General features: G+C 37.8%; 1 protein-coding gene across 1 annotated transcript; it reads left to right on the plus strand.

Moving 5' to 3' along the window:
• Positions 1–18708: 18708 nt before the first annotated feature.
• SUZ12 (SUZ12 polycomb repressive complex 2 subunit) lies at positions 18709–60496 on the plus strand. The gene is made up of 16 exons (XM_080825307.1): positions 18709–19186; positions 21475–21521; positions 21607–21671; positions 25883–25951; positions 35854–35903; positions 39052–39137; positions 40927–41158; positions 42092–42185; positions 47449–47554; positions 51055–51232; positions 53272–53363; positions 53572–53715; positions 54363–54520; positions 54911–55109; positions 55569–55648; positions 58125–60496. The coding sequence occupies exons 1-16, from the start codon at positions 18913–18915 to the stop codon at positions 58468–58470; spliced, it is 2220 nt and encodes a 739-aa protein (XP_080681433.1). The 5' UTR covers positions 18709–18912; the 3' UTR covers positions 58471–60496.
• Positions 60497–67504: the final 7008 nt, after the last annotated feature.

Below are 67504 nucleotides of genomic sequence, written 5' to 3' on the forward strand. Positions count from 1 at the left end.
GGAGCGGGGGTCCTGAGGCGAGGAGTGGGGTCCGGCGTGAACGCGGGTGCCGGTCCCGACTGCGGGATCGAGGGCCGGGGTCGCGGCGGCGGCTGAGGAGGGTGAGGGGTTGGGGGGGGGGCCGCGTCAGGCCGTCGGGATTCTGCGGAGCTCCGGGGGCGCATCGCAGCCGCGGTCGCCGCGGCCCTTTGCAGCTTTGCCGCGGGCCCTCGACAGGGCGGCCGCACTCGCGAGCAGCGGGCGCCCACCTCCTCTCCGGCCTCGTCGCCGCGGCCGGTCCGCGCCGACAGCCCCAGCCCAACTCGACAGCCTCTGCCCCATGGCGCAGTGGGCCTGTCGCAGCGACCGGTTCCCTGCGCGAGGCGGGACAGGTCGCAGGCGCCTCTGGCCTTCAGCGTGGGGCGGGCACCACGGCTTCAGGCTTCCCGGCTCCAGCAGCCCGATCCCAGGGCCCCTGGAAGCACCTCCTGCCGCTTCCTGCAAGGTCGGTGGCGGGGTCCGAAGGCCCGCAGCCCAGTTGAAGTCCTTCATCAGGCGGAGGGGGTCCAAGGCTTGAGCAGTTTCAGAGGGAGATTTCCTTTGTTTATGGGGGTGGGGGGAGAGGGGGTAATGTCTGTTTCGACGAAGTGTGGTATACTTTCACTGCTCTTTCGCCAGCTGTGCCCTCCTCTATACACACCTAGCTTCCTCCGTCCTCCCCAAACCGTCATCGCGAATGTGGGTTAAATAATTTTTAATTTACGTTAGTGTGAATTGGAAAATATTTTTCACAGTGGGTCTGGGTAATAGACTGCGATTATATCTCCCTTCCCATCAGGCTTTTTTTTTTTTTCTTCTCCTTGCAGTTAATCATTGTCTCCATTCTTTGTTTTCTACGGATCTATCATTAATTTTTTCCCAATGGCCTACCAAAACTGTAAATTTCCATTCATTCAATCTCGTCAGGTAATACATGTGGTGGTTTAGTTTTTGGGTTTTTTTTTTTTTTCTTGCAACTATTCCTTCTATTCCAATCTTAAGTGTTGCTCACTAGGCCAACTGCACAGCTGTTGTTCTGGGATTTCCCTTCATCATCATCCTGGGAATTTTCCTTGCTTCATTTTGGGACTCCCTGTGTCCTTGGATTCCGTGTTTTGTTTTTCTCTGTTGTTTTGGTACAGCACATCTACCAGTAGCTTTGTGAGAAAGGGTGTAAAGGAGGTAATTTTTTTTTTTGAGAACTTACAAGTCTGAAATTATCATTATCTTTTTTTTTTTTAACATTTTTGTTTTTTAGTAGCCTCTACACCCAACATGGAACTGGAACTCACAACCCCAAGATTAAGAGTCATATGCTGTTTGGACTCAGCCAGCCAGGTGCCCCTGAATATATCTCTATTTGACGTCCTCTCTTGACTGGTATGATAATTTGTTTGGGTGTATTATTCTAGGTTGGAATTCATTTTTTCTTAGAACTGTGAGTTTTCTACCTTGCAATCTTACTTCTGAGGATTCTAATGAAATTCTTACATTCATACATGACCCATATACCTATGTGTATTATCCTATTGTTATTACTATTTTTGGAAACTTTGATCATCTTCTACCTTTGATGTTTTGAAAATGCATAATGATATGCCTTGATATGCATATTTTCATTCATTGTGCTAGACACCCAAGGGCCCTTTTAATTTAGAAACTCTTGCCCTGGGGTGCCTGGGTGGCTCAGATAGTTAAGCCTCTGCCTGTGGCTCAGGTCATGATCCCAGGGTCCTGGGATGGAGTCCAGCATCAGGCTCCCTTATCAGTGGGGAATCTGCTTCTCCCTGTCTCCCTGCCTCTTCCCCTACTTGTGCTCTCTCTGTCACTCTCTCTCTCTCTCTCTCAAATGAATAAACAAAATTTAAAAAAAAAAAAAAGAAAAGAAAAGAAAGAAAGAAACTCTTGCCCTTCAGTTCTGGGAAATTTCTTGCATCACTTTATTTTTCCTTTGTATTGCTCATGAGATCTCTCCCCTCTACACCCCTATACTCTGCCCCCATTCTATTCCCACCCATTTTTCTCTTTTCTTCTCTTTTCTCAAATTTCTATTATTTGTATATTGGAATCTGCAAATAATTCTAATCCTCTCACCCTTTTTCTTCCATTTCTCCTTTCTCTTTTTTTCTTGATGTCTACAAATTTCCTCAACTCTTATTTTCCAAACTTTTCATTTTCCATTTTGCACTTTGCCTTCTACATAATGGTGTGCTAGTAAGTGTTTACCAACCAACTCTGAAGGGGAGAAGAAGCCTTGACTGGTGGTGTTTGCCCATTTCCATAGTGTAAATATTTCCAACATGGCTAATTTCAAGCTACCAAATGACATCACTGAATGCAGATCTGGAAGAGATGCACAGAATATTATTAGTATGCACAGCATATTATTAGATGCACAGTATATTATTAGTATTAGATGTAATAGATAAATAACCTCAAGAACATAGATAGCAATATATGTAGGAAAGTAATTTGGAAGTGATGAGTTTTGAGTATTACTTTTGTTTTTAATATATTTAGTTGTAGTTTTATATAGTCTAACTTTGAATAATGACTGTGTTTAACAAATGGCTTGCAAGAAAATTCAACACCTGGTTCTTGCAACCTGGTATGAGCCAGTTCCTACAAACAATTGCTTCAAAATAAAAAATGACAGTCTCGGGGTGCCTGCGTGGTTCAGTGGGTTAAGCCTCTGCCTCTGCTCAGGTCATGATCTCAGGGTCCTGTGATCAAGCCCCCCATCCGGCTCTCTACTCAGCAGGGAGCCTGCTTCCCTTCCTCTCTTTCTATCTGCCTCTCTGCCTACTTGTGATCTCTGTCAAATAAATAAATAAATAAATACAACTTTAGAAAACCCCCAAAACATTCAGGATGTCATATGTCACTGTCATTCTTAAAAAAAAAAAAAAAAAGACGGTCTCTAACATAATCAAATTAAATCAGAGTAATCTAAACACAGTTCTGACCACGTTAGTCTCCTACGTGAAAATTTTATCGCTTCTTCACTTACTGAAACCCTCGACAGTCAAGCTTCAATTCACATCCCACCTTTCTTACTTGTCCATGGAACAAATATTTTTTTAAAGATCTTTATTTATTTATTTGAGAGAGGCAGAGACAGAGATAGGGAGAGAGAACACAAGCGGAGAGGAGAAAAAGTGGGGCTCGATCCCAGGACCCTGGGATCATAATCTGAGCAAAAGGCAGACATTTAACTGATGGGAGTCACACAGGCGCCCCCCCACCCACCCACACACTGAACAAACATTGATCAGGCATCTGCTATAAGCAAGGTCTTAAGCAAGAGATCAAGGATACAAAGATGAATAATATACATTTCCTTTCTTTGAGATACTCCCAGGGTTAGAGAAGAAAAACTTAAATACATACTATTGAATGTGATAAGTACAGTAAAAAACAGTATGCACAAGTACTACAGGAATGCCTAGCAAATGACTAATTCAGCCTGGGGGATATGCCAAGGAAAAACTTAGCTTGTCTTTCCTTGTCTTTCAGGTCTACTAGTGAGTTGGGATTTTTGTTTCATTAAACATTATATACTTTCTCATCACAAGCCCCAAAGGGAAAGCGTAGTTCTCATTTTGAACACTGCTAATCTCTCTCTCCCTCTTTTTTTTTTTTTAAGTGACAGATATACTCAGAATAAACTGCTTGTTCAGAATTTTAGGCTGAACTAACAAAGGATTTTTTCAAGCTATCAATGTATGGGAAAGGTAGGAATATTAAAGTATGTACTGCTAAGTTTCTGGAGTATTGACAAATATGAATAGAAGAAGTGCCATGGAAATAATGTGAAAAATAAACAGAAGTGAGGCGCCTGGGTGGCTCTGTCTGTTGAGCATCTGTCTTCAGCTCAGGTTATGATCCCAGGGTCCTGGGATTGAGCCCTGTGTCAGACTCCATGCTCAGCAGGAACCTGCTTCTCCCTCTCCTCCCCACTCCTGCTCCCTCTTGCTATCTCTGTCTCTCTCAAATAAATAAATAAAATCTTATTAAATAAATAAATAAATAGAGGTATAAGAGTATATGGCAGTGGAAAAATATACTTGAAGCATGTAACTGAGGGGTGCCTGGGTGGCTCAACCATTTGAACATCTGCCTTCAGCTCAGGTCATGATCCCAGGGTCCTGGGATCGAGACCCGCGTCGGGCTCCCTGCTCAGTGGGAGCCTTGTTCTCCCTTTCCCACTCCCCCTCCCCCTGCTTGTGCTCTCTCTCTCTCTGTCTGTCTGTCTCTCAAATAAATAAAATATTTTTTTTAAGATTTTATTTATTTGACAGACAGAGATCACAACTAAGCAGAGAGACAGGCAGAGAGGGAGGGGGAAGCAGGCTCCCCACTGAGCAGAGAGCCCGATGCGGGGCTCTATCCCAGGATCCTGGGATCATGACCTAAGTGGAAGGCAGAGGCTTTAACCCACTGAGCCACCCAGGCGCCCCTCAAATAAAATCTTTTTTAAAAAGATGTAACTGAACTATTTCCCAGAAATCATATATATAGGAGATAAATATATAGATATACATAGATAGATAGATAGATAGATAGAAAGGATATCATAGGATTGGTGATCATCAGAAGATCACAAAGATTTTTCTGACCCAAAATATTTTGGGCTGTGAACCCATTCCACAGTGAGGATAAAGAATCTAGTAGAATCTTTGAGTTATGTAGAGAAATAGGCCCAAAAAATTGAGGTGACTTTTCTAAAGCTACCTAGATGTTGGCTGAGCTAGGATTAGAGGACTTAGGTGTCCTGGCTCACACTTCAATGTGTCTTTTCATCAAAATACTTCAAGTATTTACCTAGGGGCAAGCTCTGATGTCAGCCAAGCACGAGAGAAATAACTTTATGTCCATGTGTTCATTCCTTTGTTGAGTAATTCAACAAACATTTTTTGAGTGCCGATCCTACAATAGAGCCATAGAGATGCACAGATGAATTACACATTAGCTAATAGGGTAGAGAGGCCCATATGCATTGTGGGTAATTTATACTATCAGGGAATATTGGGGGCTATTTTCATGCCCGAAATGACATCTGAGTTAAAGTGATGAATGTGTAGAATTTTGGCGAGGGAATGGAGGAAGGCATTTCAAGCATATTAAGAAGGTGTAGAAACAAATGTTCATGGATTAATGCTGAGCCCAGTCTGACAGTGTGGCCAGGAAGAGAGAGAAGTGAGATAAGAGGGTAGGAAGGACTCTGATTTGCAAGGCCTTTACCTGAGGAATTAAGGGTGTTGATTAACTTTGCAAAAGGCTCTAATGGGGGGTGCCTGGGTGGCTCAGTGGGTTAAAGCCTCTGCCTTCGGCTCAGGTCATGATCCCAGGGTCCGGGGATTGAGCCCCTCATCGGGCTCTCTGCTCCACAGGGAGCCTGCTTCCTCCTCTCTGCCTGCCTCTCTGCCTACTTGTGATTTCTCTCTGTCAAATAAATAAAATATTTTTTTTAAAAAGGCTCTAATGGTAGTTTGAGACAGGAATCAGTAGCTTAGGCATTCAAGAAAGTCTTCAAGATTCATGGCCTTCTACACTACTTGTTTTATGCTATACCTCCCTCTGAAATATTTCTGAATTCACAGAGTCAGGAAACATTTAGCCCAGAATAAAACAAGTTCCCCAGCTCTGTTTGGGAGTTTTTTTGGTGAACTCATTCTCTCTGTTCATGTTATATTCTGTTATTCCTCCTTCTGCTCAGACACGTCAGTAAAATTTTAAGATTTCTAAGCAATGAAAAGTAGCTTCTAATGAGAAAAAAAGGAACTCTGCTTTAATCGAGCATATAAGCAACATAATTACAATCATGAGAATATAGTTGATAATAATCATTTTCCAGGGGCCCTTAAAGTGAGAAACCTGAAACATGCCCCTTATGGTAGGGACTCATGTTTAAGTAAAAAGGAAGTTCTCAGTCTAGAGAGTGAACTCTGCCAAGGAGGAGGAGGCATCACTTTTAAGTAGACCTTCAACTCATTTTTTACCCCCATTTCCTCTTCCTTACCAGCGATTGTTGGGAAGGGCCAGGAGCAGGGCTGTGCTTTAACTCAAGAATTTGGTTGTCAGGGGCACCTGGGTGGCTCGGTGGGTTAAAGCCTCTGCCTTCAGCTCAGGTCATGATCCCAGGGTCCTGGGATTGAGCCCCGCATTGGGCTTTCTGCTCAGTGGGGAGCCTGCTCCCCCCCATCCTCCCCCGCCCCCCGCCGGCTTACCTCTCTGCCTACTTACTTGTGATCTCTGTCTGTCAAATAAATAAATAAAATCTTGAAAAAAAAAAAGAATTTGGTTGTCATATATCTCCTCCCTGACATTTCAAGGCTCCTGAGAAAATGAAATCAGTTCTTTCTCACTAAAATATGGTGATGCTTGTTAAACACATATGTAGTTATATTAACAACACCAACTGGGGCGCCTCAGAATAAGTGCCCAGGAAAGAGAGAGTGAAAAAAATAGGACTCTTCTCGGGCGCCTGGGTGGCTCAGTGGGTTAAGCCTCTGCCTTCGGCTCAGGTCATGATCTCGGGGTCCTAGGATCGAGTCCCGCATCGGGCTCTCTGCTTGGCAGGGAGCCTGCTTCCTCCTCTCTCTCTGCCTGTTTCTCTGCCTACCTGTGATCTCTATCAAATAAATAAATAAAATCTTTAAAAAAAAAATTGGGCAAGTATGAGAAACCATCACAGGTCACAGACCAGGGGAGATCAAGGAGATCGAGTCCCGCATCGGGCTCTCTGCTTGGCAGGGAGCCTGCTTCCTCCTCTCTCTCTGCCTGTTTCTCTGCCTACCTGTGATCTCTATCAAATAAATAAATAAAATCTTTAAAAAAAAAATTGGGCAAGTATGAGAAACCATCACAGGTCACAGACCAGGGGAGATCAAGGAGATATGAAGACTAATATAGACTAATATTCATGTGATATCCTGGATGATGGATAGAGACATAGGTAAATAGATATAACTTTTACCCAACAGAAAACAATGCATACTATTTAAACATCAATGAAATATTTAAAATAATTGACCATTTTAGACCCTGAAAATTCTCAAAAACAGAAATTATACAGGCCTTTTTATCCTTACTACAGCGCAACACAGGATTGATAAGAGATTGGTTGAAGAAATTATAGAACATTAAAAAAAATGAAGAAAAATTCAAACAGCTCTATTTTTTGATGCATATATCTGTTGGTAACACAGAATCTTCATATATTTTTGTACTCTTCATATTTTTCAGATATTTTTGTCTTGATTTGTGAAAGAGGATTTTTAGATTCTTACATAATAAGTGCAATATAAACCTTCCTTTTTATTTCCCATTCTAAATATTGTCCAGCTCACCTCACTGGGCACTCTTTGACATCATTAAACATGTTTTGAGCTGAATTGGAGAAGAGATAATGCTATTTGCCTTTTGTTTATTCATCATTCAGGAACCAAAATTAGAACCCAAACTACATAATTTTTTAAAGAATTTTATTTATTTGTCAAAGAGAGGAAGAGAGACAGAGAGAGCACGAGTAGGGGAAGCGGGAGACAAAGGGAGAAGCAGGATCCCCGCTGAGCAAGGAGCCAGATGCAGGCCTAGGTCCCAGGACCCTAGGATTATGACCTGAACCAATGGCAACCACTTAACTGACTGAGCCACCCAGGCATCCCCAGGTATATAATTTTATAGAAAAGGAACATTAGTATAAATTTAACTTTGGTAGAGCACAATGAAATTTCTGTTACTTTCTTGGAATTACAGAACTGTGATAACTTTAACAATAAGCCAAATCATTGTTTCTTGATTTTTTTCTCAACGTCTAATTTGATTCTGTCTGTCTGTATGTTTGTATGTATTTGAGTAGGCTCCACGCTGGAAGCAGACTTAAAGGCTTAAACAAGATACTAAGTTTCCTCTAGCTATAAATGTGTCTCCATATATCAGATGCAGGGCTTGAACTCATAACCCTGAGATCAAGACCTGAGCTGAAATCAAGGGTTGGTTGCTCAACCGGCTAAGCCACCCAGGCGCTCCTAATTTTTTAAAAATTCTTATTCCCTTGCCCCTGAAATTCATGTCTATGTCTCTAGAAGGATGTTTCTTAAGAACACTATCTACCCCCCCCAAAAAAAGAATACTATCTACCCAAATATCCACAAATAAAGAATTTGTTTTCAGCGATTATAGTGTAAAAACAATAGATGACTTTGTTTTCGCTTGCCGAAAATAAAATTACAATGTTGAATATGATTTTCTAAATTACCCTTAACTTCCAGGGATTCTGTTATGGTCAAAAATCACTGATCCAAATAAATCAAACCTTCATTTAAATTTGAGAAAACTGAGACGAGAGAAGTTAAATAACTTCCTCAAATTCACTGTGAATTAGTGATTAAGTCAACTTTTTTAAAGATTTTTTTATTTCCTTGACATAGAGAGATCACAAGCAGTCAGAGAGGCAGGCAGAGAGAGAAGGGGAAGCAGGCTCCTGCTGAACAGAGAGCCTGATGTGGCTGATCCCGGGACCTGCAGACCATGACCCAAGCCGAAGGCAGAGGCCTAACCCACTGAGCCACCCAGCCTCCCCAATTAAGTCAACTCTTGATTTATCATACAATATAACATTCTTTCTCCTAAGTTTGTGGCAAAGTAGAACTTGAGAAAAAAAAATAGATTTAAAAATAGAAATGGAGCCAGAAGTGTCTCTCTCCTATTAAGAGAACTCTCTTCAAAGAAAACTCTCTTTCTCTCTGAAGAAAGTCCAACCGAATAAAAATTCCTTGGCCTCTGTGTGTTAATTTGACCCTGATCCACCGAAAGTTACTTTAAAAACTTAATTTATCTTGATATAAAGTAGAAGTCCTACTCCTCCAATCGTTCTTTCTCTTTACAGTGCCTCTGTGATAGAAAATGGTTACAGAATTCTGGGTTCTGTTGTTGAATGCTTTTGTAATCTCAGGGACTTTCTTCCAGGCACATACAGTACAAACTATCCTAGTGACAACATACAAGCCCTTGTCCTTCTATCAAAAACAGCTGCTAAATCATTCTGCGGTCTCTTCAGTGTATCTCTTACTCAGCTCAGTCATGAAGGTGGGCTCAGTCATGAAGGTGGCAACTTTCTAAAACTAGCCACACAAATAAGTTGCTATAATTTTCCATGTGAAAAATTACGTTCGAGTGCTAAGAAGTGCAGGCAATATGGAATGACAATACTTTTCAATGGATTCACAGCAAATTTCAAATTGCTACAGGGTCCAGGGAGAGCTCTTCCTACAGATTAAAGTTAAAGGATAGGAAGCCATGAGTACAATTTAAAAAATAGTAGTTTGGGGCACCTGGGTGGCTCAGTGGGTTAAGCTTCTGCCTTCGGCTCAGGTCATGATCTCAGGGTCCTGGGATCAAGTTCCCCATCGGGCTTTCTGCTTGGTGGGGAGGCTGCTCCCCCCCCCCGCTCTCTCTGCCTGCCTCTCTGTCTACTTGTGATCTCTGTCTGTCAAATCAATAAATAAAAATCTTTAAAATAAATAGTAGTTTGACCAGAAATAACAGCAACTTTTCTCCAGGAACTATTTCCCCTGAATAGTGTGTAAGCAGAAATAAAATCTTGAGTAGAGTAAGGTGGGAGAAGGTTTTTTTTTGTATGAAGTACCTGAAACATCTCAAAGAACACTGAGTTTCTGTTTTTGTTTTTTAAGATTTTATTTATTTGTTTGACAGAGAGAGACTCAGCGATAGAGAAACACAAGCAGGGTAGAGAGAGAAGGAGAAGAAGGCTTCCCTAGCAGGGAGCATGATGCGGGCCTCAATTCCAAGATCCCCGGGATCATGACCTGAGCTGAAGACAGACCCTTAACTACTGAGCCACCCAGGCGCCCCAGAACACTGAACTTCTAAGCTAGGACAAAACTCTTCCACAAACAGATTGTCTCTCAACATAATACTTAACCTCTGGCACAATCTTGGCGAGTGAGATTCTGGGATTCTGTTTCTTCCAGTGTATGAAGAGGCTTAAACTAGATACTACCTAAATTTCCTCTAGCTATACATGTGTCTCCATATATCAAATTAATTTCTAAATAGTAATTGCTAAATATATCCTTCAAACAAAAATCACATCACGGAAATAACGGTCTCTCTCTTTTTTTTAAAAATATTTTATTTATTTATTTGAGAGAGAGAGAGAAAAAACAAGTAGGGGAGGGAGGCAAAGGGGGAGGGAGAAGCATCCCAGAACTCTGAGATCGCGACCTGAGCTGAAGGTCTTACTGAGCCGCCCAGGTGCCCCCAACAAGGATATTTCTAATAAATGCTAGCTCAAAAATAAAGGTCCCTCTCATCTCTGAAGTTATTCTGATTAACAGTAGTAATTAGCAATAATGAAATGAAGATGAATTTATACTTTAAATGAAAATGCAGACTATAGTAGTTTTATGGAAGTGCTTATAATACCTAATTATATTGACATGATTTATGGAGGACACCAACATAGTAATGTTCTTTTTTTCCTCAGAAAATTTAAAAAAACACGTTTATTTTGGAAACAATAAGCTTACACGTAGGCTGAGATAACAACAGCAAGACTAATTTTTTTCTCCTGGGCAGAGCATGCATAAGATACACACAGATTGATCTTTTTTCCATCTGTATTTCATTACTATGAAATGAAGTGATCCTCGTAATTCTTATAATAGGTTTGTTTTAATGCTGTTAATTTTTGAGGTGAGTATAGCCCAGAATATATTATTAGCACCACTTTAACTCACTGTTTCTCTTTACCAGACTTGGAAAGGCAGCATAGTGCAATGTGGTGTTTTAAAAAAAAATTTTCTTTTTTTAGCAACTATAACCATTATCTTCAAACAAATTATAAAATAGATCAAAGCAGAGTAGCTGACTGGGGGTGAGCCCACCATATTGCAGCCTTGCCTTTTCCCAGGGGTAGCTTCTTGAAGCTCTGGGGCTTTTGAGATGACAGCCTGGATACCTCTGTTGTACTAGAAAACACATGGGGTTTTGAGTCCCCTATAACTGCGTTCAAATCTCAGCTGACCCCCTTACAAGCCATGGGATGATGAGTTAATCTCTTAGATTCAGTTACATTTGTGTGAGGTCAAAGATAGCAACTAACATTATTGCTTATGATTGTTGTAAGGATAGGATGCTCAATAAATATGTTTGCTTCTGCTTTTGTTTGCAATTAAACATAAAACAACTTATCCCACAGTTTAAAAAAAAAATGGGCATAATAGCTCTCTCCAGATGTAGGCCTCCCAAAATTCAGGTTTAGATATTTCCAGTTTGTCTCAGGTGGATTTCCCTCCCTCAGGTTATTAGTGTCAAGTTTCTTCTTGTCCCAGGGGTTCTAACTATGGCCTACTACCATCCTTATTATATCTAGTTAACTCCAGATAAACACACACATACAAATCAGAGGTTTGTTACAAAAACTCTATAGTACACAGCGAACATTCCATGGGTCTCATGTTTTTCTTTTCTAGATAAAGGAAACAAAAATTAACTTTTGACTTTAAATTTCAAATAGAACTGTTGAAATTATCCCTTTACAGTAACTTTCATTAGGAAGCTTATTAATCCATTTGCAGCAACATAAATGGGACTAGAGTGTGTTATGCTAAGAAATATAAGTCAAAGGCACCTGGGTGGCTCTGCCTTCGGCTCAGGTCATGATTCCAGGGTCCTGGGATGTTGGGCTTTCTGCTCAGCGGGGAACCTGCTTCCCTTCCTCTCTTTCTCTGCTTGCCTCTCTGCCTACTTGGGATCTCTGTCTGTCAAATAAATAAATAAACTCTTTTTTAAAAAAGAGTTTATTTATTTATTTGTCAGAGAGAGAGAGAGAGAGAGCGAGTGAGCACAGGCAGACAGAGTGGCAGGCAGAGACAGAGAGAGAAGCAGGCTCCCTGCCGAGCAAGGAGCCCCATGTGGGCTCTATCCCAGGACGCTGGGATCACGACCTGAGCCGAAGGCAGCCACCCAACCAACTGAGCCACCCAGGCATCCCAATAAATAAAATCTTAAAAAAAAAAAAAAAAGAAAGAAAGAAATAGGGCGCCTGGGTGGCTCAGTGGGTTAAGCCTCTGCCTTCAGCTTAGGTCATGATCCCAGCGTCCTGGGATCTAGCTCCAAGTGGGGTTACCTGCTTAGCGGGGAGTCTGCTTCTCCCCTTCCCTCTGCCTCTCCCCTCACCCATTTACTCTCTCTCTTTCAAATGAATAAATAAAATCTTTAAAAATAAATAAATGGGCGGGGCACCTGGGTGGCTCAGTGGGTTAAGGCCTCTGCCTTCGGCTCAGGTCATGGTCCCAGGGTTCTGGGATCGAGCCCCGCATGGGGCTCTCTCCTCAGCAGGGAGCCTGCTTCCTCCTCTCTCTCTCTCTGTCTGTCTCTCTGCCTACTTGTGTTCTCTATCTGTCAAATAAATAAATAAAATCTTTAAAAAAAAATTAAATAAATACATAAATGGGGGCGCCTGGGTGGCTCAGTCATTAAGCATCGGCCTTTGACTCAGGTCATGATCCCAGGGTCTTGGGATCCAGCCCCGCATCAGGTTCCCTGCTCCACGGGAAGCCTGCTTCTCCCTCTCCCACTCCCTTGCTTGTGTTCCCTCTCTCGCTGTGTGTGTGTGTCTCTCTCTCTCAAATAAATAAATAAATAAATGAAATTATTCTCAAAGAGAGAAAAAAAGGAAGGTTATTGCTATTTTTACTGGGGAGGTCATTCCTTTATTAAATTCGAATTTGTTATATTTCCCAAAGAACTTTTTAAAAAGATTTTATTTATTTGAGAGAGAGAGAGCACAAGCACAGGGAGTGGCAGTTGGAGAAGCAAGTTCTGCACTGAGCAGGGAACCTTTGTGGGGTTTGATCCCAAGGACCCTGGGATCATCCCCTGAAGCGAAGGCAGACACTTACCATCAGCTGAGTTACCCAAGTGCCCCTTTCTCTAAGAACTTATCAACAAATGTAACTTTTTAGTTTCCTAGAGATTTATACATATTTTTTCTGATATAGCATTTATTGGCTCATTTTAATAGTCTCAGGACTCAATCTTAAGGTGATGGGGTGGACAGAAGGTAGACACTGTACAATTTAAAAAGGAAAACTGAGGGCGCCTGGGTGGCTCAGTGGGTTAAGCCTCTGCCTTCGTCTCAGATCATGATGATCTCAGGGTCCTGGGATCAAGTCCCGCATCTGGTTCTCCATTCAGCAGGGAGCCTGCTTCCTCCTCTCTCTCTGCCTGCCTCTCTGCCTACTTGTGATCTCTCTCTGTCAAATAAATAAATAAACTCTTTAAAAAAAAAAAGGAAAACTGATATTTAGGTTATTTTTCAGCAAATGCGTTCAGTACTGATGATTATCTCAGCAGATCAGAGGTAATATTTACTGATCTTTCTTGACCTAGAAATGACACGTGCAGTATCTTATATCTCTAAAACTCTAGTTTCATGGCATGATGGTCAAGAGTGAGGGCTCTGGAGACAGACTGTCTAGGTTAGAATACCAGCTCCATTACTTATCTTGGGCAAATTATTTAACAAATCTTGGCACTGTTTCCTCATCTATGAAATGGAGATAATAATAATTGCCTACCTCAGAGAGTTGGTGTGAGGATGGAATGTGTTAAAAATGTTAAAAACTTAGATGGGATCGGGAGGGAGACAAACCATAAGATACTCTTAATCTCACAAAACAAACTGAGGGTTACAGGGGTGTGGGTAGGGAGAGGGTGGTTGGGTTATGGACATTGGGGAGGGTATGTGCTATGGTGCGTGCTGTGAAGTGTGTAAACCTGGCGATTCACAGACCTGTACCCCAGGGGCTAATAATACATTATATGTTAATAAAAAATAAAGAATTATTTTAAGAAATGTTAAAAACTTAAAATATTGTCATGCCTGGCTGACTCAGTTGGAAGAGCATGTGACTCTTGATCTTGGGTTTGTGAGTTCAAGCTCTACGCTGGGTGTAGAGATTACTTAAAAATAAAATCTTTTTTTTTTTAAAGATTTTTTATTTATTTGACAGAGAGAGAGAGAGAGAGCACACAAGCAGGGGGAGCTGCAGAGGGAGAGGCAGAAGCAGGCTCCTCACCAAACAGGGAGCCTTAAGCAAAGCTGAATCCCAGGACCCTGGGATCATGACCTGAGCCCAAGGCAGAAGCTTAACCCACTGAGACACCCAGGCACGCCAAAAATAAAATCTTTAAAAAAAACTTAAAATACTGCCTGGCACACAGTAAACACTCAATCATTATTATTGTTATTTGTATAACAATATAAATTGTGCACTATCCTATTCATTCAAGCTCATTGGAAGAGCCCCTATTCAATGCCAGGCACAGAGACACCTGAGTTATTAAGACAAATCGCCCAACATCCCTGCACTCAAGATCTTAGAGCAAAGTAGAAAGAAAAAGATTTGGTGCTAAAACACAGGGTTGAGGTGCCTGGGTGGCTCAGTTGGTTAAGTGCCTGTCTTCTGATCAGGTCATGATCCCCGGGTCCTGGGATGGAGCCCTGCATTGGGCTCCCTGCTCAGTGGGGAGTCTGCTTCTTCCTTTCCTACTGCCTCTCCCCACCCCCTCAATGCCCCAGCTAGTGTTCTCTCTCTTACTTGTTCTCTCTAAATTAAATAAATCTAAAAAAAAGAAAAGAAAAGAAAAAAAAGCACGGGGTTAACTTGAATCAGATTCAAGGAGTCTCTAACTGAAATAAGTATTTCCTTCAACTACTAATGTTAGTAATAAATCACTAACATGTTAGCAGTGCCTGTGGCTTTGTTTCCAGGAGAAATTACAGATATTCCCATATCGAATTACAGTTCTTGCAGGTATCTCAAAATATTATTTGTCCTCATCATTACTCTGAATAATGATAGTTATTAGATTGGATCTGCTGCTAGATTTTATTTAGTACCTTCAAAAAGAAGGACCTACAGGGGTACCTGGCTGGCTCAGTCAGTGGAGGATACGATTCTTGATCTCAGGTTTGTGGGTTGGAGCCCCACATTGGTCATAATGCTTAATTAAAAGAAAAAAAAAGAAGCACGTACATCACAACTTGATTTTTTACTATTTTGGTTTGTTTGTAATTGATTTTCTTCATAATCTGATAGATATTTATGCATTTTTAAAAAGATTTTATTTATTTATTTGAGAGAGAGAGAGAGATCACAAGTAGGCAGAGAGAAAGGCGGAGAGAGAGAGAGGAGGAAGCAGGCTCCACGAAGAGCAGAGAGCCCGACTCGGGACTTGATCCCAAGACCCTGGGACCATGACCCGAGCCAAAGGCAGAGGCTTTAACCCACAGAGCCACCCAGGCGCCCTATTTGTGCATTTTTTAAAGACTTTATTTGTTTGACAGAGAGAGACACAGCAAGAGAGGGAACACAAGCACAGGGAGTGGGAGAGGGAGAAGCAGGCCTCCCGCAAAGCAGGGAGCCTGATGCGTGGCTCGACCCCATTACTCTGGGATCATGACCCGAGCTGAAGGCAGACACTTAACAACTGAGTCACTCAGGCGCCCTTATTTATGCATTTTTTAAGGATTTTATTTATATTGGAGAGAGGGAACGCACATTTGAGCAGTTGGGGAGGAGCAGAGGAAGAGGGAGGAGCAGAGCAGGAGGGCGAAGCAGATTCCCCACTGAGCAGGGACACCCCCCACCACCACCTGGGGCTTGATCCCAGGACCCTGAGATCATGATCTGAGCTGAAGGCAGATGCTTAACTCCCTGAGCCACCCAGTCACCCCATCTTTGTACATTTTTAAAAGAAGGGGTCCATAGGTTTCAACCGACTGCCAAAGGGGTCCATGGCATAAGAAAGATTAAAAATCCCAGCACAGAAGTCTGTGTAAGGAAAATTGGGGGCCCTAATGAAAGAGTGCACAATAGGGAGGAGTACAAAATGATTCTGTTTTGTAAGAGAAGCTAGGTGCCCCTGATTTTAAAAACCAACTTTAAAAAAAAGTCAACTTTTGAGGTACTAAGAATAACCTTCTTCTGATTGCAAAGGTGCATAGGAATTGGAGATTAAAAAGCTGTGTTCGTCATAGCCCTACTACTAAATGAACATGTAATTTCTCTGAGCCTATTTTCTCATCTGGAAAATGAAAATAATGCCAGCTTCATATGATCATTATGAAAAAGTAAGATAATGTATATAAAAGCATATTGATAATTATAAAGGTTAAAACCGTTGCTATTCTTCTTTCCTTGTCCACAAATCTAATCCTATGCTAGGAAATATACACACACACACACACACACACACATATATATCCTTTGCTTTTTTCGGAGTTTACAGTTCAATTCTGGATATGTCCAGAAGGCTAAAACACCCAAAACCTGGAAAGCAATTCAAATTCCATATGAAGTAGGGAACTAAACATACATATGTCATTGATGGTGAATTGGTATGACAAGTTTAAAAAACAAACGCCACCCCACACTTAAGAAATAACAACACAAAATAAATTAGCTGGCCACAGAAACAACCAACTGGGTGATGACCTCTGGGGCAAAAAGGTAACTCATCAATTAACTCTACCTTGTCCCAGGTAATAAGGTATTTTCAGTGTTCTACATACATTCAAGACAAAGAATACAAAAAGAGAGAATTGGTTACTATGCCTCTTGCACAGCATGGTTGGCTCAGATTCTCGTGTCCAGTACTCGTTAACTATTGTCCTTTGAAAAACCAGGCCCATGCCGAGGCCAAGAACACTAACATGGAGTTCTCATGGGAAAGACCCTTTAAGAACATCCTGACTTCCTTAGCTCTACTTCTCTGTTCTTCAAAGACGGATGATAACCTGTGACTTCCTTTTTTTTTGGATTGTATCTGTCCCCCACACTCCCCGGCAAAGAGAAAACCCTGTATAAATGAGGAATCATTTGCTGGTTATATTTACTGTTAATAAAATAGCCTTCGGGTCTATAATTTGATATTTTGTGACTTGTCTAGTATGATTCAAAACACTTTTTTTTTTTTGGAAGTAGAGAGTAGTAGAGAGTACAGAATAGTAGAGTAAGAGCATTCTGAACTTTTTATCTGACTGAAAATATAGGCTGTACTTAAAAATAAGCAACAGGTATACCTTATTTCAGATGTGTTCCTGAAATGCCAAATTTTATATTAAACGTATCATGTGTAGAGCTCACTTTCTTAAGTAGCAAATGCTTTGATTAAAACCAGTACTTCAGGGGCGCCTGAGTGGCTCAGTGGGTTAAAGCCTCTTCCCTTGGATCAGGATTCTGGGATGGAGCCCCAAGCCCCACCCGCGCGCTGGGAGCCTGCTTCCCCGCGCCCCCTCCCCCAACTTGTGATCTCTGTCAGTCAAACAAATAAATAGAATTTAAAAAAACAAAACAAAATAAAAGCGGTACTTCGGATGTCTGAATAACTGTTCCAAAGACACTAGTTTTGGAAACAGCTTGAATAACCATTCCAAAGACACTTGTTTTGTAAACAGTGCTTGCAGTTAACTTTTATAAAGGTCCCAAAGTAGACATTTGAAAAATGTTATTGGAAGTTATGAAACAGTTCTGTGTTTGTAGGCTGGGACTTTGGAAGATAATGTTTCCTTTTAATGGAATATAAGATCACAGTATTTGAATTGGCTAGAACATCTCAGAGATCACCTTGTCCAACCTGAAATTCAAATCTTTTGAGTATTAGCTCAACTCCAAACCTGTCTGTAGGAGGAGACTAAATTGGGCCTCTGCATCTGTCTTTTTAAGCAGGACGGGCAAAACAACGGATTCCCTCTCAAGTTTTTCAGCGCAAGATGAATAGGTTCTCGAGGTTATACGTACTTTTAAGAAATCAGTTTACCTCTCTGACCACTCCTATGGTGCCCGGCGGGCTGAAGGGGGTGGGGGGTTCAAGTATCTAGGTCTTGCTTCCAGCAGTCGATAAGCCACGACTTTCTCAGTAACGATCCTGAAGCTTCAAATCACCTACCAAAAATAGTTTTCCTCGTTTTATAGGTGATTGTTACACATAAACTGCTCTCTTTGGTGGAGCCGGGTCGCATCCGACAGCTGCAGCCGCAGCCCCCGGGCTGCCCCCCCATCCTCTCAAGGGCTTTGCGGGGTGGGATTCGGCCAGGGGTGGCTTGAGGCACGTGGTGGCTGGGGATCGGGGACGCGATCCCCGCCCTGGGAGCCCCTCTACCAAGAAACGACCCACCCATCTCCCAGTCAGGCCCCTTCCTGCGAAGTTAGAGACTCGATGACCCGTAATGGATCTCCGTTCATTTAACAGGCCCCGCGCCCCCAGTTCCTCAGAGGCCCGCCTCTCTTCAGGGGTCTCCTACCCCCCTGGGGGCGGTGACTGACAACGCTCAGAAGGCGAGAAACGGCTCCCTAAGCCGCTCGCCGGGTCCCTCTCTCCCCACAATGCACCGGGGCCAGCAGGAAGGCCGCTCCGACCCCTAATTTTCCCGCGAATTCAGTTCAAAGAAGCGGCCGGGCCCGCGATCGGCAGCGCGCACGGGCCAACCAAGCCGCGCCTCCGCGAGAAGCGCCTCCGCGTGACTGACGGGAGAATCCGCGGGCCAACGGGCTGGGCGGCCGGGCGGCGCGCGCTCCCGCCGACCAATCAGGACGCCGGGCGGGGGAAGTGGGCGGAGCGAGGCCAGGCTAGGGTGAGCGGCCTCCCGAGCGAAGCGGGGCTCTCAGGAGGAGACACTTTTTTTTTCCTCCCTCCTTCCCTCCTCTCCTCCTCCCTTCCCTTCCCCTCTCCTCCCCTCTCTCCTCCTTCCCCCCTCGGTCCGCCGGAGCCTGCTGGGGCGAGCGGTTGGTATTGCAGGCGCTTACTCTCCGGGGCCGCCCGGCGGGTAGCTGGCGGGGGGAGGAGGCAGGAACCGCGATGGCGCCTCAGAAGCACGGCGGTGGGGGAGGGGGCGGCTCGGGGCCCAGCGCGGGGTCCGGGGGAGGCGGCTTCGGGGGTTCGGCGGCGGTGGCGGCGGCGACGGCGTCGGGCGGCAAATCCGGCGGCGGGGGCTGTGGAGGAGGCGGCAGTTACTCGGCCTCGTCCTCCTCCTCCGCGGCGGCAGCGGCGGGGGCCGCGGTGTTACCGGTGAAGAAGCCGAAAATGGAGCACGTCCAGGCTGACCACGAGCTTTTCCTCCAGGCCTTTGAGAGTGAGTGTGTTTGCGGCTTTGAGGGCAGGAATACCCCCTCTTCCAGCATTAGGGGGCCGGGACACTTGTGCTGGGCCCCCCTTCCTCGCCGGGACTCGACTTGATTTGGGAGTGGAGGGAGAAATTGAGGGGGCTGTTCCCGCTTGAGGGATTACGGGCAAGGGGGTCCGAAGTCTAGGTAGGGCCTTAGGAGGAGGTGGACCTGGGGGTGCAGGTGAGGTTCTTGACTCCCCGAAGATTTACCCGAGAGCTTGGGCAGTGGGGCCCCACGTTTAGAGCAGGCTTTTAGATGGGGAGGTTACAGTTGAACTGAGGATGCAGTCAGATCCCGAGACTAGTTCTTGCTTTCTTTCCTGTCTTTTCTTACTCTAGAAGTACAAGGGTTTCGGTTGTACGTTTTGAGGAATCAAATTAAGCTTCTGAAGAGAGGAGTGCAGGAAAACCGACCCAATTGTCATTTGCCTGAAATGCTTTCGCACTAACTTGGTGCTGCACGTTAACATGGCACCTTTGGATGCTTGAAACCTTTCAAATCTATCCACCCATTCCATGGGTACATAAACTGAGTCAGGTAGCGCTTAGAGTGTCTACTCTTGAGACTGCCTCGGAATTTTGCCCGTTGTACTTGTCTTAATTCCAGAACATTTTCTTATGTCAGTTTTGGCTTTTAAGGTCTTGTTCCAGGGGCAGAACTGTGACTTGATTTGGAAAGGAAGGCAAGGTGTCTGGAAACAAACAATAGAATTTATTAAAAACATCATGACTGTAAATAATCTCAATTGTCCTTTAATGAGTATTAAATCGTGATTGTTTTCCTTCTTGCTTTTGTGTACATTTTATAATTTGGATGATAGCTAATAGCTAAATAACAGAAACTTGAAAAAACTCGGCTTTACCGCCGAATGTCGTTATTTACAATTTTACCGTGGCATATGTTAAAGGCTTGGTATCAGCTGTGCTTGGAAAGAGGTATTACGTTGTTTAATACCCTTCTTTCATTCTCTCTTATTAGTGCTGCTTGAAATTCTAATTGGAATTTAATACAAGGAATTTCAGTTTTTATTGAAACGAATATTGAACCTGCTTGAGAGAGTCACAGTCTTACTTTTTGCTTAATCTACTTTGAAAAATCTGGAGTGCTTTAAATTGGAAAAATGGTGGAGAACTGAACGGCATTGATGACAATAAACGTACATGTTTGTACCCCTTCTAAATTACCTTCTCTCCTTTTTATGTATTTGACACTAAAACTAAACTAACTGAATATTAAGTGGAAATTTAAACATTTCTTTCTAAATGTGATGCAGAGACAAAGCTGCCAAGAAAGTTTAAGCTATTTTGCTTTCTGATGAGTCTACCTTGGAGGAGTAAACTGTCATTAAGTGCTAGATTTTATCACAAAACAACTTGATTCTTCTCTAATATTGATCTTAATTTCTGGGAAGTTAAAATGCTTTGATATATATACTGATATAGTAAGTTATCTTTAGTTCCTTTTGATACTCCTTTATTTAAAGAAATGCGATGCTACTAAATTAAAGGAACTGGTATTGTTGTATTTGTATATAAAATATATATATTTTTTATCTCTAAAGGCAAACGAATTTTAACTAAAGAGCTTTTAAAAGCCTAGGGATTTGTTGATTTAAAATATGTGTTAAGCTAGTATTTACATATTGGGATCATATTTATATTGAACAAAATAGATAAAAACTTCAATTATAATTAAATATTCATTGGAAATTTTAGGTATAGTCTGTGTCTCATTTCTTTCAGTATTGGCTAACTTTCATTATATCTTCATTAGGACATCTACGAAATCGTTTTATTCTGTTTCAGCTTACTACAGATTTTTTAAAAGACCAGTTAAAAAGTGAAAATTTATTCTGTTATTTAGCATCAATAAATTCTTCTGCTGAATCCATCTACCTCATTTCAGCTCATTTTTGGGAGGAGATGTGTTATAGTTTCAATTAGCTTAATTAAATCAGTATAATTAGTCTTCAGTTCTGCATACAGACTAGTTTAAAAGGTAGCTACCTGAGAAATGGCAAGGCTTAAGCACAAGATTGTAGAGAACCTTAAATTTAAAATAAACGTAATCGAGTTTTGTGAATATATGCCATAGACTGAATGTCTTTTGATGTTACTGTGCATACTAATTTTCTTGATGTCACTATTTAGTACATGATTTTCATACAGGTGATTGGTTTACATTGGTTATAATACTGGCTGGACTGGTTATTTTCTTGAGAACTTAAGTAATCCTTTTGTTTCCTGTTACCTAGAACCAACGCAGATCTATAGATTTCTTCGAACTCGAAATCTTATAGCTGTAAGTAGTCAATAAAATTAATGAATATTTTTTCTTAGAATTTTGCCTATTTAATTTTAATATTTTTAAAACCTTTTTTTTGTAGCCAATATTTTTGCACAGGACTCTTACATACATGTCTCATCGAAACTCCAGAACAAATATCAAAAGGTACATTTTTATGAATCTTATTTTGAGTTGATCAGACAATGTTAAAGTTTTATTTTAAGGTACTGTTTGTAATTAAAGATTAAATATGAAAAAGTGGCTGGTTGAATTGGTTGCCAAGCGATTTTTGATAGTATCATTTTTTTAAATCCTAGTTTATTACCAATTTTTTTTCCTAGTAGAAATGATACAGTAGTGGAGTGAATGAAGTAATTTTACTGAATAATATTTTTATATTGTGCTAAGAGTGTTTTCAAGTTTGGTAAAAGCTGAGGATTTAAATATTAAAGGGCTCAGGGAAACTATCTTCAATACATAAATTTAAGTTAATTTTTAAATATTTCTTATATGTTCTAACAATGAAGAATTTGCTTCCATAATGATATGTTCAGAAAGTCTCATTTTATATCTTTGGTGGTGGTCTTTCTAGAAGAGGAAATATTTCTGAATTCTATACACTGAATGTCCTTAAAAAAACAAGAAGTCTTAATTATCTAGTTTTCAGGTGGACTCTGGGGGTGTCGATCAGAGCTCATTTTTGTTTAAAACATGCAATATTTAACCATATGTAATTATGGAATGCTAGTTTTTTATCGTACATGCAAGGTGACTGAGTATATCAAATGAACAATTTTAAGTTTAAAGGAAAGAGCTTGTATTAAGCATTTGGTATTGTTAATCTTGACTCACTAAAACCATTAAGCTATCCCAATAGACTTTGAAACCAAACTCCTTTGGAGCCTCCTACTGATTATTAAGTAAGCATCATGTTTCTATGGCAAGACTTGGTTTAGCTTTGTATATATACGTAGGTGTACTTTGAAGGATTGAAATGTTAAAACTATTTGTCTTCTGGTAATCTTTCTGAACAGAGTATGCAAGCGATTGCGTGTTCGTGTGTGTTACATTTAATAGGTGAAGCTTGCCGAGAGCCTAAATAACTAGGAGAAGAAGGTGATGGATTAGGCAACAGAATTAAATTTGTCAGCTCTTTGCCTGTCTGTGTAATTATTTGATGTATGCCAAGATTCAACAGACTTTTTCTGTGAAGGAACAGATAGTAAATATTTTAGGCTTTGTGGTCCAGGAGGCAGAATTAAGATTATTAGTTAGAATGTAAGTAGATACTTACACAAAAAGAAAAAAAAGTTCACAATTTTTTTTGTTGATAAAATTTAAAATCTAATAGTTGAGTACAGTGTTTTGTAAAATATGCCCGCTAGTGAGAAGTGTGCGACTCTTTTCATTTTTGTGCGGTGAGAAGAGATGGCATTTACCTTAATTGGGGTTTAGTTACTGTTCAAATCAATTGCACATATTTATCCATAAAAGTCATTCTTAGCTTGTGGTTTGGGTACAGGCAGTAGGCAGGATTTGGCCTGTGGTTCATGGTGTGCTGATTTATTCTATAAAACTAGGAGATTTTGATTGAGTAGTACTTAACTTTTTTCCTCTAGTATTTTTAATATGGAAGATCAGTTATCATTTAGGATGCTGCCTGATTTTAATTTAAAAGTGATTAGGTTTGGGGGTGCCTGGCTGACTGTTGGTAGAGCATTAGACTCTGGATCTTGGGGTTGTGAGTTTGAGCCCCATGTGGGTGTAGAGGTTATTTAAACATTTTTTTTAAGTGATTAAGTTTTTCAAAATAATGAATTAATCCATAAATTTAAAAATACGTTTAAAATCTAAGTTCATTATTGTCATGTTTGTTTATCAGACTATTTGACTGTCTCATTGTGGGATACATTTCTGTTGTCTGCTAATAGGTAGAGACAGGTTTAAAAGCTTGGTAGAAGAAATTACTTTTCTTAATTTATTGCTCTTTAGGCAAAAAATTGTCTTTCGGGGGAGTTTTGCAGCAGTTTACCAGGCGATAAACGTAGAAGTCCCATAGTTTTTATTCCATGCAAAAATGCATTAGGAATCACTTAATGCTTTTGTTAAGTGCCTGGCTTATAAAAGACATTGAAATTAATTTTTAACAAATTACACAACTTATAAATCCTCAGATGAGTGCTGTTCTTTTCAAAGTAGCTGGTGGCTTTGGAAGGTGGTAAATTTAGCCTAATGGTGTGGTCTTTGTTAAACATGTTTTTGGGACTCCTTTTATAAAATCGCTTTTAATAACTATCCTTTGCTCAAAATGTTTTGGGACTCCTTTTTTACTCTTATAATAGCATAATATCCGTTGTTGGAATAAATATGTCACTCCCTTTGAAGTCATACAGTCAGTTTTGATATTAATTCTAGTGTGTTTGTTAAACTCACCTTGTACTTTAGTTTCACTTTATAGAGGTATTCACATTCTATAGACTAACACAACACTCATACAGTGGAAATATTTGTGAGGAGAAGGGCATCTTTTATTGAATCCATTTTACTAGAGTTCATGTAAGTTGTTTCTGAATCCTCCTAAGAAAATTTCCTGGAGTTTCTTGGATTTCTTGAATTTTGAAAATATTCTCCTTTTTGATGATCTTTTGATAACTGTTTCCCTTGTTAAATCTGAGCTGCTGTAGCAATATCTTTCTAAAGAACAGACATACTTGGTGCTGGGAGTGAGACTACTTTTGTATAGTTGCTTATGTGGTTTGTTTTGGTTTTTTCCTAAAGAAGGCTGGATTGCCTATATTCTCTTAACCTCTTTCACATGGTTGTTAACACTCAGCTTTCCTATGCACACCTCCATAATGTTGGAAGAGATGAACCTTGTGACTTACAGTCTTAACTTTTCTTTCTTACAGACAGGATTTCTTCTTAATCATTGCATAAAGAAAAACTTATTATTCTTAAAAGTTTCCAGTAACTTTACAACCTTCCTCAGTAGTACATTTCAGTATTTATACTGGAAAGTTCTTTGTAACTAGCCTAAAATAATCCTACATTTTTCTTCTTTCTTCTCTCTTATCTGTGGAGATTGAAAATGTATTGCCATCCTTCTAAAGTACTTCCTTTATGCTCTATTGGATGAAACATTAATATTGAAGTTTTCAGTAACTCTAAAGGTAAAGAGAGAAGCTTTTTTTTTTCTAAACAATCTTTTGTTAACGGAGGCTGTTTTTTCACCTGAACTATAGATTGCATCAATTCTGCTCTTCCTTATTAGTATTTTACTGTAATATATTTACATTAACATTTCTATACTGATAATTTTTTATTACAGTAGTTGAGTACAGTAGCTGTTACAAGGAAATGAGCCTGATAGTAATTTCTAGTGTCTGAATTCAAGGTTTACAAAGTAATTTATGTGGAGTACATTAAGTTTTTCATGTCTTAAGTTTGAAGAAAATATATGAGTTGAGAAGAAATATTCATTTCCAGTTAACATATGTGGGTCTAGATTTTTAGCTTCTGTCTGTAGGACAAATATAATATACCACCTTAAGAACTAAGATAAGTTTTGTTTTAGAGTCCATTCTTAAATTGCTTGGGAGTATATGGGAGTTATTCTTAATTTAAGTTTCTCTTTTGTGGAAAAAGTACTTTTTCTCTTAAACTTCTGGAGTTAAAAGCTGATAATTTTATTATGATCTGATGGGCATGTCCCCTAAACTTCAAAATTTTTCCATGATGGTTGATAACCATCTCTTTATTATGACATATCATTTAACTTTAGCCATTGCTAATAATCTTTGAGGATGTTTTGTTTCAGATTTTTTTATAAAATATTTATTTTTATGTAATAGTGTTACCACATATTTGTCAGGTTACTTAATAGAAATAGATGAATGTTTCAAAATATGTGATTTGCATTTGTTTGGTTCAGTCCAACAGATGCTTAAATACCTTTCAAATGTAAGGTACAATGATGTGGCTTTCCTTGAAGAAAAGCAGTTTCTGCCCTTCAGGAGCTTATAGTCTAGGAGAAGAAATAAAATACTTATGCAAGTTCACATTTATGAGACTATATGTCAAAATAAATATAAGCCAGGTGTCATAGGTAAGGGGAAATCACTCTGGTTTGGGACTAATTACAAAAGGTTTCATGGAAAAGATAGCTTTTGAGATGGGACTTGAAGGGTTGTCTGCTGTATTATAACGTACACTGTTTCAATGTAGTATTCATTGTTATGGCTAACTATCCACAATTTATCTTATTAAAAATAATCAAAATCAGATTTCCAACTTGCCTATTACAGTGACAATAAAGTATAATCTTTTTTTTTTTTCCCAGTCGAGAAGTGATTATTTTGTTTATCTGTTTCTTTCAGGAAAACATTTAAAGTTGATGATATGTTATCAAAAGTAGAGAAAATGAAAGGAGAGCAAGAATCTCATAGGTAAGATAACCTATCAGTTTACATTAAGTGACATACTTGAGGAAAGAGGAAAAAATTTTAGTGATCATTTCTCTAGTGATCACCCCAATATTGTAAGGAGTTAGAAGGAACCTTAAAGGTCAGTTGGTCCATACTCATGTAAAAGGAATTACTAATTCTATAGCATCCGTGGCAGAGAACCCTTAAGCCTCATCTTTAATACCTCCAATCTGGCGACTCACTGTTTTCTAAGGCAGTTGTGTTCACTATTATTTATTTACCAGTTTCTTGCATGTTGACTCAGAGTTTCTGTAGCTTTTGTAGTCGGTATTAACCCTACTACCTCACATAAGGAGAGATGGAGACTCATATTTATGGTATACTTACTATATATTAGATGGTATGCCAGGTTCTTCACAATATCACATTTCTTCTAAATAATTGTCTTCAAATCTGAAAGAGGCTGTCTTTTTCATCTTGTCCTTCCCCATATTTAGGCCTTTCAAAGTATTCCTAACTTCATATTTGAAATATGTTTTTCACATAAGAGTTTCAGAAACTTGACCCTTAGGACAGAATCTATTTATTGTATCTCTTTATTGTATGTTTTCAAATGTAATACCTAGAACTAATCCCTAAAAGTTCTGACTATATTGCCTAAGATAGACAGCGTGCTTCCATTTTTTCTTTGATAATGTAAACTAAAGAAAGTTGAGTATCATTCTAAAGAGACAAAGGAACTTGGGTGGTAGTTGTTTATTCATTGACTACTTTTAGGGAGAATACAAAACTAAAAATGTTAGATTTTTTTAAAAATGAAGCTGGTTTTTAAAAAAAAATTTTTTTAAATTGCCACAACAGATTGTTGTCTCTCAAAATTTTAAATCATAACTTATCAATTAAGATAGGATGTACACTGACTTAATGATACTTTATTTAGGATTTTTCATTTTAGTAACTGGTATGTCATTTTTGTAGTTGCTTATATTTTAAGTTTGGCTTTTGAATTAGGTCATTTTGTTACTTGAATTGTAAAATCACATTTTAATTATATATCTTGCAGGATTGAACTATAATTTATATTTCCATATCTAGGCAATCTTGACTTGTAAATAAATTGTGATAGTCCATCCTAAAAGCTGAGGTCCCAAATCTTTACCGAATCTGTCTGTTCCTGCCCAAGGAGTACCTTAAAACATAGAACTAAGAATGTTCTCCGTATATGTACTTTCTGTTGCTTGAATTTCTATTCCAGATCCTTGTCTGGTCACCTACCCTAGACAGAGTTCTTGGGATCCTCAGGGCCTTTTTAATGTAAAGTATAAGCTGTAGTCAGAGCCTCATCTTTGAGGTTCCCTGGTTCTTTTCTCCTGAGCATTTTAATAATTTGCCCTCCAGCTCTTTCAGAGTTTGTGTGGGAAGGAAGAATGAACCAAGAAGAAAACTTGACCCTATTCTTTATCTTTCCCATTAAGGCTCTATCTTTACCACTGCTGAACCTACTGGTATCTCATTGTGACATTGGCTTTGATAAATACTATAGAGCTTCCCTTAGAATATGTGTTGTGAGGGAGATAGGTAATACTAGTCAGTTCCCTCTGAATAATCACTCACCCATTAATTTTTTTCCTTTTGACCCAGTTGTTTCAATAGCTAGGCCAGTACTCTTAACGACTGAGCCACTCAGGCGTCCCAGGCCAGTACTCTTAACAGAGGTGTTTTTAACTCACAGAAGCGTCAGACGGTTGCAAGAATTCCTTCCTGTAATTTTGAAAAACAACTTTTTCAGTCTTTAGGATCCACATGAGACTAGTGAATTGGCCATTTCAACCCCCCAAGATCGATCAATCCATCTCCCTTTCTTTCTCTTTCTCTCTACTTGCCTCTCTGCCTACTTGTGATCTCTGTCTGTCAAATAAATAAATAAAATATTTAAAAAAAAAGGGGGGGGCACCTGGGTGGCTCAGTGGGTTAAAGCCTCTGCCTTTGGCTCAGGTCATGATCCCAGGGTCCTGGGATCGAGCCCCACTTCAGGCTCTCTGCTTGGCGTGGAGCCTGCTTCCCCTCTCTCTCTCTCTGCTTGCCTCTCTGCCTACTTGTGATCTCTCTCTATCAAATAAATAAATAAAATATTTTTTAAAAAAGAGAAATTTCAAAATAAAATATCAGACCTAGGGATGCCTGGATGGCTCAGTTGGTTGAATGTGCCTTTGGCTCAGGTCATGTCATGATCCCAGGGTCCTGGGATTGAGCCCTGCATCAGGCTCCCTGCTTAGCAGGGAGCCTGCTTCTTCCCCTCCCTCTCTGCTGCTCCCCCTGCTTGTGTGCGTGCATGCTCTCTGTCTGTCAAATAAATGAATAAATCTTTTAAATAAATAAATAAATAACAGACCTAACTATGTTGGAGCTTAATGGCTAGCAAGGCACTTTAGGCCTCACAGGTGTTGAGGTACTGTGTGCTAAGTGCTTCAGCATCACTCCATCCCCCAGGATCTTTAGGAATGTTGTAGTGTCACTCCCAGAGACACTAAAATAAATTGGGGTATTGCTTTGTTTTATGTTTACCCCCAAGGCTTGGTATTATTAAATCACTTAAATGTATTTCTCATCTTAAATTAGGCATAATCCTGTTGTTGCATTAAACTTATCACATAGCACTGTTAGAAGTTCCCTAGACACCAATATGTCATGCCTGCACTGTAAAACTTTTAAAATCTGTGGTCAGATTCTTTTACAAGAAAACAAATTAATCTTTATTTTTCCCTGACATTAATTAGTAGAAGTTAAGTCATATACAAAAACATATCTGTCTTCCCATTTATATTTTTTATTCTGTACCATCTCAGACAGATCTTACTCAGTTTAGTTGGATCCTGGATTTGTTCAGCCATGGTAGCCTGGGAGTATTCCATTGATTCTCATGTTCTTTCAGCACTTGCAAAATTGTAATGTCTCTACTCCCAAATCCCATGTATTTCATTCTCCAAAGTTTAGTGGAATGTCAAGATACAAATATTGTAGTACTATAGCCACAAAGTAGAACAGTCAATTACCTGACTTAGTATGTCATTTGTAGTAACTTATAAACCAAGCTAAATTCCCAGCATTATCTGTGCAAAATGAAGTTGGTGTTTGAGGATCTTTTATTGACGTACATTTTAGATATACCGTTGTCTTTACTAGTCACAGATATTGGCAGAACATATTAGGGGAAGCAACTGATGGGGGGAAAATGGACATTTCATGGTTTTTACTTCTTGAAGATGTCAGTCAACATATGGCAGTAGGCCATATTTGACATTGTAACCCTACCTCAATAATAAACCCTATTGTCCTTGAAGATTGTTTCTTTTCTTGGGATGCCTGGGTGGCTCAGTCAGTTAAGCATCTGCCTTCAGCTCAGGTCATGATCCTAGGGGTCTGGGATCGAGCCCCGCAATGGGCTCCCTGCTCAGCGGGGAGCCTGCTTCTCCCTCTTCCTGCCGTGTCCCCCCCCCCGCCCCGCTTGTGTTTGCTCACTCCCTCTCTTTCTCTCTGACAAATAAATAAAATCTTTTTATTTATTTATTTGACAGAGACAACAGTGAAAGAGGGAACACAAGTGGGGAAGTGGGAGAGGGAGAAGCAGGCTTCCTGCTGATCAGGGAGCCTGATATGGGGATCCATCCCAGGACCCTGGGATCATGACCTGAGTGAGCCAAAGGCAGATGCTTAATGACTGAGCCACCCAGGCACCCCAAATAAATAAAATCTCAAAAAAAAAAAAATTGTTTCTTTTCTTGAAGAATGGCTTCTGAAAACTCCATACTAATTAGAAGATTTTAGAAATTCGTAGTGGTTGTACCTTCAGTCTCTCAAGTTTTCCCTGCTGTTTATCCTTGCTTTTTTGGTGTGATGGAGTATATTTAAAATATCTTTATTTTCTTTTTAGAATGTCTGACGTAATTCCTTGTATTCTGTCCTCTTCAATTCTTATTTGGGTTTTGAATTTATTTTGGGTTTTGACCAAGTACTTTGGCTTACTGGAATAAATTTCTGGTCTTTCTTTAGTTTTCTATCCTAGCAGGATCCCAGGAGTCTTTTGTGCTATTAGTACTACCAGTTTTGGAATTCTGTAGTCCTGACTCCTTTGACTTCTTAAGTGCATGTCCATTGGCTGAAAGATAGCATGAAGGGATTTCCAAATTGGAGTTGTGTGCAAAAGTATTTGAGTTAAATGAAAAGCAAAATGTCTCCTCTCTTTTCCCCTTAAATCATCATCCATTCCTGGTCCTCTTTTAGCCGCTGGAGAAATCCCCTCAAAAGATACCAGAACTAGAACTTTTACTAGGGACATTTTCAAGTTTTAGTAGGTTGATAACATAAATTGCCTCATCACTTCTTATTTGTTGTTACCACCTAAGCTTTTGAATTAGTAATCTTTCTTTTCTAAGCATCTTTTGTATAAAGAAGTCCAGATCTATTTTTTTTTTTTCTGAGATCCAGTTTTCTTAGTGTACCAGGTCCAGAACTTTATACTAGTCTTAGGGCATATAATGGTGAACAAAACAGATGAAGGCCTTGCCTTTATGGAGGAAAAAGATATAATCATATAATATGTACAGTTGTAAAATAATGGCTAGGAAAAAAAATAGGGAAACTGAATGTATGAAGCAGGCGATCCAGCTCTTGTTTGGGATCTTGGATTTGGGAATAATGATTGGTGGTCAGGGAGGGCCTCCTTAGAAAAATGAGCTGAGATATGAAAGATGGGTATAGGAGTAAAATGGGGACTGGGTGAACAGATAGATGATTCTGAATAAAGGGAATAGTATAGGTATGTCATTTGAGGCCAGAGTAGCTGACTGGAAAGAGTAAGGAGAGTGGCTAAGGCTAGAGCAGATGACCATGGCCAGATAATGTAGAGCCTTGGAGGCTATTTAAGGATGTTGGTCTTTATCCCAAGAAAGCCATAAAAGTATTTTATTGTTATTTTTTTTAAGATTTTATTTATTCATTTGATAGAGATCACAAGTAGGCAGAGCAGCAGGCGGGGAAGGAAAGCAGACTCCCCACCAAGCAGAGAGCCCGATGCGGGCCTCAATTCCAGGACCCCAAGATCATGACCTGAGCTGCAGGCAGAAGCTTAACCCACTGAGCCACCCAGGTGCCCCATAAAAATCTTTTAAATAGCTATATTGAATTACTGGTGTTTCCCTACCCTTTTGTAGATTTAACTGCATTTTTAAAACTTAAGTCTGCTTCTTAACTCCGTTTTATGTCTTTTCCACCATTAATGAGATCTGATGTGTTTCTCCCCTTTCTCTCTTTTTTAACAATCTTGTATTGGCTACAAGTTTTGAAGTTATTTTTAAATCGGCATCTTTTCATGTTTGCGTTTTAGTTGTTCCTATTTCAGAACTTGGGCCATAGATTATTTTTATGTACTTATTCTTGAAGGTGCCTTATCAGTCGCTACTGAACATATCCGATTCTTAAGTGTTTAAGGACAAATTATTAAGATGTCTCTCCGTGTATATGAGTTTACAATAATTCCTTTATATTTTGTCTGTTATACTTCTAAAAGGGGATTTATTTATTTGTAAAGGACTCCATCCCCTCATTCAACTTTATCTTCTCATTACAAAGTGTTCCTATCCTTGTGTACCAACCTTAGAAGAAACCTTGGATTCCCAGAATAATAGGCTTGATGTAGTCACCAGTTTCTCAGTTTTACACTTCATAGCGTGAAACGTATAAGAAAAGTTGGGTAACTAACTTCTAACAGTGTTGATGCCAAATAGCTTATCATCCTATTATGAGGTAATACAGCCATAACTCTAGAAATGAAGCCTTACACCTGCCATTGTTAGATTAATGTGTACAAAGTAGAGGCACTAATCTTGGTCTCTTTCCAGCATAAAACCTTGGTCCTTTGGTGAGATCTGGCTATTCTTAAAATTTGAGTTTCCTACGTGAATGAATGTCATCTCAGAATGTTAGTCCCTTATGAATTTAAATTTACTTCATTCTGTAGACAGTTTTAGAATTGTTAGATGTTTATGCTTGAAATCTTACCTCAAAATTTCAATTTCTCATCTAGTTTCCTTTTGCCCCATTGGTTGCTTCCTCAGAAGATATAGATAGGGCACGTTATCACGAAGATCAACCAAATCCTTATCCTGGTATCTAATCCTGATTAAGTTAGATCACATGCAGCCTGAAACCAAATAGGCCTGACCAGTCTACATGTTTCTTTGCCTTCCATTCTGATTTAGCTTAGCAATTAAGATATGGACAGAGCCACAAGAGAGGGAAGAGGGTAAATCAGGAAGGGAAAGAAAATTGCCCTTTTTTCTTGAATGAAACCATCTATGGAAAAGAGAAACTAGGCCTCATTGTTTTGTTTTATTCTAGGTACATATTAGAGTGTTTACTTTTAGAAGGGGGAGTTAGAGGGGAAATTGTGCTTAGCAAATCACATTCACAAAGTTATTTTTTAAGCTGGTTAATTGAAATTTGGAGTTCCTTTTCCTAAAGAAACAATGTTAGAATGATAGCTTCCTATTGGTCAGCATGTTAGGATGTGCTTCCTATCTCATTTAACTTAAAACATTATCATTTAAAACTGTACCTCAAACCACCTGTGGTGAGGGACTTTTTTGTGCTTAATTTTCAATCTTTTTTATAGATTGATGTTTTTGTAAATATACTTACTGATCACAAGTTTGGAAGATGTTATGGCAATGTTAAATTTCTATAAAAGTGTTTTAAGTCTTACTCTTAGTTTCTTACTTATGGATTGGTAACAAGTTTCCTTAGTTACCTCAGTTTGCAGACTGCATACTGAGTAACACTAATTTAAAATATTTTGGGGAGTAGATCAGTGCAAAATGTTTCTGGCATTTCAGAGTTGGAACTTAGAACCACATTTTCTTTTCTTTTTTTAAAGATTTTATTTATTTGTTTGTCAGAGAGAGTGAGCACAGGCAGACAGAGTGGCAGGCAGAGGGAGAAGCAGGCTCTCTGCTGAGCAAGGAGCCCGATGTGGGACTTAATCCCAGGACGCTGGGATCATGACCTGAGCCGAAGGCAGCCAGCCACTTAACCAGCTGAGCCACCAGGGTGTCCCAGAACCACATTTTCTATAAAAACAACCTAAATAACACTATAAGCACTACAGTATAATGGGTCATGATCCCTGACCTTAAAAATCTGTTACTCTAGGAGAAATCGGCTGGCTCATTGCATAGAACATGTGACTCTTGATCTCAGGGTCATGAGTTTGAGCCCCATGTTGGACATAGAGTTTAAGAACAAAAAAATCTTGCTCTAAGAGGACATTGCTGTTCTTCTGAAAGTATGTTGAGTGCCTTTCTGTAAGATACTGCTAGGTGCTAGGGAAACTGATGTAATAAAAAGATTGTCTCAAAAGGTAATATGTATGTGAAAAAAGAGTGACAAAAAAGTGGAATATACAAATAACTTGAGATTAAGCTGTGATTATTAAGATGGTTGGGGATGGGGTCGTTATAGAAGAGGGAGAGAGTACTTTGATGGGTACTTTATTGTTTTCTGTAAGCCTCACAATCTTAAGAGAGGTCATTTCCTCATCTTACAGATATCAGGTCACGGCTAATAACTGGAGCCAGAATTTAAACTTGGATTTTTCTGTCTACCATCCTGACCTGTTTATTCCTATATAGGCTTTAGTGGAGATAAAAAGAAATGGGAGCCATATTACATAGCAATTAGACAAAAGACTTGGCATTTGGGGACTCATTGGAATATTTGGGGAGAGGAATGTTACATTCAGAATGGGGTTTTAAGAAAATTAACGTGGCCTTGGTATGTACGTTTAAGTCATGCAACTAAGAATAGGATAGATTAGTTGTGACTAATGGATTATCTTCTAACATGTGGAAATTATAGAATATTCCTCTTTGTCTTCAGTTATGTTTTGGAGTTTTGCTAATTCTGGTTTGTAAGGTAACATTTATGGTACTATTTTTATAGGAGAACGCTAGTTATTTTTTAGTAAAATGGCACATAGATTTTGTAGATGGCAGATACACTTTTTAAAATCAGCTTTGGGTATAACTAACATTCAGTAAAATACACCCACCTGAAGTATATAGTTAGAGTTTTGACAAATGTATACACTTACATAACCATAACCATGATCAAGATGTAGAATGTTTCCATCATCATGAAAAATTCCTTTGGGCTTCTACAGTCTGTCCCCTTAATGTACTTTTTTTGAAGTATGAGTTATATACAGTTAGATTCAGTCTCTTTGGTATATAGTTCTAAATTTAGACAACTGTACGTAGATAACAAACACCACAGTCAAGATAAAGATTCGTAAAAATTCCCTCATGTCCGTTTTATGGTCCAGCCTTTTTCCTACTCCTTATGTGTTTTCAAAGTATATCTGATTCATGTCTGAAAGTAATATACATGAATTACCTGTTTTCAAGAATCCCATTGTATACCATTTTTATTTTGCTGATACTTAAGTTATAGTTGTTATTCTTTATTTTCTCTCATATTTATGCTTTCAGAACTCTGGTTGCACCCTTCGTAGTCATTTTGTCCTCTGCTGATATTCTGACATACTTTTCTTAGTACTGTTCTGGAAATGCCCTTTGAGAACCTCCACCCCGTAGTTTGTTTTGTTTTGTTTTGGTTTGGGGTTTTGGTTTTTTTTGTTTTTAGGATTTTATTTATTTGTCAGAGAGAGAGAGAGAGAAAGAGCACAAGCAGGGGAGAGTAGGAGGAGAAGCACACTCCTGCTGAGCAGGGAGCCCGATGCAGGACTCAATCCTCGGACCGCTAGATCAAGACCTGAGCCGAAGGCAGTTGCTTAACCAACTGAGCCACCCAGGCTGTAGATTTTTAGCATACAGTTTCATGGCTTACCTCAGTAAGAAGATAGAGGCATTCTCACATCTTCTGTTGAAGGATCACTGTCCTCTTACTTCTTTAAGAAAGACAAATCCTGGGCAGAGTTATAAAGCTAACTTCTTTATAATATGTCCTTGTTTTCAATCATTACTTGCTCCTTAAAACTCTCTGGCCTCAATGTCTTTTTATAACTCTTCGCCTCTGATTATAAGAATGACTAGAATGTCACCTTACTGCCTTTTACACTAGTACATTTTTTTGGTAAGGAATCAGTATTGCTTCCATTCCCCCAACATCTGTTCTGTCTGGCCCTCTATAATCTGGTGTCTATCACATGACAAAAACTGTGTTCTAGAAAGTTTTGAATGGCTTCTAGTTAACTGATTGCTCTCTTTTGCAGTTTAAAGGTACTACAGAAACCTATGAATGTTTTTGTTTATTCTGTCTTATCTTAATAGTTTTTCTGTTGTTAGTTGATAACTTTCAAAAGGATCAGTATAATTTGTTTCCTTTTCTATTGCTTCTAAAAGTAAATGAGAATGACATGTTGAAACAATAAATTACAAATCTATAGCAGATCTATAATTGTATATTTTACCCCTAATGGAAGAAGAAAGTGATGGTTCTGTTTGATTTGTTAGGAGATTGAATTTCCATAGCTTTAAAATATTCAGATATTTTGCATGAACTCAGCTATCCTTATCAGAATTTTCTTTTCAGGGATGGGAGGGGAAATGTGTCCATATTTTATAGGTAGAGTATTAAAGCACAGTAAATACTCTTGCCCCTCATTTGGTAATCTGTTTTTTTCTGACGTACTCCTTTGGTGTTTTTGTGTGTTGTTTTGTGTTGGGTTGTTTTGTTTTTATGTACATAGACAATATGTAGAGTCCTGGGCTTGCAGAGAGTTAAGAATAAGAAAATCAAACATTATAAATTAGCTGAAGTAACTTTGATTTCAGTGTTACTTTTTTAAAGTTTAGGGATATTTTTATTATAGAGCATTTAAGTGATAAACTTTTGGTTTGTTTTTTTAGCTTGTCAGCCCATCTGCAGCTTACATTTACTGGTTTCTTCCACAAAAATGGTATGTACTTAAAAGTAAATACATTTGCATTCTAACAATAAAGCACCTTTGTGAATGTAAAAAAAAATTATTTTTTGTGTGTGTAAATTTATAAAATTATACTTAGTGGAAGAAAGGTTGATTCTGATAATTCAGTTCTTTAGTTGACTTATCCAGCGGTTTCAGTTACTGCTTTATGTGGTCGATGGTGGGATGTGGAAGATGTAACTTGTACCTGTTTAAACTTTAAAAGTAAGGAGATCTTAAATTTTGTGTGTATAGAAATGTTTTGGCAATTTGTTTAAAATCTGTATATCTGGACAAAGACTTGGATCTAGTAGGATTTTGATACAGTTAGGAGTCTGCATTTTAATAAAGCACAAAGATGATTCAAATTTTTAAAAACTGGCTTGAAAGCTTTGGTAGGTAGACCATATATATAAAATCCTGTTCATAGCCTGGTTTCCTTATTGCTTCCTGCTAGCCATTTAAGTTTTAAGTAGATTTTGAAATTGTTAAAATTATTCAGTGTTGTGTGTAATCATTCTTAAAGGTAAATGTTTCTGTATGTGGCTTATATCCAAAATGAAATTCCAATCTCTAAAAAACCATACTTTTTAGGACACTAATTGTTGATATTTAAAAAAAAACACCTATATAACATTATCTTACTCAATTTAGAGCCATCATCTTCCTAAAGATTATAACTAGAAAATAATGGGAAAATCTTCAATTAAATTTCTTAAGTTTTACTATTTTTTATTTCCAATATTTTTTGGACTTTAAATTGTCTTAGAACCTGAACTAGGTGAAGAGTCCCCCGAGTAGAATCCTTTCTACATGAATATTTTTAGTTGATGGTATTGCATCGTGTTTTTTTTACATTAATAAAGCAATAGAAACAACCACTGCTACCAAAGGGATATATCAATATTTTACAAAGAAAAGTATATAGTCTTAAATGTACTTCATTAAAAGAGGTAAAAGCATGCTAGGTAAAGTTTCATTTGGTTTCAAATTGAGTAAAATGCTGCTTGAGTTAATCCATCTTTATCGTGTAATAGAATGACATCTTTTTAAGAAACATGTCAAGGTGATCATCTTTGGTATTGTTTAGTAAGAAACAAAGTTTAATAATATGGGTTATATTAGAATAGTTTGATAACTAAGTCAGGTTTTTTATGTAAGTAGTTTGAAATCTGGTCATAGCTCTGTTAACTACTGTAACTTTACTTCTGGCTTTGCCTTAGATCTGATCCATTTTTATATAGAAGTAAACTGAGTAGCATTTTTATGTTTTTTCCTTAATTACTTATAACCATCTTATAGAGTCCTTATTTCTAATCATTCTTTATACTTGGTTTTCTGTTGTACTTTTAAAGTACATGGACTCTAATACTTTAAAGCTTATAGTTTGAATTTTATAAGTTTGTTAGTCCTTTGTTCCCAGGGACATACATAAAATATATGTAAGTTATCCATAACTGAAATAGATGATGGATATTAATGAATATTTACTAATTAATACTGTTACTTGATTAATATTTAAGTTTAATTAATTTTACTTGAATTAGTTTAAATTCATTGGATTAAACGTTCTTCCTGTCTACATGACAAAATACGTAGAGTTCAGAATTGCACAAATTCACTTGAAGTTTTTTTTTCTTGATGTTACCGAGGTAAATGAGAAAGTAAACTCTGTTGATACTTCTGTTTCCAGAAAATAATTTCCCATTATAACTTTGAAAATTAGTGGAAGTTGGGAAGAAGCAGCTATATTGCCTCTCTTGTCTAATCAAGGTATATTTGTAGTTTTTTTTTAAATAATATTTTTAAGAAATCAAGATAGAAAGCCAACATCAAGATCCCTAAAATCTGATTATTTTTTCCTTTTGTTTTTAAATGAAGACTTTTGTTTAGCTGTTACTACTTGAAACTGCTTAGAATGAATACACAAAGATTATTAGGGTACTATTTTCATGGTGATTATGGTTTGGAGAGCATTTTTGTTACTGCATTTTAAACACTGAATTTTTTTTTTTCCATATTAAAGTTTTTTTATTTTGAAAGTTTACAACTTTCAAAGAGACTGATTGAAATGTATCTTATGTACACACCCTACATAAGAATGTTTTTAAGTAGAAAAAAGCGTGCAAAATCTCAGAAGGAAAATTATTTTTATGTTTGTAGATTCATCTGTTGTTGTAGTTCTATATATTATTGAAACCTAGTAATCATTGATTAAATAGTTTGAACTACTAATGCCTCTGGGATTAAAGACAAGTAAGTTATAGAGAAGTACTCGAGAACCTTAATTTGCAAAAGCCTTTGTCAGTTAATTGATACAGAAAATATAAACAATTATTTAAAATTAAAATCACTGAACTTCGTAAACCGAGAGAGATTCCCCTATGTAGTAAATAATATCCTAAATTAACCTGTCCTGCTCAGGCTTTGGAGAAATTCTAGGGAAAAAGTAATAAACTAGCTATCTTTCTTGTGAAATGATAATATAATTGTTTATATAACTTTTACATATGAAATCCATTATTTTAATCCCTTTGATCACAAGTCCTAGTCAAATCCAAGAACTTTTTGGTTTGCTATCACTGTGCATTCAAAATAAAACATATATAGTACTAACTAGTTCAATTTAAGTATATCCTTAAGTAATTTTTCTATTAATAGATTGTGGAAGAAGGAAAAAAATTTAAAATGTTTGTGTGTGGTTGTCTCTTGAATATTTCATTTGTGTTTTCTGCCAAGAAGCTTAAACTGTATTTGTCAAAAATACTTTTGACTAGCAGTTTATTATATTCTCTTTTTATCATAAATGTTAAATCTTTATATCCACATAAATCAGTAAATGTTTTAGCATTAATTAAAATAATTGAACATCTTATTTGAATCAAAAGAAAATCACACAGTATTGTAGGAAGGTAATTATAATTGTGTTGTGAAAAGTTTGTTTAAATGACTATATATTTAAAGGGTTTTAAAGAGTTTGCTACAAATTGGAACTGATTTTGGGGCAAAAAATGAGTAAACTTCTGGGAAGTCTTTATTATAGGAAGTCTTTTTGTCTGAAATTCCCAGACTTCTTAGGAAAATGAGTATGGTATTTATGTTTTTAAACAAAAACATTTTAAAGTATTGATTTTCTGTTTAGATAAGCCATCACAAAACTCAGAAAATGAACAAAATTCTGTTACCTTGGAAGTCCTGCTTGTGAAAGTTTGCCACAAAAAAAGAAAGGTAACATATAATACAATATTGGTAGATTATGTGGAATAATTTTTTAATTGAGTATGTTCATGCATATATATTGTGCTTTTAAACCTTGAAAGCTTTTCCTTTTTTTTTTTTTTTTTTAAGAGAGAGCATGTCAGGGGAGGGGGGAGAGGAGAGTCCCAAGCCAGCTCTGTGATATACAGAGCCCAAGGTGGGGCTCAATCCCACATCCCCGAGATCACAGCCTGAATTGAAACCAAGAGTCGGGTGCCCAACCGACTGTGCCACTGAGGTACCCCATACCTTGAAAGATTTTAAAGATGTTGATGGCTGAATTAAAAAAATGATAACCTTTTTTGCCAACCTCCTAGATCTTAATGTTTTTTTTCTGGCAGCTGAGGTATCTGCATAAAACTTTCTGCTGTGGGAGTGTGACAGTGAAGGGAAGAAGCTATCTTTTAGCATCTTAGGACATAAAATCAGATGCTTCCCTTTCACTTCGATCTCTTAGCTTTTTAGCAGTTTGTACCAATTGAAACTTATTTTTTTTTTCCAATTGAAATTTAAATAAGGGCTGTGAGAGTTTTTCTGGAAAGGATTACCTCTTGTAGCACTACTCTTAAGCAAAGAAAATCTGTTGCCAGTGTTATTGGCCATTGACCTATTAATACATTGCCTCAAATTTCTGTTTATAAGGTGAAATCATTCACCACAGAAACACCTGTTAGGATGGTTAAATTTTCTCGGTAACCGGTACTTTTAGTAGCCTCAAGATCTTGGGTATTTTAGGATTAGGAATGACTTGTATAGAGATTTCTGTTTTGATGTTCTTCCAAAATCATAATAAGGTGACACAGGGCTTGAGCACTACAAAAGCACTCATACGGAGTAGACTAAGGTGATTAGGAGACAACAGTTTAAGTATATATATTCAAAACTTCAAAGTTAAGAAATACCATTCCTCCCTCCCATGCAATCCCCATATGCATGATAAACAGCGATGTGAACATTCTTGAAGATGCAGGGGAAAAAAATGTGAATACAATTGTAGTGTCCTTTTTGTGTTTCAAAAAATAATAGATGTAAACATTTGCTTAGAAGGATATATACAACCAACTGCTAATATTAGTCATCTCTGGAGTATAGGACCTGGAGGAGGTGGGGGAAACTTAAATATTTCTCTTTTTATACTCTTGTAGAGTAGAATTTTTTGTTAGAATAAGAATGTATTTGGTTTTCAAAAAGAAGCTACTATCTTGTTATAAAGGTCTTTCATATCTTCCAATTTTTCAGCTATTTAAGCATAACTCCAGTTACATAATTTCTACAGAATATTATTCATAAGATGAACAATGTTGCTCCTATTAAGCAACATTTAAATACATGGATTTAATACTTTGTAACATTGACAGTGGTGTTTTTATCATTCTTTTTTCATTTCTAATGGTCCTATCAGTTATTTTGTTAAGATAGAAATTTTAAGGGAAAAGATTATATGAGCTTAACATTTTAAGCTTGGTTTTAATTCCATATGTCTAATTTGAAACTATTTCAGATCACCATCAGCTAAATATTTTATATACTGTATCATTATTTTCATTATATTGGAGAAATCCTCAGTTGTTAATATTTGGGATATAGCTGTTCCAAATTTTCTTTTTGCTTCATCACAATTTTCAGAAGTATGATTAGAATTTTAGCATGCCATTTGGTAATGATGTTTCCTATATCTGTGATTATAAGTCTTATTTTAATTCTTGTAATAATTGCATATGCATAAATAAGTATAATTTCATAATCTTTGCCTTTGCAGGATGTAAGTTGTCCAATAAGGCAAGTTCCTACAGGTAAAAAGCAGGTGCCTTTGAATCCTGATCTCAATCAAACAAAACCTGGAAATTTCCCGTCCCTTGCAGTTTCCAGTAATGAATTTGAACCTAGTAACAGCCATATGGTGAAGTCTTACTCATTGCTATTTAGAGTGACTCGTCCGGGAAGAAGAGAGTTTAATGGAATGATTAATGGAGAAACCAATGAAAATATTGGTAATTTTTATTTTAATAGTTTTATCTTAAACTTTGCTTTCCCAAGAATGAAAATGGTGCAGAAGTAGAAGTAAATTGCATGCATTCTAAAGGCGTGAAATGACCTTTATTTGCAGATATTTTACAGTCTGATGAGATAATTAATTTTACGGTAGATTACCCTGGATTTTAAATGGTTGGCTGTTGTGCTGTACTAGGTATTTAATCTGTAAAATTCTCATTTTTTACATGATGAAACGTATTTCATGTAGTAAAAAAAAATATAGTAAACATTGGATGGAGAAGACTGGTATTTCCCATTAGTCCCTCAGCAAACAAAATAATGAATTCATTCCTACCCCCCACACATGACATTTTATTGTGAAAAATTTCATATGTATATAACTGTCAAAATTTTGAGTTTTATATAGTAAATATTTGTCTACCTACACTTATATTCTGTAATTAAGATTTTATTGTATTTGCTTATCACATATATTCCTCTATCTTCCCAGCTGAATCTGCTTTTGAGGTAATCATTCAACCAGCACATAAGTGCTCGGAATACAAAGATCATTAAAATATTCAGTCCTGTCCTCCAGAAGCTCTCAAAAACTGACCTAGCATGCAGAGATAGATATAAATAATTGTAGCAAAATCATGAGTGGGATAATAGAGGGATATGTGAAATTCAGTGAGAGGCACCTTTGGGGAAATAATCCTTGAGTCTTAAAGTAGCCTTTGAAATTGAAAAGTAACCATAAGTAAGGATTTTTTCTCCTTGCCTAGTAAGGACATACACATATGGTAAACATAAAATTGAAAAGTGTAAGTCTTGACATTGTATCACAAATTAATTGTAATTTGTACCTAATTTAGGATTAGGGACCATATCATAAAAAAATACCTTTGTGTTTGAATATTTGACTCATAAGAAATGTTTGTGAAATTCAGATGTCAATGAAGAACTTCCAGCTAGAAGAAAACGAAATCGTGAAGATGGGGAAAAGACATTTGTTGCACAAATGACAGTATTTGATAAAAACAGGTAATGTTGATGGACACCTGAGGCTCCCATAATGTTCTAGAAATGTTTTTATTCTGAAGGATAATATAGTGGTGGTGTTTTCTTTGCCTTTGTTTCTCTTTATTCCTTTTTTTTTTTTTTTAAGATTTTATTTATTTATTTGACAAAGAGAGACATAGCAAGAGAGGGAACACAAGCAGGGGAAGTGGGAGAGGGAGAAGCAGGCTTCCCACTGAGCAGGGAGCATGATACGGGGTTCGATCCCAGGACTGTGGGATCATGACCTGTGCCAAAGGCAGACGCTCAACGACTGAGCCACCTAGGTGCCTGTTTCTCTTCATTCTTAAAAATGATAAAACAGGGCGCCTGGGTGGCTCAGTTGGTTGAGCAACTGCCTTCGGCTCAGGTCATGATCCTGGACTTCCAGGATCGAGTCCCGCATCGGGCTCCCAGCTCCTTGGGGAGTCTGCTTCTCCCTCTGACCTTCTCCTCTCTCATGCTCTCTCTCACTCATTCTCCCTCAAATAAATAAATAAAATCTTTAAAAAAAAAAGAAAAAGATAAAACAAGTTTGTAAATACTGAATTTTTCTCTTTGTCACATAGAAAACAATAAACATAGATGAGTTGCTATTTGATGGCTCAGTTAAGATTGTTTATTAGGCGTGTCACTTCTGAGTGTCTACTCTTTGTCAGACACTGTTTTAGGCAGTGAAAAGGCATCAACATCCCTGCCTTCATGGGGCTTACCTTCTAGTGGAAGAAACACACCACCACCCAAAAATTATGACAACTCACTATTGGTGAGTGCTGTGAAGAAAAAGAATAAATGGTTGTTTTATAGAGAAAGGTAGGTCTAGGAGAAGGTAGTATTTGAAAGAGACCTGAATGAAGTGGGCCCTGTGTAAATCTTGAGGTTATGTACTTACAAAATTAAGGAAGAAATCTGTGTGTCATCATCGTGTGGCTCTGTGCATTTGGTACAGGGTAGCAGAGAATACCTGAATTTGTCATCATCTTTCCAGTTTTTTTTTCCACTGGAGAGTGAAGCATCTTAATGCTAGTAAAAGAATATCTAGGAGGCAAAGGCAGCGTTCTTTTTTGACAACATCAGAGAATGGAACCTGTAATGTGCTATGAGTTCTTGTTTCTAGCTGCTTGCTGGTAATTAACACAGTTCACTGTTAGGCATAGGGGAAAGTGGCAAGTAAAGCAATTAGTACATTCCTGCTACTCTTTAAAAAGTACTGAGTGTCGCCTATTAGCCACCAGGTAAAGAAAGTTACAAGGCTTTTAATAGGATAGCAAAGATGGCTAGGAATAATGCCATAAATGCTGGCTACTGTATTGCTATATTGTCTTAGAATAAATCACTTAATATTACTATTCAAATATATCACTTTATATTAAACCAAGATAGTGTCTTTTTAAAGTCAGAAATTTGTAGGTTAGAGATTTACATGGGAAATAATAGAAACATGTTTTAGGAAATTGTTGTTATGTCTATGGGAGAAGCAACTAGGACGTGACACTGTGCTTCATTGGTGTTGGTCAGTGTTCTGTTTTAGGCAGCATGGGGATGGGTGTTGTGTTCTTTTTAAAAATTCTTTCTGTCTTACACATGTATTAAGCTATTCCTTGTACATATGAAATACTGCTTTCTATTTAATGAGTAAAGGTACCAAGTAGAAACCATGGGAGAATTTTCCTCCAATTATTTTGAAAATTTCTAAACCATAAAAAAGTCGAACAATGTAGAAAAATCATTAATACCCACATACCCTCACCTAGATTCATCAGTCATTAACATTTTATCACATTTGCTTTATTTGTGAGTGTGTATTTTATTCCTGTGCTTAACCATTTGAAAGTTAGATTGTGGCACTCTACTTCATTCCTCACTCCTAAACATTTCAGTGTATGTATCTCCTAAAAACGAGGACAGTCCTTCATAACCACAATACACCTGTCATACTCAGTAACTTTAACATAACACAACAAATACTATCCCCAGTTGACCACAATAATGCCTCTTGTCCCACCCCTACCCCAAGGGTTGCAATCTGTGGGAAGTTGCCATATCTATTCAGTCTTCTTCTTTTTGGGATAGTTCTCCAACCCTTTGTTTTCTCTTTTCTTTTTGCCTTTTGTGACACTTTTTATTGCTGTTAATTATAATTCGTATATTGCCCTTTTTTTACATTGAAGTATAGTTGACACATGATTGTCCTTTCAGGTGTACAACATAGTGTTTCCAACAATCCACATATTTTGCCGTGCTCACCACAAGTGTAGTCACCATAGAAAGTTATTACAGTATTATTCACTGTGTTCCGTATGTCGTAGTTCTCATCTCTGTGAGCTACTTATTTTATAACTGGGAATTTTCACTTCCTAATCCCCTTCACCTATTTTGCTTATCCCCCACACTCCTTCCCTCTGGCAATTGCTAGTTTATTTTCTGTATTTATGAGTCTGTCTTTCTCTTTTCGTTATTATTTGTGACACTTTTTAATAGACCTTTAGTTTTCCAAAATGTCTATCAGTTTATGATTAGATTCAGGTTAAACATTTTGGGAAGGATACACTGAATGGTGATGTGTTCTCTGTGTACATCACAGATACAGGTAAAATTAGGTTTGATCACTTGGTTAAGGTGGTATTCACAGTATTTCTCCATTGTAATGATATCTTTTCCCTTTAAATTAATTAATACGTCATCTCTGGTAATCTCACTTTCAACTGGGTAAATGTGCATTTTCTCCCCAACAACCTTCTACCCAATAGTGTAGCATCCATCAATGATTCTTGTTTGAAAAAATTTTCCTATGGCAGTTGCCAAAATGTTAAACATTCCATCATTTCTTCCATGTTTACAGACATTTTTTCTATAAAATAGAAGAACATTCCTCAACTCATTTTTTATCGGTATTTTAATCAGTATTTCTTCTTAACCAAATAACAGATGCAATTTTTATTCATTCTGCTTTAATCTACTCATGTTTTTACTCATTTTAATGCTCAAGTTGTCCCAGACTTACTCTGGAGGAGCCCCTCTAAATAGGATCCTATTTGACTTTTTTACTTAACTTTTATTTATTGTTTGTTTTTCCTTATTTTCTGAATAGTAAGATAGCCCAGGCTTACTGTGGAATTGGCCATTTCTTCAGAGTCTTGATTCCTTTTTTTTTTTTTTTTTTTTTTTAGATTCTGTTTATTTTAGAGAGAGCAAGCATGCATGAGTGGGAACGTGGGGAGTGTCAGATGGGGAGGGAGGGAATCTCAAGTAGGCTCTGCTCAGTGCAGAGCCAGACATGGGGTTGGGCTTGATCTCATGACCCTCAAATCATGACCTGAGCCGAAACGAGGAATCAGATGCTTGAGCCAGAAGGGCCCCCCAACATCCTACCCCCCGTTTTTTTAAGTGGTGGGAGCCCAATAACATTAAGTAATCTCTACACCCAGCATGGGGCTTGAACTCAAAACCCCAGGATAAAGAGTTGCATGTTCTTCTGACTGAGCCAGTCAGACACTCCTAGTCTTGATTCCTTTTAATGGAGGAAAAGTATTTACAACCCAAGATCTCAGGAGTTAGATGTGTAAAAAGTTCTTTTTATAATCTCAGAGAAATTAAAGTCTCCTTAAACAATGACTACAATTCAAAAGCCATATAGAAAAAGTATGAAATACAGAGCAAAATTAAAAACTTACTCTGAAAACAAAAGCTAAGTCAAAAATAAAATGACAAGGGAGAATTAATTTCAACTCCTACTATAAATTGATGTCTCATTTCTTTAATATAGTAAGATCATACTCATTAAGAAAAATACCACAGCCTAGTAGAAGAATGAGTAAGAGATAAAATTAAAATGTTTACAAAAAAGGAAAATATATGTGGTTCTTAAACATTTAAAAGTTAAGACATCTGAATATAAAAGTACACTGAGGTGTCATTTTTTCACTTACCAGTTTGGCAGAGATCAAAAAACTGATAAAGCACTGTTGATGAGGCTGTGGGGAAAAAAGGGCCTCCTCATGCACTACAGGTAGGAGAGCAAACTGGATTGTAGCTATCAAATGCACAACTGTAAAACAGTATCATATAGCCATGTAAACGCGTGAGGGAAGCCTCATTTCAGTTTAGAAGTATATGAGTGTATTGTTACCTATACAAATACATAAGAATAGCTTTTTAAAATGTTAAGTTGAATAGCTTTACTGCTATACTGTTGAAGTAGAATAACTCAAGGCTCACAGCGTAAAGACAAAAATTCTTAAGTCTCAAAATCGTTTGGTATTAAGGTCAGACTTAGACTACCCAGATTCATTTGCTAGCTCTGGCTACTTTGTCATCTTAAGGTGAGCTACTTAATCTCTCTGCCTCAGTTTCTTCTTCTGAAAAGTGGAATAATCTACTTCATAGAGTTGGGAAGATTAAATGAAACATGTGAAGTCTTTCAAATAATGCCTGGCACATAGTAAGCACTCAATAAATGTTAGTTGTTACCACCTAACAGAACTATTCCAAGACTGATGAGGAGAAGCCAGATTCTTGTGACATACAATTAATTATTGAGCATGGTTGAAGAATGATGTTTAGGTTGGTAGTGTTACCAGTGTTTAAAGGTATGAAAAAAGTAATGCAAACTGTATGTAAACACACATATATGTACACATACATTAAAACTGTACTGTGAGTATGGGCGTAATTCTTTGATTCAACTGGTATTTCTTTCATTTATTCATCCATGAAATGTTTATTGAGCACCTATATGTGCCAGGTGCCCCCAGGATCTTATAGTTACCAGAGTCATAATCATCAAGTTTATTGGTCATGAATGAAAGTCAAGAATTCTAGTTCAAGTTTTTTCAATAGTCAGAAATGACAGAGGCATAATTCTTAGTGGTTATCTAAGGCAAGTATTATAACACTGTTGTTATCCCATTTCATTAAAGTATAAAGCCTACACTCGTGCTTTATACTTAATGTTTAAAATTTACCAAGTTTCGAGAATTTAGGCATATTATTATATATTAGTACATAATAAGTTATGTCTGAGTAGCTACAGTAATGAAGTAATTCTCTAGTAGTAATAGTTACTAGTGCAAATCATTAAAATTGCTTTTGTCAGGAATGGAGAGTAGGTATATTTCAAAGTTTTGTTGGGTGTGTAAGCTAGTTTATAAATTTAATAAATGCTTTTTAGTGTAAATCTAAATATGTAGAATTTGTGTACTTACAATAATACACAGGTTACTTTAAAGTGTATGTGTTTGTCTAACAGGCGCTTACAGCTTTTAGATGGGGAATATGAAGTAGCCATGCAGGAAATGGAAGAATGTCCAATAAGCAAGAAAAGAGCAACATGGGAGACTATTCTTGATGGGAAGGTATGGACTGCTTAGAAGGCGGAGCACGTTATAGTCATGAACTCCCATTTTTGATTGATGTTTTCTTTCCCAGATGCAAATTCATGTTGGAAGTAAAGAGTCCTTTGTTTTTATACTTTGAAAGATACAAATAAAGATTACCTAGTCAGAGTATTCAATGAAAGGCGCTGACCTTGGAGCCAGACTGCCAGGTTTAGAGCTGTGTGGCATTCTGGCAGATTATTTAAGCTTTTGTGTCTCAGTTTTCTCATCTAGAAAACGAGGCATAGAATTGATGGGTTAAATGAAATAAATATGCTTAGCACCATGCCTGGCATAAAATAAGTGCTCAATAAATGTTAACTACTATTGTACCCGAAACCAGTACTACACTATGTGTTAGCTAACTTGAATTAAAAACAACCACCACCACCACCACCACAACAAACTGTTGTAAATCCTGCTTATCGTAATAGCAGGCAACATAACGATGACCAATAATACATTTGTCAAGAAATCTGCAGAACCGAGATGAATCAAACTTGAAGTAACTTTTCTGAGACTTAAAAGAATAAATATATTTCTTGGGTAGGCAGACGCAACAGAATAATGATGTCATTTATTTCCAATATTAGGTCAGTGTACTAACACAAGCAAAATCCCAGGATTTTTTTAAGCCTTAAAATTAGTTTTCAAGTTAATCTAGGACAACATGTAATAATAGTAAGGAATATTGTGGAAGTTTTCTAAAAACATTTACTTACCAGATAGTAGAACATACTGTTAAGGTAAAAAGGAAAAAAAAACCCCACAAACCTTTAAATTGTATGGTACAGTAAACATAGATGAGTTGGATCACTGAAACATTGTTTTAAAATAGTTTCATGTGCTTTTGGACTTTAGTCTCTGATAAAATTGGTATTAGATCTGTGTGGGAGACACCATTCATTGTGACAGAACTGGTCTCTAGCCATCTGTAAATAAACTTAGACATCATAAATTGCAGACGACTCATAAATGTAAAAATTAGTATTATACAACTTGAAAAAATGTAGGTGAATATTAATATAATTTAATATGAAGAAAGCTTTTATAAGTATGTTGTGAAAGTTAGCATAAAATAATGAAAGTGAATCATTTCTCCACTATGAAAGTGAATCATTTCTCCACTATAAAAATCTAAAGTTAAAAACAAATGATAGGCCAAGGATGAAGTAACATACAAAAAGCTATTATGAATCTGTAATTTTATAAGTCAATAAAAAAAATAGGCAGTCTAATTAGAAAAATGGTTAAAGGACAATCATGCAATTCTTAAGGCGACAAGTATAGATGACTAGCTAGCAAGCTTTCAAAAAGATACTCAACCTTAGTAGTATTCAAAGACATGTAAAAATCAGAGATACTACTTTACTAGTTTGACAAAAAGATTGAGTTTCTAGTGGGAGATGTGAGGACACATAATGCTTCAATGTGAGAATAACTGGGTACAGCCTTACTGGGGGGGTAGACTGGCAACATGGATGACATTTTAATTGTATTTGTAGGCATTAGCAATTAAACCCAGTTTCTCGATTTTGTCACAAGGTTAGGAACTGTTTAACTGAAAAGATGTAACAGATCATGTCAAAAATATTAAAGTAGTGAGAAATTGGAAATACCTGAAATATAAAAAGATTGTCTTTGACAAGATTTCCATGGTATTTAGTTTTTACTGAATATTGTATATATATTCCTACTTTTTCTAAAATTAATGGTTACTTCTAGGTGATGAAATTTTAAACTTTTTTTATGCTTATCTGTGGTGTTTGAATTTCATGCAGGTGTTCATTATGTTTTAAATTTCTTACTTAAAGTTTAAGTTTTTATTCACAAGAAAATATAGGAGTTGTTGGGTTTTCCCAAGAAATTGAAGCACTATGATATGGGCATCCCTTTAAAGTCAAAGCATCTAGATTTGGTTCTTTTTAAAAGCTTTGTGGTATTCTTTTAAATAAATATCCCATAATTTACTAAACCAATGCAATTTTAATGGATAATTCAATTTTATTAACTTTTTTTTTACCTTTTCACAAATGTGAATATACTAGTACATGTATCTTTATGCATTGCAAGTATTTTTATGAGATAAATACCTAGATATGGAGAGACTTACTTTTTCAAAACTGGTTTATAAAAGCACACTTTTATTTCATTACTGTCCAGAATTACAGTTTTAAGAGGATTATTTCTAATCAAGATTTAGGAGTTTAGGCTTGTATGGCAGTAAAATACACAGGTTTCTTTTTTTTTTTTTTTTTAAGATTTTATTTGTTTATTTGAGAGAGAGCACGAGCAGAGGGGAGGGGCAAAGGGAAAGGGAGAAGGAGACGCCCCGCTGAGCAGGGAGTCAGATGCAGGGCTCTATCCCAGGACCCTGGGATCATGACCTGAGCTGAAGGCAGACGCTTAATTGACTGAGCCACCCAGGCGCCCCAATAAACAGCTTTCTGTGGAATAGCATGAAAGCAGTCTTTCAGAAGATTATTTGGTCTTCTAATTGAGAAGTAAAAATTAGAAGGAGGAGAGCAGCTAAGATACTGTAGTAATAAGGTAGTAAGGATCTATACTTGATTACATAAGAGAAACAAAAGAAAAATAGGAGCCAGATGTAATTCTGAAGTTTTTAGGTTAGGGTCACTAGTAGAATGATAATGCTAGGAACAAAACTAATTATACCTGGGACGGAAAGAAAATAGATTCATGTCTAAACATATTTTTAGTTCAGTTCAGGGTGACATTGATGTCATCCAAGTGGCGGTGTCCAAGAGGTAGTTGAGATACACAGTTTTGGAGCTCAAGTATAAAGAATAGAGAATCAATTTGTGATCATCAGTCTAATAAGTATATCTTTAAGGATAGGTGAGAGATTAGGGCAGATGGCTAAATGTTAGCTAGGAATTAAGGAGACCAGAACAGTCATAAGTGATTAGAGGTTGAGGAGGAAAGCCAAGAACCAGAACCCAAAAGGAGAAACCAGAGCAGCTGGCATTGAAGCTGAAGAAGTCAGGGACAATTTCTAATTGCTGTAAGTGTTCAGTTTACAAAAAGAAAGTAGCTGGTCATCTGACAGGTTGCACTCTTGGCAGGCTTTCCTAACAACAGTTTTTTGTTTTTAAAACCATTTTTCATTGATTACCAACATGTAAAAATAGGAAGATTTCCCATGAGGTCTTGGATTTCTGACTTCTTTTGAACAAATTTGAAAATCTGGCTGTACTGGGGTTCGGTTTGCACATGGCAGCAATTCATCCATTGCAGTTAAATGGCTGCCTCTTTGGGCAACCTGAGCTCTCAGGTACTTTAGTCTGTCCTGTGCCATCTGTGTGCTTTACCTGCCTGGCCATCTCTGTAGGCATTTTAGGTTTTCAGATCCATGTTAATTTATCGTAATAGATATCAGGAGGGTTTTTTATTCCTATGATTTCTTTAAATTCATTATGTGGAATCTTCACTCTTTTTTCATATGTTTTCTTTTTTAGAGGCTGCCTCCATTTGAAACATTTTCTCAGGGACCTACGTTGCAGTTCACTCTTCGTTGGACAGGAGAGACCAATGACAAATCTACAGCTCCTATTGCCAAGCCTCTTGCCACTAGAAATTCAGAGAGTCTTCATCAAGAAAACAAGCCTGGTTCAGTTAAACCTACTCAGACTATAGGTAAGAAAACACTGCTGTCAGAGTAGTGCTTTGCAGGGGCACCTGGCTGGCTCAGTTGGAAGAATACACGAAACTCTTGATCTCAGGATTTTGAGTTTGAGCCTCACATTAGGTGTAGAGGTTACCAAGAAATAAATAAAATAATAATGTTTTGCAGAATTAGAACTTGGGTTCAGATTAATTTGTTTGCCATTTGCTCTAATAATTATTCTTTGGGAAATATCAGCAGTTCTTTATGTTTTACGACAGGTGTGTCTGGGAATTTTTTTAAAAAAACTTTAAAAGCGTGATGAAATATATAATGTATATATAACATATATATATATACACGTGTGTGTGTGTGTATGTGTATATATATATGCATATATATATATATATATATATATATATATATATGCGCCATATGTTATATAACACCATCTTTAGATAGCTTCATGTCAATTTAGGACAAGTTTTTCCACCAAATAAATTTCTCTCAAGCTCATGAGAAAAACAGTTGGTTTTCATACCTTTTTAGATTTTGGAACTACAGCTATATAAACGGTTTTGTAACTGAATGCTTTTTATAAATCATGTGAAGATTTGTATATGTTGTAGAACTGAATCAGTATTTCAGAGTGTTTTTACAGTTTTAGGGCTGGAAGAGGATCATCATAACTTGAATTTCACCATGTTACATTTTGTAGGAAATTTTTAGAGGAAAAACACTTAGAAATGGAGTTAACTCTGCTGAGTTAAGGTTCAGGTGCATTGTAGTGTTCTGTCATTTTGTATCTGCCTGATAGGAACACTGCCCTCAATTAAGAGCATCTACGTGTTTTTATTTAACTCTATTTAAAGAAGACAGAAGGCTTAAGACAGCTGTCTTTGACATTGACCACTCATGTCCACTCATTGTGTGTCCGTTACCGTGAGAGTCAAAGGGGTGTAAGAAATGGCCTGTGTCAGGGCAAAGATTTCTCAAGTACATTGTGCTCTGGGCATGTCTTTAAATACTCTGTGGCCAGTCTTAATAAGTAAGTGTTTCAAAGAAACTGAGAAAAAATTTTATACAGAATTGTACATACGAAATGGTTAGTTGTGTCAGAGAAAATAAAAACATTTTATTTTTAAGTCTGTAAAGAAATATACCAAAATTACTAATGGCCATTATCTTTTGGATTTGGGGTGATACTAATACAATCATTTTTAATTTAGTTTTTGTTAAACCAACACTAAATGGATATCTGCTCAGTGTTGTGCACTGAGAATACAAAGATCAATCAAAACCACCTCTGACCTCAGAGTGCTTAAACTATAGTGACTACATATAATTATTTGGAGTTTCTTTCTTTCTTTTTTATTTTTTTAAAGATTTTATTATTTGACAGAGAGAGATCACAGGTAGGCAGAGAGGCAGGCAGAGAGAGAGGAGGAAGCAGGCTCCCTGCCGAGCAGAGAGCCTGATGCGGGACTCAGTCCCAGGACCTTGATTGAGATCATGACCTGAGCCGAAGGCAGAGGCTTAACTCACTGAGCCATCCAGGCGCCCCTGGAGTTACTTTCATAATGGTTTAGAATATAAGAGGTTTTTTTTGGTTTTTGTTCTGTTTTTTTCTTTTTTTTTAAGAGGCCGGTGGGGGTGGTGCTTCTGAGAGAGATGGAGTTCTAAAGGGAAAAAGTGGCTCCTGCCAATAACTTGAGGATGAGAACAAAAACTGTGGTTAAGTGGGCACCTGGGTGGCTCAGATGGTTAAGTGTCCGACTTGGTTTTGGCTCCAGTCATGATCTCAGGGTTGCGAGATCAAGCCCCATATAGGGCTCTGCACTCACCGTGGAGTCTGCTTCAGATTCTTTCTCCCTCTCCCCCTCCTGCTTGTGTGTGTGTGCGTGCACTGTTTCTCTCTCTCTCAGATAAATCTTAAAAAAAAATTTTTTTAAATAGTGTTAAGTACCATAGGTAGAATTCTGTGAAAACTTTAATGTTTAGTTTTACAAGATACGTCATTTCACTTTTTATAGCATGTATTTGCATTAAATATAAAAGTGTATATTTTCAGCTGTTAAAGAATCATTGAATACAGACCTACAAACAAGAAAAGAAAAAGATACTTCAAGTGAAAACCGACAAAAATTAAGAATATTTTATCAGGTAAACATAGCTGGCCCTTTTTTAAGTAATCATGAGATGCCTTTGTTTTGCATGTTACATCTGAAACCTTTTGGCATATTTAAAAGAATGTCTCTAATTTGGTTTTCTTTTTAAATTGTTTTAACTATTTCTAAAGGTGATGTTGAAAGAGTATCTTGAGATGTTTAAGTTGGAGGTTTGTTGTTTTTTGTTTTTTGTTATTTTAAAGTTCCTTTATAACAACAATACAAGACAACAAACGGAAGCAAGAGATGATCTACATTGCCCGTGGTGTACTCTGAACTGCCGCAAACTTTATAGTTTACTCAAGCATCTGAAACTCTGCCACAGCAGATTTATCTTCAATTATGTTGTAAGTAGCTTTTTTTGTTCTTCTTACCAATAATATATAAGACAATCTGACTTTCAAAGACTGTGCTTCTTGGGGTGGCTCAGGTGGTTAAGCATCTGCCTTTGGCTTAGGTTGTGATCCCACGGTTCTCCCTGGGATCAAGCCATGTCAGGCTTCCTGCTTCTCCCTCAGGCCTCCCTCCCCCCACGTTCTTTCTCTCAGTCTCTCTCAAATAAAACCTTTTAAAAATAAAAATAATAAATTGTGCTTCTACACAAAATGCCAAAATCTTTGCATTTGGTAGATTGCTATATGCATGAATTACAGTGATCAGCTTACGTGTATTTGCATAGTGCACCTGTGTTGACTTATATAATCCTCACATTGGCTCTTTGAATTAAGTGGTGATTTCTTTTCTTACTCAAACAAGAAATAATTTGTACAAAGTTACCAAGCCAGTAATTGTCACAACCAGGATTTTAACACAAATCTTCTTGGCTCCAGGTCTTCTGACTTACCTTTCACCATTCTCATGTGTGGCTCATTTTAGTTTTCAAAACATTAAGAGCTACAGGTACTTTTTAATTAATGAAATTAGAGTGATAGATACTTAGGGTAGGGATAATTAATATTTCCTTATTCTCAGCATCTTGGCATTCTTGTTACAGTATCATCCGAAAGGTGCTAGGATAGATGTTTCTATCAACGAGTGTTATGATGGCTCCTATGCCGGAAATCCTCAGGATATTCATCGCCAACCTGGATTTGCTTTTAGTCGCAATGGACCAGTAAAGAGAACACCTATCACACATATTCTTGTGTGTAGGTAGGTAAAAACGTCATACAACAAAACTTACTCTCTGACTTCTGCTGGTGATGGAGACAAAGGAGAGCCAGACAGGGCTACTGTTTAGGGTGGGAATCATTATTTCAGATTATTAACTAAGTGTCTGGGGTGGTATACTGTTTTATAACTCTTTCCAGCCCCTGTAGTGATTTTCTCACTTCCTCCTTAGAACTTTTTCCTGTGTCTTAAATGTTAATGTCACTACTGCTACAGTGCTTAGAGGGATTAAAGAATTCTCCCAGTGGAAGTTACTGTGTGCATGCCTAGGAAGGAACCCGTACCAGAGGAGTGTGCTCTATTTGAGAGGTGTGAAATAGAAAGAATCCTATCCGTGTCACTTAGTGTTACATCGACATTTCTTTTCATCAGACCAAAACGAACAAAAGCAAGCATGTCTGAATTTCTTGAATCTGAAGACGGAGAAGTGGAACAGCAGCGAACGTATAGTAGTGGACACAATCGTCTCTATTTCCATAGTGATACTTGTTTACCTCTCCGTCCACAAGAAATGGAAGTAGATAGTGAAGATGAAAAAGATCCTGAATGGCTAAGAGAAAAAACCATTACAGTGAGTATTACTATTATCACGACTGACCATGATTTTAGAATCTTATGATGAAGTAATTCATGTTTAAAAACTATTAGTTGTTTAATATGAATTAAACTCTTAGTGTGAAGAACTCCTTTCTAGATGAAGGAATTTAGGAATCCACAATTTTTGTAATTGTGTCATTTGAATAGTTAGCAACTGAAGGACATACAGATTTTCTTCTTGTGATTTTGTATCGTCTTTTGGTTTTTTTGAAGTAGGTAACTTATTTATAACTTAGGGTTTCCCTTTTAAAATTACTACTTGAATAAAAGTTTTATTTAACAAATGTTGCCACTTTGCTGTATAAATGATATTAGTTACAAAAATTGTTTTTGATAGTCTCATAATTTTTTTTAGAAATACCAATTTTGTTTTTTCTGTATTTAATAGGTATTTTTCCTTCTTTTTCTTTTTTTCTTTTTTTCTTTTTTTTAGCAAATTGAGGAATTTTCTGATGTTAATGAAGGAGAAAAAGAAGTGATGAAACTGTGGAATCTCCATGTCATGAAACATGGGTAGGGTATTTCTAAATTTAAGTATTCCATTTCCTTTATGCTCCTCTTGCTGCTTCCATTCTGTAAATCGATGTTTTGGAGACTTATTTAAAATTCCACTGGCTTGGGGGCGCCGGGGTGGCTCAGTTGGTTATGCATCCACCACTTGATTTCTGCTAAGGTCATGATCTCAGGGTCGGACTTTGCCCTCAGTGTGAAGCCTGCTTAAGAGTCTCCGTTTCCCCTCTCCTCACACACAAAAAAATAAAAAAATTCCATTAGCTTAGATGCAGTGTGCCCTAAATCTTATCCTAATCCAAAGTATTATAACTGCAGAAAGAAAAATGGTTTTATGTTTAAGAAAGGCGTTAGCTCTAATAGCAGTTCTCATTTTTAATATGTCCCTTTTTTTTTTAATGACCCAATTTTCATTTATTTTATTGCCAGGGAGTAAAAAAAATATTAGGTCCCTTGGTACATACCTGAAAATCCTGAAGATGGGTTATCACACTATTACTACAGTTTTTTAAAATTGCTTAATTCTGGAGAATAAAATATAAATAGCTTTTCTGATTTCTTACCACCATTGCATAGAGGTCAGGGTAGAACAGTACTTATTTCTTGTGCCATTGTGGTTAAAAGTATCTTCCAAAGTGTTACTTTTCCTGCAGATTTGCCTCCTTCCCAGTGTGTGAACTATTTGCCTTTCAATACATATATTTTTCTTCTGCACCTTCATTATTATTATTAGAATCCTCATTTAGGGTTTTCTTCTATAGCATGAGCAGCCAAAATGTTTTTATTTATAATGAAGTAAATGGTAAGGGGCACTTCTGTTTCTTTACTCTTAGGGAGTAAAGAGGAACTGATACATAAATTCCAGCCCAGATGTCTGGGGTGCATGGGCCATAGCCTTTTTTTTTACACTGCCTTAAGCTAAGAATAGTCTTCGCATCTTTAGTGGGTTGGAGAAAAAAAAGAGGAAGACAACAGATCGCATATAGCTTGCAAAACCTAAAATGTTTACTTATCTAGCCTTTTAGAGAAAATGTTTGTCTGGTCCCTGGTGTAGTCATTAAAACAGTCATGAGTAATTTCTGTATTTTGAAACTTAGGTTAAGTCTGTTTTTTTCTTTTGTCCTGATAGGTCAGTTTCAAGATGGAATTTTAGTCCTATTACTTTATTGGGTTCCATTTTCATTCCTTGATCTAACTCTGGTAGCATAACAACTGTTGGGGTTCATGCTATATTAGCATTGTAAAGTGGCTAGTATAGTTGGGTATTTTTACCTGTTGGGTAAACTTTGGATTTTAAAATATCTGCAGGCAGGCCTTATGGACTTTGTTAGACACTGAGTTTTCAGTGGATAACTGAGCAGCCTTTCTCCTATTTGGTTTGATTTGATTTTTTTCAAATTGTATTCATTGTGGGTGCACCTTCCTTGCTTTCTATCAACACAGCCACACTGTTAACCACATTCATTGTGACATCTTCAAATTTTTTTTAATGTGGCTATTTTTCTCTGTTTTATTGAAAAATAATTGGCATACATCACTTTAAGACATACTGTGTAATGGTTTGATTTATATTTACTGTGAAGTGATTATAATAGATTGAGCTAACATCCCTCTTATATAGATACAATAAAAAGAAAAAAGGAAGGAAAACATTTTCTCCTTTTGTTGAGAATTCTTAGTATTTACTCTTTTAACAACTTTCCTGTATATTACACAACAGTGTTAGCTGTTGTCATCATGTTGTACATTATATGCCTAGTACTTGAGCCCTTGAGTATTTGAACACCTCCCGTAATCTCTCCTCCTATTTTCTGCCTCTGGTACCCACAAGTTTGGTCTCTTTTTCTATGAGTTTTGTTACTGTTTTCAGATTTAATTTGTTTTTTTTTTTAGTTATCTCTAATACCCATCATGGGGCTCAAACCTCATGACCCAGAGATCAAGAGTTGCACAACCGAACCAGCCAGGCACCTCTGTTTTTTAGATTCCACATATAAGTGAGATCATACGGTGTTTGTCCTTCTGTCTGGCTTAGTGTAATGCTTTCACAGTCCATCCATGTTGTTACAAATGTGGCATCTTCGTTTCTTTAAAAGTTTTCCATGAAGTGGAAAATGTAGAGAAACACTGCTTCTGAAATAGGAAAGTATGTCAAGGTCAAGAGCGAAACTAAAGGGGATAGATAGTGTGTATGTAGAGAGTTAAGGAAAGTGGTGGCAAGAGAAAAATGCTCTGTACTTTTAATACTGTCATATGCTGTTTCATTAGGACAAACAGAAATGACATCTTTTGAAGTTCTGGTTAAATTAAATCTCTTTAAATTTTTAAAATGGTAAGTCCACTCAGGTCATTGAATCTCAGATTCACTGTAGTTTTACTAATTGTTAAATCATCATTTACTGGTCTATCAGTTACCATGTTGCATTTGACAAAAATGCTTTATATCACTATTGATGCTTGTGTTATTTTTATTGAATAGGTTTATTGCTGACAATCAAATGAATCATGCCTGTATGCTGTTTGTAGAAAACTATGGACAGAAAATAATTAAGAAGAATTTATGTCGAAACTTCATGCTTCATCTAGTCAGCATGCATGACTTTAATCTTATTAGCATAATGTCAATAGATAAAGCTGTAACCAAGCTCCGTGAAATGCAGCAAAAATTAGAAAAAGGAGAATCTGCTTCCCCTGCAAATGAAGAAATCACTGAAGAACAAAATGGGACAGCAAATGGATTTAGTGAAATTAACTCAAAAGAGAAAGCTTTGGAAGCAGATGGTGTCTCAGGGGTTTCAAAACAGAGCAAAAAACAAAAACTCTGAAAAGAAAAAACCTAACCCCGTGTTATGGACAAACACTGAAATTGCATTCTAGGGAATTCAGCCTCTAGGAAGAGTTTTGTTTTCGTTTGTAATCATAGGTTTCAAACAGGCACTGTTAGATGAAGTAAATGATTTCAACAAGGGTATTTGTGTCAGGGCTCGACTTCACTTTGTCATGCAGCATTACATGGATGTCCATTTCATTGATGTCATTACAACACTCGAGTTTGAGCATGAAAAGCAATAGTTCAAAGAAAGTATTTTTAACTTCAATTGTCTTATGAAATACATTGAATTGATAATCTAGAAATTATTTCATATATTTAAATTATAATGGTTTTAGCATTTGTGACTGGCCATTTTTCTACTTCGTAATTGTGAAACCTTTTTTGGGGAGGGAAAATTGGAGTGTGATTCCTTTTTAGAAATTGAAGATTTTTGGAAGTTATGTTGCATTATTATTGCAATCAAACTTTGATCCTTGATTTTGAAATCATTTATCAATTTGGAATGAGAAATTACAACATAAGATCCTTCTTTATAGAAGTTTATTTTACAATTTTAAAATAGCACTTCTTCATCTTATGCCTGTTTGAGAAAATGTCAATTTTTCACATTGTTGACCGTGAAATGTCATGTTGGCTTAAAAGGTTACTGACCATTTTGTTTTTATGTGGATACTTTTACTGCATTGCTCACCCAGTATGTTTTTTTAAACTTGAAAAAATATTGCTGTTTTGGGTTTGTTTTTTGTTTTTTGTTTTTTACTTTTCGATATGGTAATCACATTGAAAAATTCAGCTGTCCACATCTTTTCATTATAAACCAAGGGAAGAATGAGTTTGGGATTTTTAAGATGCCACTTTCGAGGAAGGAAATGTTCTGTAAAAATGAACCAGAAAATCTATAACTTGTTTTTTTTCTTTGCAAGGGATGTCTTTGTAATGTATTTCATGATTAGAATATCCAATACAGATAAGCTGACTTGAATTGTTGTGAGCAGTTTTGCCCTGTGATATATGTGTTTTTATGCACATATTTGCAGTTGGATTTTCTCCAACAGAAAGTGGTTTCACTACTGGCACATTAACAAGCACCAATAGATTTTTATTCCAACTCCAAGCACTGTGGTTGAGTAACATCACCTCAATTTTTTATTATCCTTAAAGATAATTGCATTTTCATATTCTTTATTTATAAAGGATCAATGCTGCTGTAAATACAGGTATTTTTAATTTTTTAATTTCATTCCACCACCATCAGATGCAGTTCCCTATTTTGTTTAATGAAGGGATATATAAGCTTTCTAATGGTGTCTTCAGAAATTTATAAAATGTAAATACTGATTTGATTGGTCTTTTAAGATGTGTTTAACTGTGAGGCTATTTAACTAATAGTGTGGGTGTGATTTGTCATCCAGTATTAAGTTCTTAGTCATTGATTTTTGTGTTAAGAAAAATAGGAAAGAGGGAAACTGCAGCTTTCATTACAGACTCCTTGATTGGTAAGCTCTCTCAGTGATGAGTTACAATAAACTCTGATCATGCCTCTGGATAGTGAATCTCGAGCATTTCTCTCGGGCTTTAATTTGCTAAAGCTGTGCACATATGTAAAAAAAATAGATTATTTTAGGGGAGATGTAGGTGTAGAATTATTGCTTATGTCATTTCTTAAGCAGTTATGCTCTTAATGCTTAAAAGAAGGCTAGCATTGTTTGCACAAAAAGTTGGTGATTCCCTCCCCCAAATAGTAATGAAATTACTTCTGTTGAGTAAACTTTTTATGTCATCTTATAATAAAAGCTGAAAAAATCCCTTTGTTTCTATTTATAAAAAAAAATGCTTTTCTATATGTACCCTTGGTAAGAGATTTTGAAGAAATCATGTAAGATGATAAAGCATTTGAATGGTACAGTAGATGTAAAAAAAAAAATTCAGTTTAAAAGAACGTTTGTTTTTACATTAAATGTTTATTTGAAATCAAATGATTTTGTACATAAAGTTCAATAATATAAAAGCTGTATTCTGTTTTGGTTTTGGTTTTGATTATTATGCATTGTTAATGCGTGTACTAAAATTTTCATTTGGCTAGGATAGTAAGGATCCAGAAAAAGAACACCCAGCAGTCAGAGTTAATAAGAAATTAAGGGGGAAAAAAAATGAACCCAGTGCGAAAATCCTACTTTCAGTTCTAGTAACATCCGTTGCAAATGGCATGTTATTTATCAAAAAACATTTTTATAAGTTCAGAGTAATGTCAGTGTTAGTTAACCTAACAGCTATCCATCTTTGGTTGTGAATTTTTTCTTTTTAATGAAAAATAACTTATCTTGGCCTTCAGAAAGCTCATAGACTGGGATACAAACGAGAATTATAAAGTAAAATGATACAAAAGTTATCTACAACATTCTGTGAGGTTAGTAGTCATTGAAGTTAACTCTGGAAGAGTTAGGGGAAACTTTACAGAGGAGCTGACAGGTGAGTTCTTGCTTTATTTACTAGTAATAGTGTGTCACCTGTACACATGCTGCTCTGTGTTCTTTGAGCTGAGTGCCTCTCTGCTTCTAGTGCTCATTCTAGAGGTTTCTTCTGAGCAGTTGCTTTCTCATTACATTGCAAGGTCCATCTCACTGACCTTTGTACTGCCGAACCGTTTTAGGTGCTCAGATACTTGGTGACATGAACGGAGGGTTTTACAAGCTGTGCTGAGTTTGGATTCCAGGCAGTAGGAAGTATTTGGAGATTTACAGCACAGGACACAAACCAACCTGTGTTTTTCATGAGCCATGGCTCTAAGAACTGGGGAGAGGAGAGGCTCTGCAGAGGAAGAATCCACCACTCGGAGGCTATTGTAGCAGTAGGCCAGGTGAACCCTCCAACTACTAGAACACTACCTGTCCTGAAGTAAATGCCTGAAGTCCTCGGTCAGTGCAGTTGCAGGACAGAGGAGTGATGAAGCCAGGAAGGTTTCAGAAAGGAAGCAGCAGTCCTCCTGCAGCACAGAAGATGAGTTACGATGGCAATTTCAGGGTAGTGATGGGATAAGGACTCCGGTTTAAAGAATCTAGTACATGGGAAGTGGGGTGGAGAGGCTTCACACAGGAAGAGTGTGTGAAAATGGGGTCATACCAAGACAGGCAAAGTTAAGAATTTGGGGGAGAGCGGATGGGAGGGTTCCATGTTTGCAGAATACAGAAACCAAAAAGTTACCAGAAAAAGGAAGGAATGAGCAAGAACACAGATGGGTTCGGCTTGCTGTCAATAGGAAGTGGTTTCACTACTGGCCTATTAACAAGCACTCAAGACCCTTCTGGTGGCAAAATGGTACAATGCTGAGAGAGCAATCTGGTAGTTTCTATTAAAATCACAATGTAGGGCGCCTGGGTGGCTCAGTCAGTTAAGTGTCTGCCTTTGGCTCGGGTCCTGGGACTGAGCCCCACATCAGGTTCCCTGCTCCTCTCTCTCCCTCTGTGATCTCTCTTGCTCTCACTCTCAAATAAAAATCTTTAAAAAAAACAGAACAGTGCCTTCAGCCTTTGCTCTAACAATTCCATCTTTAGGTAGTCCTACAAGTAAACTAGAACACGTAAAATGATAAATTGTCACCACTGTTGAAAACAGACTAGACTAACAAGTCATCAGTAGGGAACTGGGTACGTCATATGATCCATGTAAATGGGGTACTATGCGGCAATAAAAAAGGATAAAGAAGTGTTTTGCTTTTGTGTGTGTGTGAACCAATGTGGAACAAATGCCAAGATAAAAGGTACAGAACAGTTCCTAGTGTGCTTCAGATTTTTAACTGAAAAATTAATATGTGCCCATATTTGCTTTGGTTATAGCATGTGTCTAAAGGATACATAGAAACACTGCTTTTAGGGAAGATAATCTGGAGAAAAGAACAGATGAGAGGCAGGCTTTCCATTGCCATTTTTGAGACATTGCAATTTACTATCTATTTTTTAAAATTTTATAGTTCTTAAATTTAAAAATTAAGTCCAGAAGATTTTAGAAAAGGGAGTTCAAGAAAGATGATGTTTGTACTGGGAAAAAGGCAGAAGGGATAAGTGTCTAGCACAGAGCTTGGAACACGGTAAATTTCTAGTAAGTAAAACAGGAAGTTCATTGTGAATAATAGTTTCTAAAAATTCAATTTGTATTTTGTTAAAGTAACATAAATAGTAGGTCACTCCTAGAAAAGTGGAAATATATGAGGTTCTGTTAATTATGCCAAGTACCATATTAAAGCAGAGATCTTAGCATTAACGGTTCCTGGGTTGTTGTAAGAATTTAAGTACATGCATGCGCTCTGGTGTTCTCAGTGTGTACTCTATGGGTTAGCCTCTGCCTTCGGCTTGGGTCATGATCTCAGGGTCCTGGGATCGAGTCCTGCAACGGGCTCTCTGCTCCACAGGGAGCCTGCTTCTTCACCCCCTGCCTGCCTCTCTGCCTACTTGTGATCTCTGTCAAAATCTTTTTAAAAAATGTCACATGGGATCACTCTATAAAGCTGGTTCTAGAGAGCTGGGTTGATACCTCCTGGACTAGTGTATTTTATCTATTTTCCCATTTTTGATTACCATCCTATCCACATGGCAAAGCTTCGTTTGACCAAGGGCCACACACAGGTGCACCGTCACATTTGTGTCTAAGCTACTCTATCCTTTTTCAGCACCCAAAGAGCTTCTATGTGCCTTTCTAGCACGTGGCCACAAGCAGCCATTCTTTCACTCATCTATTAAATGTACGCCAATACTTGTCGCCAGCACTGGGAACGACAGGTTGAAGAAGACTCAGAACCTGTTTTAAGAATTCTCCCAGGGTCTCATGGGTCAAAACCAGAGTCATTTACTTCTTCCTTCTGTCCCTGAATAAACATCTATTTCTTAAGTAGATTCATTGCTTATAAATGCAAAGAAAGGGTGAAGTTACAAAGGCTCAGAAGAAAAGCTCTTTATCTTCTGACTTAAACTATGAGTCACCTGGTAAACTACCCAACTATAACAGGGATCCAATAAAGCTTAGCTCCTTTCTTCTTCACAATCCAACTAAGATTTTCTTTTGAGTGGACTCTGTCTGTAGTATCCCTATTTCGCTTATCTGGGGGGTTGGTTCTTCTGTGAGGCTTTGTAGTAGGACCAGGGTTACCACGTAATTAGGCTTATGGAGACTTACTTATTCATTATTACGTACTGAGCACTTACTATGGCCTTTGCCTTCGCTAGGCATGATTATACAAAGATGAATAAGACAGACATTGTTCCTGTCCTCGTGAATCTTAAGTTCCAGAGAGGGCACATTCAACTATCTTTTGATAAACCACTTTCCAAAGTATCTAATATCAAAGCAGTGTCCTGGGGGACAAAGGCTAGTGTGGAAACTACCCTCGGTACAGGAGAGCTGAGAGTGGATAGGCTTGGATTTGAACGCCAACTGTGCTGCTTTTGCAGCTTCAAAATGCAGAAAGTTACTTAAATGCATGGAGTTGGTTTCCTCAATTGTAAAATGAGATAAAAACACCTCCTTCAAAAAGATACCTGGCACAGTAACCTGCTCTTGGTTAACACCATCATGCCCTCTCCTACAACCATATGGTTTTGCCAACTTCAATCCTCCGCTCTCACCTCCAAAGACAATCACACGCTCCGGTAAGTTTCTTCTTCCACAGCTATTTTCAGAAGATGCAAACGTCTCCCAAGATTGTATGGACCTAGTATAATTCTGTGTAACGTAATTAATGTAAGATTAATGAGTAGAAGCTGCATAGAAAGGTCAATTTTGCTTTAATCAATATTAAATTTCATGGGATTAAAACCATTTATGAGAGATTAGTCTTATTTTACTCAATAGAGTTTTTGTCTTTTAAACAGAAAATGACTCGCCTTCATTTGAAAGTATTTACTGGGTGGCTCTGTCACTGGAGTGTCTGACGTGATTTTGGCTCATGTTATGATCGTTGGAGATCGAGCCCCATGTTGAGCTCCATGCTAAGCATGGAGTCTGCTTGTCCCTCTCCTGCTACCCCCCCACCAATAGCACACACCCGCTCTCTTAAAGATCTAAAAAAAATTTTTTTAACTTAAAAAAAATTTTTTTTTAATTTGTCAGAGAGAGACAGTGTGGGGTGGGGGGGACACAAGCAGGGAAAGTGGGAGAGGGAGAAGCAGGCTTCCTGCCAAGCAGAGAGCCCGATGTGGGGCTCGATCCCAGGACCCTGGGATCATGACCTGAGCCGAAGACAGACACTTCTTCAGTTACTTAACACTCAGGTGTTAAGTAACACCTGAGCCACCTAGGCGCCCCCAAAATTTTTTTAACTTTTTTTTAAAAAAGATTTTATTTATTTGACAGAGATCACAAGTAGGCAGAGAGAGGAGCAAGCAGGCTTCCTGCTGAGCAGAGAGCCTCATGTGGGGCTCAATCCCAGAACCCTGGGATCATGACCTGAGCCAAAGGCAGAGGCTTTCACCCACTGAGCCACCCAAGTGCCCCAATTTTTTTTTTAACTTTTGAAAAAGTATTTTTCAGATGGCCATGTATCAGGCAATGTGGGCTGTTGAGCAGACCTTGGAGTTGTGCTCTTCATGGACCAGTAATATATCTTTTTCACATTTCTTTTTGTTTTGTCTGGTGAGATTTGCAAACAAAACAAATCTGTCTGACATCTACTGGCACTTTCATTTTATAAAGTACAAAAAGAGCAGGAAAGATTATTTCAGAATAAAGGATAGTCTCCAGCAGAACACATTTAGATTTGTAAAACAATCATGGTGGGGACTTTTAGTTACTTTGGAGCAGTGACTCCCAAATCTGCCTTCATAATAATATCATTTTGTTTTTGTTTTTTAAGATTTTATTTATTTATTTGACAGGCAGAGATCACAAGTAGGCAGAGAGGCAGGCAGAGAGAGAGGGGGAAGCAGGCTCCCCGCTGAGCAGAGAGCCCGATGCGCCGCTCAATCCCAGGACCCTGAGATCATGACCTGAGCTGAAGGCAGAGGCTTTTTTCACCCACTGAGCCACCCAGGCGCCCCCATTTTTTTTTTCATTTTGTTTTTTCACACACACCCCCCACACACACACAAAGCAGCCTCTGGAACTGTGAGAATCAATTTGTCCATTTAAGCCACCCAAACTTTGGAAATTTGTGATGGAAGCCCTAGGAAACTACAACTACAGCAGAGACTGTGTCCTTACCCTGCCCCATGCTGGCATAGGCCAAATGGGGAACCCAGACTTCCACACTCATGAGGCTATACCAAGACATCTCAACACCTCTGCCAAATGGCGTCAGAGAAGACCCAGCAGGCAACGTCATCACCTACCGGGCAGCGATGAGGCCACCCACTTCCCAGGGTGAGGAAGGAACTGTCCTGGACCTCCGCCCCCACCAGCAGTAACAGGGTCACTCTCCCTCTCTCTGATATGAAGGCTCAGAAGAAACCAATGGAGACCCCGGACTTTTACCACTACCTAGAGGAACAAGGCCACCCCCACTGCAGCATCCGCGGAGACCACACAAGGAACCGGAATGCCCACGCCACCAGTAACAAAGGCTCTCCTCTTGCTGTCCATGGAGGCCAAGGGGAAGCTACCCTTCCATCTCCTACCTGGCAGTAATGAGGCAGTGCCCCTCCTCTCAATCTTTTCCCGTTGGACTGGTGTCAGAAAGCCAGCTGAAAGGCAAAGTTTAAATAAGATCCCATGTCTCAGAACATAACACAAAATGCCCACGTTTCAAAAGAAAATTCTTGTCATCCGAAGAATCAGAAAGATCTCAAACTGAATAAAGACAGACAACAGATGCTAACACCAGGCTGACGATTTAAAAGCACTGTATTTGAGCTCTCCAGAAAAACAGAACCAATCAGCGAGAAGTGCCAAGATCTGCTGTCCGCATGCTAGGAGCCCAGGAGAGCAGGTGATGGAGTTCAAAGGCCCGAGAGCCAAAGGTGTAGATTCCAGTCCAGATATGAAAACTCCAGAACCAGGAGCCCTGAGGATGTCCTAGCTCAATGGGCAAAGAGCAAATTCAACCTTCCTCCGCCTTTTTGTTCTATTTAAGCCGTCAACAGATTGGATGAGGCCCAACACATTGGGGAGAGCCACCTGCTCTCCTCAGTCCATCAATTCAGACGCTAATCTTTTCCAGAAACACCCTCACAGGAATACCAGAATGTTTTAATGAGCTACCTGAACATCCCTTGGCCCAGTGGAATGGACACGTAAGACTCCCCATTGCCAAAGCCATGATTAAAATGTTTCAACGAGCACTTACGAACACACTTGAAACAGATGAAAGATGAACAGGCTCGGCAGAGAGTATAAAGAGTCTGGCACAGAAAGAGAGGGTACGGAGACGATCCAAACGGACGTTTTTGAACTGAAAAATACAATAACCAAAATAAATAATGAAAAGCTCAGTGGATGGGCCCAACAGTAGAAGGGACGTGACAGAGGCCAGACTCGGGGGACTGAAGTAGAACAACAGGAATTACCTAATTTGAACAACAGAGAAAAAAACCAACTTCAAACCAACAAAACCTCAGGAATCAGTGGGAATACACAAAAGATGTAAAATTTGTGTCACTGGAGTCCTAGAAGGAAAAAGAGGACAGGGCTGAAAAAAGTACTTGAAATAATGGCTAAAAACTTTCCAAATGTGGCACATTACATAAACCAAACATTCCAAGAAGCTGAAGAACCCATACAGGATAACCCTAACGAAACCCATACAAGGACACATCATAATTAAACTTCCAATAACTAAAGACAAAAAAATACATATATATTGAAAGCAACTACAGAAAAATGACACTTTATCTACAAGGAAAAACAGTGAAAATGACAGATTTTTCACCAGAGGAGGCCATGGGAGGTCGCGTAATACTTTCCAAATATTGAAAGAAAAGAATTGTTGGGGGTACTTGGGGGGTTCTGTTAGTCAAGTGTTCAACTCTTTTTTTTTTTTAAGATTTTATTTTTGATAGAGAGAGAGAGATCACAAGTAGACAGAGAGGCAGGCAGAGAAAGAG

This window comes from Martes martes (genome assembly GCF_963455335.1).
Source record: "Martes martes genome assembly, chromosome: 16".
NCBI classification, from domain to species: Eukaryota; Metazoa; Chordata; class Mammalia; order Carnivora; family Mustelidae; genus Martes; species Martes martes.

Coding starts and splice junctions, on each gene's coding strand:
- SUZ12 (XM_080825307.1), top strand. CDS start 18,913: ATGGCGCCTCAGAAGCACGGCGGTGGGGGAGGGGGCGGCTCGGGGCCC. Junction 25,952..35,853: donor GGAGAGCAAGAATCTCATAG/GTAAGATAACCT, acceptor TTGTTTTTTTAG/CTTGTCAGCCCATCTGCAGC. Junction 55,649..58,124: donor CTCCATGTCATGAAACATGG/GTAGGGTATTTC, acceptor TTTATTGAATAG/GTTTATTGCTGACAATCAAA.